This window comes from Lactuca saligna, chromosome 2, assembly GCF_052625555.1.
Source record: "Lactuca saligna cultivar CGN05327 chromosome 2, ASM5262555v1, whole genome shotgun sequence".
NCBI classification, from domain to species: domain Eukaryota; kingdom Viridiplantae; phylum Streptophyta; class Magnoliopsida; order Asterales; family Asteraceae; genus Lactuca; species Lactuca saligna.
In genome coordinates, this window is record NC_136418.1 from 172,464,122 (window position 1) to 172,536,210 (window position 72,089).

At 34.7% G+C, this 72,089-nt stretch overlaps 3 protein-coding genes across 11 annotated transcripts; 1 reads left to right on the forward strand and 2 right to left on the reverse strand.

The window, feature by feature from the left end:
• Positions 1 to 25,848: 25,848 nt before the first annotated feature.
• LOC145032808 (uncharacterized) lies at positions 25,849 to 32,768 on the forward strand. 7 transcript variants are annotated; one of them, XM_078981748.1, is made up of 9 exons: positions 25,850 to 25,979; positions 29,185 to 29,302; positions 29,444 to 29,585; positions 30,531 to 30,693; positions 30,767 to 31,417; positions 31,503 to 31,873; positions 31,949 to 32,053; positions 32,134 to 32,292; positions 32,378 to 32,768. In XM_078981748.1, the coding sequence occupies exons 4-9, from the start codon at positions 30,588 to 30,590 to the stop codon at positions 32,510 to 32,512; spliced, it is 1,527 nt and encodes a 508-aa protein (XP_078837874.1). In that variant the 5' UTR covers positions 25,850 to 25,979; positions 29,185 to 29,302; positions 29,444 to 29,585; positions 30,531 to 30,587; the 3' UTR covers positions 32,513 to 32,768. The 7 variants fall into 7 exon arrangements, with proteins under 7 accessions (XP_078837869.1, XP_078837872.1, XP_078837873.1 ...); XM_078981743.1 differs by lacking the exons at positions 29,185 to 29,302; positions 29,444 to 29,585 and adding an exon at positions 27,153 to 27,330 and having other exon boundaries at positions 25,849 to 26,861; XM_078981746.1 differs by having other exon boundaries at positions 25,849 to 25,979; positions 29,190 to 29,585.
• A 2,055-nt stretch (positions 32,769 to 34,823) lies between these two features.
• On the reverse strand, positions 34,824 to 36,352 carry LOC145032810 (tetraspanin-6-like). Its single transcript, XM_078981752.1, has 2 exons — positions 35,736 to 36,352; positions 34,824 to 35,238 (listed from the first exon to the last, which is right to left on the reverse strand). The coding sequence occupies exons 1-2, from the start codon at positions 36,225 to 36,227 to the stop codon at positions 34,921 to 34,923; spliced, it is 810 nt and encodes a 269-aa protein (XP_078837878.1). The 5' UTR covers positions 36,228 to 36,352; the 3' UTR covers positions 34,824 to 34,920.
• Positions 36,353 to 45,864: 9,512 nt separating this feature from the next.
• Positions 45,865 to 48,722, reverse strand: LOC145032811 (serine carboxypeptidase-like 27). 3 transcript variants are annotated; one of them, XM_078981754.1, is made up of 9 exons: positions 47,915 to 48,722; positions 47,734 to 47,829; positions 47,550 to 47,642; positions 47,391 to 47,476; positions 47,059 to 47,313; positions 46,846 to 46,973; positions 46,671 to 46,766; positions 46,468 to 46,573; positions 45,865 to 46,246 (listed from the first exon to the last, which is right to left on the reverse strand). In XM_078981754.1, exons 1-9 carry the CDS (start codon positions 48,273 to 48,275, stop codon positions 46,193 to 46,195), a joined length of 1,275 nt encoding a protein of 424 aa, XP_078837880.1. In that variant the 5' UTR covers positions 48,276 to 48,722; the 3' UTR covers positions 45,865 to 46,192. The 3 variants fall into 3 exon arrangements, with proteins under 3 accessions (XP_078837880.1, XP_078837881.1, XP_078837879.1); XM_078981755.1 differs by having other exon boundaries at positions 45,865 to 46,252; positions 47,915 to 48,719; XM_078981753.1 differs by having other exon boundaries at positions 45,865 to 46,298; positions 47,915 to 48,715.
• Between the last annotated feature and the right edge of the window lie 23,367 nt (positions 48,723 to 72,089).

A 72,089-nucleotide genomic window follows, 5' to 3' on the forward strand; every position in this document is an offset into this window, starting at 1 on the left:
TTAATAAGTTAGAATTGGGCCTTATGAATGGTTCAAATTAGGCAAAGGGTTAAAATGGTCATTTTACCCTAAGTAGTGTTAAGATTCTGGTTGAGTGTTAATGTGATTATGATAGTCGGGAGTCATTAGAGCAGCTGATAGAGATTACTTTTCGTGAGATTCGACATGCAAATTTACGAGGTGAGTTACCTTCCAGTAGAAGTGGGTCTAAGGCCATAATTTCGGCCCACTAATTGGAGCTTGTAGTTAGATGATTGTCTATGTGTTATGTAACGCCCGTAGATCCAGGCTAGTCAATTTAGAGACGATAAGCATCAAAAATGACTTTTTGATGGAAGATTATTTAGAAGGATTAATCTTAACCAAGTTGTAGTATATGTCACAAGGTTTCCGTGCATATAAAGAATGCCAAAATTCGAGTTATAACGAAGAAGTTATGACCTGTCGAAGTTTCGCGACAGAACCGGCACGACCCAGCGCGACGTAAATAGTGAACTTAAGGTAGATAGATATCTATACTTAGTGATCTAAACAAGAGTTGAAGATTTATTCGATAGTAGTCCAACGATAAAAAGACAGACGAAAACGGAGTTCAGATGAAGGAGTTATGAATTTCGAACGGAGTTTTCCTGTCCCGGCCTACTATAGATAATATATAAGTAATATACTTATAATATATTAAAAATAAAGTCAAAGTTAGCCAATGGAGTCTAAACGAGAGTTGTAGAGCATAATCTCACCTTCGCGGCGATATAAAGAACGTTGAAAACGGAGTTCGTATGCGAAAGTTATGAATTTCTGAAGTTCGGGGCGCGAAACCCCAAAACTGTCAGAGACCACGACGTGGCAAGTGTCCTGACACCTCCGGGAGGCCCCCAGATGCAACTTGGGATGACGCATGCAGTGACGACCAATCCCACGACGTGGCAAGGGCCAAATTTGCCCTATAAATAGATTTGAAGGGCCAGCCGTTTAGGGTTGCTATTCTCTCTCTTCTCTCTCCTGTTTTGCATCGATTTGTGTGCCAAAAGTGCCCCGAAGCCCCGGTAATATTCCCGAGTCCCGAGATCCCGAAGATCCCGAGAAGTGCGGTTTCGAGCCGAAGCTCTGCCCGCGAGAAGTTCGATTTTTGTAGAGATCTTCCAGATCTGCTGAAGAATACTACTTCTACAAGTCGTAGTGTTGTCCGATCATCTTTTGATCAAGTGAGTGTATACTACCTTTCATAAACACAATAATAATACAAGTATGGTTTGAGTGTATTAGGTACATTGTCGTTTATATGTGTAAGTGTGTGGTTACTTTCATCTAACGCATAATTATTAAGTATTTAGTATAAAATACGTGTTATGTGTATAATATAAAGTTGTTTATATGTGTGAGTGTATAGTCCCTTTCATAAACACGATTATAATACAAGTATTGTTTGAATGTATTAAGTATATGTTTTGGGTGAGTGTGTGGTCACATTCTTCTAACACATAAATATTAAGTATTTGTTATGAAATACGTGTTATGTGTTTATATATTGTTTGTTTATTTGAGATTGAGTATGGAATGGATGAACTATATAGGTTTTAATGAGTTAAACTGTATATATATATATATATATATATATATATATATATATTTGTATCTACGAATATGTTGGGTAGGACATGGGTAGATGAGATCCGTGAGTATGGATCAGATCAAGAGGTTAGTTTTAGATCTGTGAGTATGGATTAGATAAAGAGATTGGATTTAGATCCGAGAATATGGAATAGGAAAAGAGATAAACTTGTTATTAAACCGGGAGTATGGATTAAGACATAGTAAATTATCCCTAGTCCGGGAGTATGGATTGGGCACAGTTTTAGATCCGGGAGTATGGATCAGACCAATATGTAAACTTGTCATTAATCCGGGAGTATGGATTAAGACATAGTAAATTGTCCCTAGTCCGGGAGTATGGATTGGGCACATTTTTAGATCCGAGAGTATGGATCAAACCAAGAGATTAGTTTAGATCCGGGAGTATGGATTAGACCAAGAGGTTAGTTTTAGGTCCGAGAGTATGGATCAGGTGGAGAGATTAGTTTAGATCTGTGAGTAGGGATCAGATAAAGAGGAAAAGTTTAGATACGAGAGTTTAGATCGTGGCATTGTGAGGATCAATGGGGTGGGATAAGAGTTGCTTTTTATATGGTGAAATTATATAATTTTGGATGTTCTATATATATTTATATGCTATAACATTGTGGGATGAAAACCCTATATGCTCACCAGGCTCCCAAGCCTGACCCACTCAGTTTAATTGTATCACAGGTATCGATACAAAGCTGTTTTGCACTGAGAGATTAAAGGAGATGTAAATCACTGGAGTAAATGAATGTATGTTCTGTTTATGCTTATGTGTCTGTATCGGAACATGACATCCTGAGGTTTTATTATTTAATGAAAATACATTCTCTTTGAGAAATGTTTTGATAAGTTTTTATCATATCTTGTTTTGGGAACAAATTCCGCAACCGTTTTCTTTAAACAATCACTCTGATTTATAAAACAAAGCATAAATGAATCGGTCTTTTCTGACTGTGAAATTGGGGATGTCACATGTTAATTGTCTGGTGTGCCACTATTTGTTATGTTCTATGTGCCAGTATACTATGATTCTATGTGGTAGTGGTAGGGGTGAAATAGTCCTCGATATCTGGTTGAAATAGACCGAAGGGGAGGCCAGCACCCAAAGATGCTAGGCAGTTATCCGGTTGAAATAGACCGAAGGGGTGGCCAACACCCAGATATGCTAGGCAAATATCCGGTTGAAATAGACTGAAGGGGTGGCTGGCACCCAGATACGCATGGATAGATATGTTATTGTATGGTATGTGGTATGATGGGAGAACTCACAAAGTTTTGTGCTTACAATTTTCAGTTTTGTTTCAAGTACCTCTTCAGCGAAGGGGAAGGAGCCGGCACGGTAGCAGCGCATCACACACACACACGATTTCCGCACTATGATGTTCTTGGGATTGTACTCTAACATTATTATTATTATTATTACACAAAATGTTTTATGATAATTGACTTATGGGATTATGGTTTGTTATGATGTTAATGATGTTTTCCAGTAAATTGCTTTATAAGTTACTTAATTAAAAACAAAATTTTTGGTCTTTAAAATTGGATTGTTACATCAACATTCTGGGTTGACTCAACTCGCTGAGTTGACCCATCAACTCACCGAGTTCCATAAATCAAAAACCCTAAAATCGCAATCCAACTCGTTGATTTCTTCACGAACTCGTCGAGTTTCTCATATCAGCAGAATTAAGACTTTCCAACTCCACTCGTCGAGTCCGTCCTGAACTCGTCGAGTCTCTCCTTCTACAGGGTCGGGGCATTTCAACCTAAGTCATCGAGTTCCTTTATGAACTTGTCGAGTTCTTCAGTTTGACAATCTATCTTAATAGATTAAGCTCATATCCTTCAGATATAAGCTCCATACTTCATATACATATTGAAAATATCATTTTAAGGGTAAAGTTTCCAACTTTTCCTGTAAATACCATTCCTTAATGGGTTTAGCTCAAAACCTAACTCTTTAATACCTAGATCTTGATCCAAAAGCCATTAATACTTCAAGCTAAGGCATACAAACTAAGATCTTGACCCTAGACACTACATAAACATGTAAAGTCTCTGACTGGATTTCTCTCCATGCATGGCCTTTTGGAGATTAAAAGGCCAAAACGACATCATAAATCTTACATGGGCCTTCAATGGCCATAAAGTTTGCACTTTATGCCATGAAATCCCTGATGGGTTTTGGTCATAAGACATCCTATGTGCTCATACAAACCCTAATGCTTGGATCTAGGTTTCTCTATTGTACATGCTTTGAATCCAAGACTATAAACCCTAATTCTAACATACATATAATCATATTAACATGAGAATAAGTTTATAGTGTTACCTTGATTGTTATGTAGCAATAACAATCCCAAATCTCCTTGTATTGACTTTGGAAGGCTTAGAGTCACAAGTGTCACTCCTCTAATGGCTCACAAACACCATAAGCAAATGGAGAAGGTATAAAGAGAGAAGTGAGAGGTTAGAACTCGTATCTAGGACCTCTTGGGAAGGGATACACGAATTCATGACCCTAGGGGTGTTTATATAGGTGTAGAGATAGGGTTTCAGTCATTATCCTTATCTAGTTGATTATCCATTAAGCAACCAATAAGATAATCCTTGAATCCTTATCATACTTGAATTCTAAGGCTTTCCAACCTTAAATTCGTCCACCATATAAATAAGATAATCCTTACCTTATTTTGTAACTATCACATAATTACAAATCAGTCCCTCTAGTTTAATTAATTACATTTGATCACAAAACTAATTCTTAATTAATTATTGACCAATATTAATTAAACAAATATGATTTCTCCTTTAATATATTATTCTTATAACATATTAATAAATCATATTATCCTCTCTCTCTTTATTCATTTCTCCAATCAAGTTGCTTTGGTGAAGGCAACCCAAAAGGACCATGCACCATCGGGTCAAGTACATACCAAAATAGTTATGGACTTAGACACTAATCCAACAGTCTCCCACTTGGATAAGTCTAACAACTATTCTACGTATGACTTCAGATCCTGATCTACAATCGTAGCTTTCCAAAGCCGCTATCAACTCTGATCATATCAGATACGCGTGTCCTTAGATAAGGGATCATATACTCCTCCATTCTAGATATCATATGAGATATGATTTCAAATCATTCTCTTTGTACTATATCTCGATTTCCGATTTATGATGACAGACTAATTGAACAAATCAAATTAGCCCTAGCCCGGCCGAGCATTTACGTATGTCATCACTAAACCATCGAGGGGCCCAAAGATATCGCTTTTATCCTTCTTTGGATAAAAGGAACGGATAAACTTTGATACAATGCTCGCTTGCACTCACTCACTGAATTACACACAACAATATGTTTTATAACACCAAGTTACTGGTGCGTTTACATATTATCAATGTGCAACCGATCAGCAAGATACAACTCACACATCTCGGTTTCAAGAATATAAGATGTTATCGTCTCACTAATCACTCGTAATACAATTCATGGAGTGATCCAAGTGAGCGTGGGTTTAATCCAATGCTCAAATCATATTCATAAGCACTCATGAACGTTGCAGCAAACATTTGCTTATGTCTAATACTCTTCTAGACAATCCACACACCAATTCACGACAGTCTTCATTCATATCTACTTCCAACATATGAACGACTGTGGCCCGTTTGAATAATTCGATTATTCTTAATAAACTCAATTATTCTGGAAGTCAAAACATTCAAGGTGAAACACAAGAATAATACTAATCCCATATGACCTCAAACCTTTGAGTATAAACAAAACACATTTTATTTATCACCATATCGATTACTCATTATTTGTCGTTTCGGGTAATCAACTTCTTACTTGAATTCCAACACTTGTCCCATGCTCCTAGCATGCACACAATGTTTACCTATGGTTCTTACTTTTGTGAAATAGACAAATTGAACACATTTCCAATCATTCTCATTTTACAACTCCAAATCCATTTTCTTAAGTGTAAGAATATCAAATTCTTGTTACTTATAGAATATACTAGATTCTAACACTTTATGCAATGATCCTTTTGTAATGTCACTGCACCAAAGTCTCAAAGACTATTGCCAATGATATTACAAATTCCTCTAACGTAGATTGTTACAAGACAATTCCTTAGATATGATGTCTCTCTCTCAAAGTACATTCCTTTGAACATCCTTTTGCATAAAAGTTTCTAATCTAGACATAGATTTTCAATATTTACTTCCCAATATGGACACGCTTCCATATTTTCCATATGACAACTCATTCTTAATAGAATCTTATCTATTCGTAATTAGGTCGATATGGTCCATCCAATATGGAAACATTTCCATAATTTCTAATACTATACTTCCAACTACTCACAAGCGACCAATCCTCGTCGAACTTTGGATTGTCCTTTGATAGTTGTTTAATTATTTTAGTCAAAACCGATTCTAGTCCCTTTTCACATTTGGAAAATTTTAGAATGGTCAAACATTAAAGCATTTGCAATCGATCCTATACCCGAAGCGTATGGAACACGACACACAATGTTTTATTTTCTATGTTCTCAAAATTCGAATTGTGAAGAGGAATGCCGTAATCATAATCGAAATTTTAAGAACACACTATGTATCCTTGATTAAGTTTATTAACATTTCACAACCTAATTCTTTAGATTTGAAATGAAGCATAATATTCTCTCCCTTAATTATAGCAAAACAACCTTTCAACTCTTACAACTTTGCAAAGTATGACTCTTGTTTTCTATAATTAATATTGCCAATATGCAATACGTGCCTTAATAATCATACAATCATAACATTTATGCTCCCACTATCATGATGATTATTATAAAACATAACACTTATGCTCCCACTAGCTTCGACATGTATTCATAAACATCTTAACTTTCAGAAAAACAATACTTATTGAATTTCTTAAGTTCATGTTTCTAATACTTAGTGCTTTGATAATCTTTTATCAAGGCTTCTTGAACGTATACACCTTTGCCTTCGATAGTTCATATGTGTGTCTTAATAATCAAGACTAATTGCCAAACCTCACAATTCAAATTATGGAAAGGGATGCCGTAACCATGATCAAATTCGAGAATGCAATTTTACAATCACTATCTTCTTAAAATCTTTCTTAGTGAAAGCATTTTCTCACAATCATTTTCATGAAGGAGGAAATCTTATGACACTTAGATTTAAATGGTGTATTTGTTCCTATCCATGTGAATTTGTTAAAACAAATTTTACAACAAATTCAGACTCATATGGATCGAACTTTCTTAATCTTGATTTCTTGCCTTATGGTAGCACAGCTGCCCACCATGTCTTCCAAGTAGTTAAGTAGCTCACCTTTTCCTATCAATGTACTTTCCATTGATCAAGGTCCTTACCTTTTATGCATTCAAATGAGAACTCATAGGACTCACATTCATAATTAACTCGATTGGATTGGCACAGAAACAAAATAATGTCTTCACGATAGGTTGTAAACCTCAACTCGTGTGCTAGTGATGATCAATAAGATTTATTTTATTTGTTCTTGAAACCTTTCAAGACCATTAAGACTCCCACTGACTCCTTAACATATAAGATTCTCTTGTCAAAACATTTTTTTGATAAACAAATATTCAAGAGTTAGTGTAGCTTATATCAAAACAAAACACTTCATAATTTTGGTCTTAGTTGGTCTTTGTCTTATCCAAGACATCACAACTTTCCACAATTGATGAATGTTATAAACCTTCTTAATACTATTCACTCAATGTCACAATCTTGACTTTAAGACTTGTTTTGGAACGAAGTATGATTGACTTCTTGATTTGACCATTTCTTCAATCTTTGATTCCTCTTCTTGGACATACAATTGTACCAAGACTCATTAGAGGATCAATTGAGATATGGTTCCTAATCATTAAGACTTATCATAAAGCATAAAAGCTACTCTCCCTTTTTCTTAGAATGGGGAAACTTTTATCTTTCTGCCTACTTGATTCTTCTTATTCGTTCTACTATTGATCTAAACTCTTTAATCAATTCAGAATTACACTTAATCTTGTAAGTGTAATCATATTTACTAAGCCTTTAGTAAATCATGACGAATATCTTTGTTACTCTTATGGTGAACTTGATCAACACACAACTTGTGTACTCGATCTCCTAGTCCTTCACTTGACACTTTGTCAATGAATTAGGCTAATTTCCAAATACGTAATTTCTCATTCATCGTGCATCCACGTTGCATGATTCCAAGTTTCTGTCCAATTGAAACTTGGGCGATGAGAAACTCTCCCTATTTGGGAAATTCCTGACATTTCCATAAATAACATAACTAAGAATCATATCCATTCGTTGTAGAAATATGCAAGCATCAATTTTCATAACAATTTCATTGGAAGGAAGTAAACAAATAAATAAGTTAAACAAAATTTGTTTTATTTATAAAAGCAGCGGAAAAATATTTGTCCTTACAATGCAAAATCTATTGAAAACTATGTAAAAGGAAAATTTCTAACAACTCTATCATAACTATCTAAGCTCAAAATCCAATCTTCAAGTCCATGCGATCGAGATCCATCACTTGTGATTAGATTCATCTTGCTCCCTTATCAAGCTTCCTTTCTTTTCACCGATCCTTCAAAATATTCAAATGCAATCTTATCACATCATGTATTAAGAATCAATGAATAGGAACTTAATGGAGTTAGATAGTGGATTCTTACCTAAAGCGTAGTCATACTTTTGACTCTCCCATCTCTTAGATCTCTTAGGTAAATAGGGCAACTTCGTCTCCAATGCCCCTTCTTTTGGCAATAAAAGCAAATTGACACATGGAACTACCTCAGACATCGCCTTTCTCTTATGATCAAACTTTTCGATCATTGCATGTCTTTCATTGCCATTGTCTATATCCATAGAGGTCTTGAAGGCAGATTCACCAATCAACTTTGCTTTTCTATTGCGCCAAACCATTGTTGATTCAGCAGCAACAAGCATATAGGTGAGATCTATAAGGGTCACATCGTAGCTCATCATATAGTACTCTTTTACGAACTTACTATATGAGTTGGGAAGTGACTGAAGAACCCAATCAACAGCCATTTCCTCACAGACAACGGATCCTATCAATGTGTGACTTCATCCCTAAGACGTGTGCACACACGGACTTTCCCTTTTTACGTTTACTTGCCAAACGGGCTTGAGTGATATTGAACCTTTCAATTTTACAATCTTTAGGGAGAATAATTGGAGGAGGAGGAGGAAGTGAAGCATGATTTCTTGTTCCTCGATCGAATCGTGGAATATCATCTTCATGTGGAATACTTGTTCCACGGGATTTGAGAAGACCATAGTTGTCGAACTTTGACATCGAGAGAAAAACGGATTCAAGTTAGTTGATTGATTAAGTCCTTAGTAAATCACCCAAATGAAATACTAAGGCTAGGACCCAACACAATATTCTACAACTCGGGAGAGGGATGCCGTAACCCAAATCGCAGAACATTTGAAGGTAAGTGAATGACGATTCACTAGTTTCCACCATGAAAAACGAAAAAGAAATTTAAGTTTTAAATCTATGAAAACTCCTAGATCCTTTGAGATTCATTGAACATTTCAATAGCATGTTTAAATCTCGATATGCCCCTCTTGTTTGTGACTGGGATGCCGAGGATCACAAAGCGGGTGTGAATAACCATGCAAACTACATGGTGCCCTCACATGTTACAATCACCTATTCGATGTGCCGGTAAACCACACATGCTCCACCGAACTATGACAAACATTGAGTCACCCTTTGCTACCTTTGCTTAGAACCATTTAGTGTGCCGGTAAACCACACACGCTCCACTAACGTCTTCGCAAGGGCACAAAGTGTAATTTCATGGAATTGCATCAATTCACTTTTGCCTAAGTAACTAAGATTGGGAATTTGAAAAACATTTAGTTACTTTGTATTTCATTATACTTATAATGGAAGGTTTCGTCCTATCCTACCCGTTCGGCTAACGACCCTCCACTAGTCAAGAGTGCGGTGGGTAAGAGTGGATACCCATTCAATCGCCATTTTATAGGCAATTTCCTTAAACACCCCTTATAGACCAGCTTCGTGAATGAGGTCTACTAACGGTAAGAGTGACTTTTACTCATACATATATATAATGTTAGACTTTTAATGTTATATATAGTATAGAGTGTATTTTATACTTTTAAAATACTATATGGTTAACTTTAACAATTACACTTTTAATTCAATTAAATGGTTAACCTAAACTTTTATGGATTTATTAAACCTCTTTTAATTATACTCCTTAATTAATTAATAAAACCATAAGGGTGTGATTTGAACTTTTCAAAACATTACTAGAGTTTTAGAATTTAACATTTCTAATTAAACTTTTAATCAACTTTTAAATTCCAAAACTTGATGGCAAGTTTTGAAACCTTTTTCAAAACATTAGGGTTTTAACTATTTAAATTTCAAAACTTCAAAACTTTTGGGTTCAAATTTAAACTATAAAACCTAAAGGGTAAAATATGAAACTTTTCATAACAACAAGGATCAAATAACAAATAATTTTAAATTAACATTTAATCACATAATTATCCATATTTGATTTATTTAATGATTTCTTGCAAAACAATTTATCAATTTACTTAAAATAATTAATCAATTATCTTATAATGAAACAATTATCTTGTTAATTGATAATTATCTTTAATTAGATCAAGAATATAGTCATATATATCATAAAATCGGATTTATATTGATCTAACATGATAAGGTAACTATCCAAATGCAAAAACAGCAAGAAATCCCGAGATAAGCATTATCTGACGCTCGAACTCGCCGAGTACCACACTGTACTCGCCGAGTTGAGGTCTACTCGCTGAGTACACTGTGGTACTCGCCGAGTTCCTCAGCCATAAAGCCCAAAAAATGATTTTCCAGTTATACAATGCATCAATACAATTGAAACCAAACCAGGCTCTGATACCACTAATGGGTTTTGGTCATAAGACATCCTATGTGCTCATACAAACCCTAATGCTTGGATCTAGGTTTCTCTATTGTACATGCTTTGAATCCAAGACTATAAACCCTAATTCTAACATACATATAATCATATTAACATGAGAATAAGTTTATAGTGTTACCTTGATTGTTATGTAGCAATAACAATCCCAAATCTCCTTGTATTGACTTTGGAAGGCTTAGAGTCACAAGTGTCACTCCTCTAATGGCTCACAAACACCATAAGCAAATGGAGAAGGTATAAAGAGAGAAGTGAGAGGTTAGAAATCATATCTAGGACCTCTTGGGAAGGGATACACGAATTCATGACCCTAGGGGTGTTTATATAGGTGTAGAGATAGGGTTTCAATCATTATCCTTATCTAGTTGATTATCCATTAAGCAACCAATAAGATAATCCTTGAATCCTTATCATCCTCGAATTCTAAGGCTTTCCAACCTTAAATTCGTCCACCATATAAATAAGATAATCCTTACCTTATTTTGTAACTATCACATAATTACAAATCAGCCCCTCTAGTTTAATTAATTACATTTGATCACAAAACTAATTCTTAATTAATTATTGACCAATATTAATTAAACAAATATGATTTCTCCTTTAATATATTATTCTTATAACATATTAATAAGTCATATTATCCTCTCTCTCTTTATTCATTTCTCCAATCAAGTTGCTTTGGTGAAGGCAACCCAAAAGGACCATGCACCATCGGGTCAAGTACATACCAAAATAGTTATGGACTTAGACACTAATCCAACAAGCCCTTCAAGGCCCTAGATCTGGAAGTATACTCACTTGGGACATCTATTTCCTAAGGATCAAGATATTTGGACCAAAAACCCAATAAAAGTGAAAATGTAGAGATATAAGAAATCATTACGCAAGTTTGAGACTTGCTTACCAAAAAGTGACGAGGATGGGATGAAGTTTCTGGATCTACTCACTCCTTCTTGATTCCTCAGGCTTCTTCTTCTTCCACAACCTTTAAATACACAAGTTTCCTCTCAAAAATGACTCACAAGCTCACACAAAGGCATTAGGGTTTCAAGATTTAGGGTTTGGGACTTGAACGATGTAAATAAGGCCAACCTTTAGAGGTTAAGGTGTTTAAATAGGATGCAAAACCCTAAAAATTAGGGTTTCACTCTGCCAGTCCTACTCGTCGAGTTGAGGCTCTCAACTCGTCGAGTCGACTTTACAACCGGCGTCCAACTCCATTCCTAGTCGACGAGTTTGGGGCCTCCAACTGTCGAGTTTCTATACAAAAGGGAATAAATCTTTAATTAAATACATACTAGGAACTAGGTGTTACATATCATGTAAGATTCACATGTGATTATATAATGTGATATTCACATGTAATTGTATCTTTTAAGATTCAAATGTGAAATTCACAAAAAAAAATGAACGAAAAACACTCACACAAAATGTATATGTGCATATAGACGTAATTCTTATGTAATTCACATGTGATTATATAATGTTATATTCACATGTAATTGTATATTTTAAGATTCAAATGTGAAATTGATAAGAAAATTTTTAAAAGTAATTAACGAATAACACTCACACAAAATGCATGTGTGAAGTTGCATAATATTTTAGTAATTAAGTGGAAACAAGAATGTATGTTTGTAGTGATTAACGTATAAATCACAAATGAATCACATATGAATTACATGTGATTCATATGTGAATCACATGTAATTCATATGTGATTCTGTTGTGATTTACATGTTATTCACTACAAACTTACATTCTTGTTTCCACCTAATTACTAAAATATTATGCCAATTCACACAAATTCTAGCAAGACTAGGTTTTTAACCATGGGCAACAGATGTTGACATGAACATCCATACACCAATTAAACAAACAACAAAAACAACCACAATTGTTTTTGTGGGACATGATTGTTGGAATAGTGTCTAAGTCCATAACTATAATTGGTATGTACTTGACCCGACTCGACATGGTCCATTTGGGTTGCATGGCATCATAACATTTTGATAGACCATTTGTGAGAAGAGGACATTTGTGACATATTAATATATTATAATTTCTAATATATTAATATGAAATCATGTTATTTAATTAGTATTGATAAATAATTAATTTGGACTTAATTTAGTGATCAAAAGAGACTAATTAAATATATGGGGATTGATTGTGTAAATCATTCACTCTTATATATGTAGGCTTATGATCTATGATTCCTTATGTTGGGTTTAACCCATGTGGTGACCCATGGATACTCCATGGAGATTAAAACCCATAGAGCATAAGGAATGGGTAAAGTCATTGGTTACATGGTGTATCCCTAATGTGCATACTATATAAGGACCCCTTTAGCTCAAGAAATTGGCATGAATGATACATATATGAGGGCTACCCGATTTGAGCATGAGTGTCTTCTTCTCATGGTTATTCCATATGTTGGTGATGTTGTGTGAACCATTTGAGGTGTCACACTTGGGGCACTAGGCTCTCGAGCTTCATGGAGTCAAGCCACCTCAACAAGGTATGTATTCTATCTATTTTTATTACCCAAGTATCAAAGATTATATGCTAGTTAGGGTAATACCTTGGAATATTCATATTTGCATGTATAATAAAGAAAACATAGATCCAAGGTATTTAGGGTTGCATGTACACTTAGGAGTGTTAAAATGCTCATAACCCAACAATGGTATCAGAGCCTAGGCTTGTTTTATTGTTATACTTGCAAAATTGGCTGAAAATCGAAGTTTGTATGTTGTTTGGACAGCAGACTCGCCGAGTCCATGAAGGGACTCGGCGAGTCCAAGGCAAAAATCATCCAACTCGTCGAGTTGGTTCATGCACTCGACGAGTTGGACCCCCAGACATCATATCTTCGACGGTTTTGGCTGGAATTGGACTAGGAACATTACGCTGAGCTGTTTTTCAACTTATAAACCTGTTTTTGATGTGGTAATGTTCATGCTAATCCAATTTCAAAGATAATTGTCAATAGATTCATGTTTTGTATTAGTTTAATGGTTAGGCTAATTACATGAAAAAGGTTTGACTGAATTATCTTGTTCTTATGAGTTACATAGATTAATAGAAAAGTTATGAGAAATTGTTGTCTTCAATCCAAATTAATCTAAGAGTTGGGTCCAAAATGTGTTTTTGTAACTTGTCCTCAAGTTATATGAAAAGTCACATTTAAGATTCATAAAACTCATAAATATTTCCATAAGTTATGAATAAAGAAAAGTCATATTCTTTTAATAGTTTAAAGTCTTCCATAACTTGTCCTCAAGTTATGGAACTTGAAGAGTTTTTAGAATTAAAACTACTTTAAACACATATGTTATGGAATTGAATAGTTTTGAATAGTTTCAAAACTTGCCCTCAAGTTTTGGAATTTAAAAAGTTTTCCCTTATGAATACTTTAATTCCAAGTTAAGCCCTTAGAATTTTAAAAGTTAAAATTCAACTCTTATACTTTATAACTTTATAATATTATATATATATATATATATATATATATATATATATATATATATATATATATATATAAGAGCAAGTCGTCTTACCATTAGTAGGTCTCATTCACGAAGCTGGTCTATAAGGCGGGGCGGGGGGGGGGGGGGGTGGATAAGGTTACTGCCTATAAAATGGCAGTTTAATGGGTGTCCACTCTCACCCATCGCTTCCTTGACTGATGGAGGGTCGTTAGCCGAACGGGTAGGACAAGGACTAGAATTCTCCCTTCATTAAAAGTATTAATGATAAATATAAAGTACCTAAACCTTTTATAAAATTCCAATATTAGTTACTTTAGGAAAAAGTGAATAAGGTGCTAATCCGTGAAATTACACTTTACACTTTGCTTAAGTCGGTTAGTGGAGCGTGTGTGGTTAATCAACACACTAGCTGGACTTAACAAGGTAGGCAAAGGGGAACTTAATATTTATCATAGCATCGGTGGAGTGCGTGTGGTTAACCGACACATCGATTGAGGGGTAAATATTAAGGGTACCAAGAAATTTACATGGTTACTTCACACCTTGTTTTATGATCCTCAGCATCCCAGTCACAAAACCTAAAGGTCACACTCGAGATTGAAACATGCCATTGAACAGTTCAATGAATCTCAAAAGATCTAGAAGTTTCAAATCCAAGTAAAACCTATTTAAATTATTTCGTTTTCATGGTGGAAATTGGTGAATCGTCATTTGCCTACCTTCAAATATTTTATAACTTGGATTACGACATCCCGCTTCCAAGTTATAAAAGTATTGTATTGGGTCCTAGCCTTAATATTTCATATTGGGTGTTATATTAAGGATTTTAGATCAACTATCTTGAATATCTCCCAAAAGATGTCTAGTTCAGACATCTATGAGCTTCCTAAATCTCTTGGAACTTCACTTCCTCCACCTCCTCCAGTTATTCTCCCTAACCCACAAGTTTAAGATCACTCATGCCCTATTGAATAACAAGGTCTATTTGTGATTGCATCTTGGAGATGAAGTCGCATATTGACAAGCCAAGAGAGTTGGGTGTAAAAGTCTGAAGAAAGTTGGATGGTCAATCACTTTCTAAGTCACGTAGTGAGTTTCTTTAGAACTACTATGAACCAGACTATGACATGACGCTTAATGATCTTATCTATTTGCTTGGTGCTGTTGAATCAACAATGATTTGAGGGCTGGTAAAGCAAATTGATTAGGAGGTCAACTTCCCAGTTGACATTGACAATGGTAACATTGGATATCTAGAAAAGTCTTATCTTCCCAAGGAAAGGGATTGACCATAGTCAACTCGGTTAACCAAATGGTAAAGAGAAAGGCAAGTTTGTGATAGTCCCATGTACCATTCCCAAAGAGTCTATATGTTTCTATTGCCAATGTAAGGGGCATTGATTGCAAAGCTGCCTATTTACCTGAAAGATCATAAGGTTGATCAAGTCAAGAAGTTTGACTCTACTTCAGGTAAAGTCCACTATCTAACTCTATTAAGTTTCTATTCTGAGATCCGTATTACATGATGCGACTGGGTCACATGTTGATGTTTGAAGAATCAAAGAAAAATGAAGAAACTTAAAGGAAGTATATGCTGATTCTGATCGCGAAGATGGATTTCGATCGCATGGTTCGGTGATCATAATTTTGAGTTGTTGCTTAGGAGTTATGATATACTACTTAGGAATAGATAACAACAAGTTTTTCATATGCTTTTGCACTGTAAGGATAAGTTTTTCTGCAAAGTATTAAAATAAAATAAAATTTTTGATTTTATTTATTCTAAGTATCCTTACAATGGCATTTGTGGAAAAGTGTTGCTTATATGATTCCATTGATAGCAATATTAGGAAATGGATTTGTTTCTTTCATTTGTGGTAATGTCTAATTTACCAATTAAAGAAAGATTCTCATCACCCAAGTTTCAATTGGACCGAAACTTGGAATCATGCAAGTTGTATAGTATAATGATTGAGAAATTTCATCTTTGGAAAATTAAGACTTATTCCTTGTTCACATGTACATGTGAGTCAAGTGAAGGACTAAGGGATCGAGTACACATTCTTGTGCACTGGTCAAGTCCACCACAAAAGATCAATAAGACTATTTGTCATGATTTACTAAAGTTTAGTAAATATGGTTATACTTATAGGATTAAGTATAATTCTACAACATTGGAAAGGTTTCGATGTATGGCAGAACGAATGAGAATAATCAAATTAGGAAGAAAGATAAAAGTTTCTCAAATCTGAAAAGATGGGAGAGTACTTTAGTATCATGTTTTGTGATCATATTAATGATCAAAGAACCATATCACAATTGGTCCTCTAAGGACATCTTAGTGCATTTCTATGGCTAAGAATATGAGTCATGAATTGTTGAAATTGTTAAATCAAGAAGATGAGTCATACTTCGGTTCAAAACAAGTCTTAGAGTCATACTCTAAGATTGTAATTTGAGTGACACATCTTAAAGAAATGTTTATAACACTTGTCAAATTTAAGAGTAAAATGTTTTCTACTTTTGTACATTTGAAATTGGTAAGTTGTGATGTTTTGGATAAAACAAAGACCAACTAAGGCCAATTGTGTGAAGTGTTTGTCTTGATAAAGAATTTTCACTATCGCTTGAATATTTGGCAAGTGAGTCTTATATGTCAAGAGGACAGTGGGACTCTCAAAGATCTTGGAAAACCTTCCAGATCTAATCAAGAATAAAAACCTATAGTTTATCACTAGCACATGACTTGAGATTTATAACCTATCGTGTTGATATATTTCTATTCTGTGCCCATTCCAATTAAAGTTAGCTTTGCATATGAGTTCTGATAGTTCTCAATTGGTTGCATAACAACTTGGAAGCAATGGCAGGCCCTTGTGCTGCCAGGTGGCAAGAAGTTAAGATTGCACAAGTTCAATCCATACGAGTTTGGATTTGTCATTTTCCTTGTCTTGTGATTATGGTTTTGACAAATTCACATGGATAAGAACACATACACCATAAAATCTAAGTGTCATAAGGTTTGTCTCCGATTCATGAAAATGATGGTGAGGAAACACTTTCACTAAGTAGATGTTAAGTAGATAATAGTTGTGATATTTGCATTCTCAAAGTCGTTAGTGGAGCGTGTGTGGTTAACCGACACACTAACATGGACTTGTGAGAAATGGCAAGGGTCTAAACAATTGAGACTATGATTACGACATCCCTTTTCATAGTTCTAAAATTGTTTAGACACACATGTGTGCTATCTAAGGAAAAGTGTATTTTTTTTATTAAGTTTTATCAAAGCATCTCGTATCAGAAGTCTGAACTTTGGTAAGAAGGTTAATAAAGTATTGATTTCTAGAAGTCCAGCAGATTTCTGAGTATATGTCACAGCTAGTGGGAGCATAAGCTTCATGCTAATAATCATCATGCAAGTGGGGACATGATAATTATAATAAGTGTTGCAAGTTAGCAATGTTAATTATAGAAAAACAAAAGGTTTCAATTGGGAAAAAGTTGTTTTGTTATAATTAAGGGAGAGGAAAATATACTTCACTTCAATTCTAAAAGCTTAGATTGAAGTTTTAATCATATTTAGTCAAGGATATATATATATATATATATATATATATATATATATATATATATATATGAATTTCATGTTGGAATGGCTCAACATAAGGAAATTCTATATATGGGTCCATTATTTGAGTTCTAAAATTTGATTATGATTACAGCATCTCTTTTCGTAATCTGAATTATGAGAACTTGGAAAATAGAAATAGAAATATTATAGCAAAAGGCTGGTCTAGTATCATGTATTTATGAATCGTGTCCCATATGCTTTAGATATAGGATCAATTGCATGTGCTATAATATTCATCTGTTCTAAATTTTTCCAAATGCCCTAAGCATTAAGAAGGAAAAAGTAATATAACTAGATATGACTAAAATGATTAAGCAATTATCGAGGACAATCTAAGGATTACCAAAGATTGGTTGCTCATGGACAGTTGGAAGTATAGTGTTAATTTTGGAAGGACCATATTGACATATTCTGAAAAGAGACAACTCTTGTTCAAGAGTAATAGTCAAAAGGGGAATATGGAAATGTTCCTATATTTGGAAGTTATTCATTAAATCTGTGTAAGATTAGGAAACTTAATGCAAGAAGAATGTTCAAATGCAATGAAGTTTGAATATGAGACTTCGGTTCCATGGAGTTGGTCTCCATTGGAATACTTTGTAATGTATGTTGACAAGTCTTTGTGACTTTGTGCATAATCATTACAAGAGCACCAATGCATATAAGTTTAGAATCTAACAGATTTAGGTAAATGGCAGGAATTTGGAATTCTTGCATTTGTAGTAAGGAATTGGGAGTGTGAAATGAGAATCATTGAGATTATGTTCAATCGATCTATTTCACAAAGTAAAGATCATAGACAAACTTAGTATTCATACTAGGTGTATGGCATGACTAGTTTTTAGAAAACATAGTGTACATGCTTGGAGCATGGGACAACTATTGTTTTAATTCAAGTATAAAGTTGATAGTTTGAAACATTATGCAACGAATGATGGGTAATCAATATAGTGATAAATAAAAGATGTGTTATTTATATTCATAAGTTCTGAGACCATATTGGATTCGATTATTCTTGTGTTTCACTTTGCATGTTTTGACTTCCAGAATAACTAGGTCGTTTTTCATGAATGACTAAGTTATTCAAGCCATCCACAGTCGATCATATGTTGGAAGTAGATATGAATCAAGACTGTCATGGGTTGGCTTGTAGAGGTATAAGATGTTGGACAAAGTGGTGCTACAACACTCATGAGTGCTCATAAGTTATGAGTATTGGATTCAACCCACGCTCATTGGAATCACTTCATGGATTGTATCTCGAGTGATCATGAGACGATAATATCATATATTCTTCAAACCTAGAGATATGAGTTGTTACTATGAGTTGGTTATACATTAATTGCATGAAAACGCATTGGTAACTCGATGTTATAAAATGTGCCTTTGTGTATGATTCAACAAGTACTAGAACAAGACATTTGAGTCGAAGTTTATCCAGTCCTTTTACCTTCAGGATAAAAGCGATATCTGTGGGCCCCTCGATGATTTAATGATGATACATGTGAGTGCTTGGCCAAGCCATGATTGATTTGATCTGGTCAATCAGTCAGTCATCATGAATCAGAAATCGGGAAACAACAAATGGACAGAGAGAATGGTTTATAATCCATGTCTCAGTCCATATGATAACTAGAATGGAGGAATATACAAGGTCAGACTTCATCAATAAGGTCAGAGTTCGACAGCGGTTTTTGAGAGCTACGATTGCCAGTTAAGTTTTGAAGTCATACTCAATAATAGTTTTACACTTATCCAAGTGGGAAACTGTTGGAATAGTGTTTAAGTCCATAACTATAATTGGTATGTACTTGACTCGACTTGGCATGGTCCATTTGTGTTGTATGGCATCGGAACATTTGGATAGACCGTTTGTGAGAATAGGACATTTGTGACATATTAATATATTATAAGTTCTAATATATTAATATGAAATCATGTTATTTAATTAGTATTGATCAAGAATTAATTTGAACTTAATTTAGTAATCAAAAGAGACTAATTAAATATATGGGATTGATTGTGTAAATCACGCATTCTTATATATGTAAGCTTATGATCCATGATTCCTTATGTTGGGTTTAACCCATGTGGTGACCCATGGATACTCCATGGAGATAAAAACCCATGGAGCATAATGAATGGGTAAAGTCATGGGTTACATGGTGTAACCCTAATGTGCACACTATATATGGACTCCTTTAGCTCAAGAAATTGGCACGTGCAATACATATATGAGGGATAGCCGATTTGAGCATGAGTGTCTTCTTCTCATGGTTATTCCATATGTTGGTGATGTTGTGTGAACCATTTGAGGTGTCACACTTGGGGCACTAGGTTCTCGAGCTTCATGGAGTCAAGTCACCTCAACAAGGTATGTATTCTATCTTTTTTTATTACCCAAGTATCAAAGATTGTATGCTACTTAGGGTAATACCTTGGAATATTCATATTTGCATGTATAATAGAGAAAACATAGATCCAATGTATTTAGGGTTGCATGTACACTTAGGAGTGTTAGAATGCTCATAACCCAACAATGATGAGTTATTTCCATCAACTCAATATTATTTTCCATGTGTTATGTGTTAGAAACCGGTGTTTCTAATGAATACATGAAGGGCTCAAATAGAATTTGCATATTTAGTAGGAGCTCATAGAAGTTCATGCATGATTTAAAGAAAAGTCGACATTTTTCCCACAAGAAAATGAAGTGAGAAAAAACAAATAGTTTAGGAATGAAGCTAGGGGTCCGCAAATAATGCATAGATAATAAAGAAAAATAGCATCATGGAACACTTTTATCACATCATCATGTTGCTAAAAAATGGCTGGTATGAATTCAATGTTTGAACCACTAAAATAAACAAGTGGAATCACACTGTGTGACATCCCCATTTTCACGGACAGAAAAGACCGATTTGTTTATGCTTTGTTTTATAAAATCAGAGTAATCTTTTGATTAAAAAGAGTTGCGAAATTTGTTCCCAGAATAAAATATGATAACCATTTATCAAAACATTTCTCGAAAAGAATGTATTTTCATTAAATAATAAAACCTTGGGATGTCATGTTCGATACAGACCAAAAGCATAAACAATATAAAATAGACCTTACAATAATTATTCAACTATTGATCTATAATCCAAAATCTCTCGTCAAGTCCACCAACTTTTACCCTTATGCCATTACCTGTAATGAAAAGTAAACTGAGTGGGTCAGGCTTGGGAGCCTGGTGAGCATATAGGGTTTTCAACCCACAATAATATAATTATTATATGTAATCAGCAAACAATCAACCCAATTACCCATCCCCATTATCTCCTTAAGGTTTTACCCTAAGAACCAACTATCCTTCATTCATTTATTCGTAAGGAATTTGGCATGAATTCCATTGCTGCCAAAGCTTATTTATCAAGTACTAAATCCATAGTTATCTGACGCTAACTCCATAGTCACCAAGATTCACTTAACAAGCGCTAACTCCATAGTCGCCAAGGTTTACTCAACAAGCGCTAACTCCATAGTCGCCAAGGTTTACTCAACAAGCGCTAACTCCATAGTCGCCAAGGTTTACTCAACGTGCGCTAACTCCATAGTCGCCAAGGTTTATACAATAGGTGCTAACTCCATAGTCACCAACTATTCCATCTACCTATGTTCTACCCAATAATTTTGTAGATATAAATACTTGCACAGTTTAAATCATTTAACACTTGTATAAAACTCCAATTTACATGCCCATCTCAAATAGACAAATAACATATAAACACATAGCACGTATTTCATAGCAAATACATCATATTTATGTGTTAGAAGAAAGTAACCACACACTCACACATATAAACAACAATAAACTTAATACACTCAAACCATACTTGTATTATTATCGTGTTTATCAAAGGTATTATACACTCACTTGATCAGAAGATGATCGGACAGCACTACGACTTGCAGAAGTAGTATTCTTCGGTAGATCTGGAAGATCTCCGCAAAAATCGAACTTCTCGCGGGCAGAGCTTCGACTCGGAAACCGCACTTCTCGGGATCTTCGGGATCTCAGGACTTGCTTCGGGACTCGGGAATATTACCGGGGCTTCGGGGTACTTCTAGCACGAAAATCGATGCAAAACGGGAGAGAGAAGAGAGAAAATAGCAACCCTAAATGGCTGGCCCTTCAAATCTATTTATAGGGCAAATTTGGCCCTTGCCACATCGTGGCAACATTTTTCCACGTCGTGGGCTTGGTCGTCACTGCATGCGTCATCCCAAGTTGCATCTGGGGGCCTCCCGGAGGTGTCAGGACACTTGCCACGTTGTGGCACTGCTTGCCACGTCGTGGCCTCTGACAGTTTTGGGGTTTCGCGCCCCGAACTTCAGAAATTCATAACTTTCGCATACGAACTCCGTTTTCGACGTTCTTTATATCGCCGCGAATGTGAGATGATGCTATACAACTCTCGTTTAGACTCCATTGGCTAATTTTGACTTTATTTTTAATATATAATAAGTATATTACTTATATATATCTATAGTAGGCCGGGACAGGAAAACTCCGTTCGAAATTCATAACTCTTTCATCTGAACTCCGTTTTCGTCTGTCTTTTTATCGTTGGACTACTATCGAATAAATCTTCAACTCTTGTTTAGATCACCAAGGATAGATATCTATCTACCTTAAGTTCACTATTTATGTCGCGATGGGTCGCGCTGGGTCGTGCCGGTTCTGTCGCGAAACTTCGACAGGTCATAACTTCTTCGTTATAACTCGGATTTTGGCTTTCTTTATATGCACGGAAACCTTGTGACATATACTAAAACTTGGTTAAGATTAATCCTTCTAAATAATATTCCATCAAAAATTCATTTTTGATGCTTATCGTCTCTAAATTGACTAGCCCGGATCTACGGGCGTTACACACTGATCCTAAAACTCGAAGTTAAGTAAAAAACAGGTAATGCATTTAATGATTGGAATAAATGAGAACATGAAAGGACTAGATTAATAGATACATCAGATAGCGGATTAAGAGCAATATCATTCTTCGTGCTTGCTATATAATGCAATACCAAACATGTAAAAACCAAATATCAACTAATTTAATCAATTAACAATTCATCTCATGTTATGTATTCAATATGAACTAGATTAACGAAATTTACTACGAAGATACTGTTTGGGATTCCTCGTAGCCCGAACATGCAACATTGATTGGATATATGCCAAATTCCTAAGACATCAAATAAAAAATAAAAGCAAAAAGTTATATGATCCATCAAGCTTTATACCTCAATTAAAGTGTATGCTAGCGGTGAGAACTTAAGTAATATTAAAAGATTATTTGTACCAAAAGTTTTGTTATTGCTTATGAGGCTTACGAATCATAAATTTAGTAAGAGTGAAGGGTTACCTTTACACCCCGTTCTCGAGTTCAACTTAACAAAGAGAAAAGAAGGGAAGTGAGTGGACATGATAAGAAAGTAAAAGAAATTAGTGTTCCTGAGTTTCATTAAAGGAAGGAAATGGAAGGAAGTGGAGGGAAATGGAAGGATCACTTTCCCTCCTAGCTTTCCTTCTGACTTGGAAGGATTCGAAATAAAGAACAAAATGATTAACTTTCATTCCATTTCTCTCAAACTCGAGAAGAAAAAGAACAATTTATTTTCCTCTTCTTTATCTTCTTTTCACTCCTTACTTTCTTTTCTCTTCTTTTATTCTCTTTGTTTAAACTCGGAAACTAGGCATTCAGGTTGTTCTTCAGGATCTAACAGAATAGTTACCTTTTGAAGCTCATCTCCTTCAAGAATGGTAGAAAAGTAGTATATAGGAGCAGAGGATATACATGGAAGAGAGAGCAAATAAAATAGATTATGGATTCAATTTCAAATGGATGAGGAATACGATTGAGACGTTGCGGGGAACATGACCTAGATCTGTTGATTCGTGGATTAAACGTTTGTGACTTGGAGATTAGAGAGTGCATATACACGAAAGAAGCCATAGATTTCGGATGACGATGCTCGATTTTGGCGAACGATTACCGAGCAAGGCTAGGGAAAAGGGGGTTAGTGAGGACGACGAAGGATTTTGGGGGAATGATCTGTGGGTTGCCTCATCTTTTGGATAGAAGATTTTTCTACCGAGTTTACCCCCATGATCACTTTTAATTAACATAATATGCCCCTAAATGTACTAGTCAACTAAGCTATACAAATAATTGATCCAACGCTCCACCTTTAGTTCTCGGGAAACTTTAAGTTTTCAAAGGATCATCCACCCTCTCTCGTTCTCACTCACTCTCTCTCTCTATATATATATATATATATATATATATATATATATATATATATATATATGGAGAGAGAGAGAGAGAGAGCAAGAGAGAGGGTGTTAGAAATATGGTTTAGTAGCACTTGGAAATTTGAGAATCGTGATAATCACTTTCAAATCGAAGTATTTGGGTGGTACTCCCAAATCCTCAATTGGATAAGACTCAGAGAAAATCAGAGAGAAAGAAAGAGAGAATAAGATGGTGTAATTTTGTGAGTACCAGAAAAATGATTAAAATTGGTTATAAACCTTCTTTGTCTGAAAAACTGTCAAAATTGTCATATAACAGTTTTTCTCAACAGTCAAAACTGTTATAAATTTGGATTTTGTATATGGATCAACAGTCAAAACAGCCAGGGGCTCTGCCCCTTGGACCCTGCTCCCAGGGGCGCTGCCCCCGAACCCCCCGTTCATTTAGGGGCTTTGCCCCTAAATGACAGTATACTTTGATACTTGATCAAACTTAAACAAGTGTGTACTCCACACATTTCTTACTTGTTTAATATTTGTCAAGATCATTTTTAGTCAACAAAGTAATCCCATTACACTTAAATAACATTGATGATAACAATCCAACAAATGGGGGATGATCATTTAAAAACTTAAAGTTCCCGAGAACCAAATAATATAAATAATGTGTTATTATATGATGTGATAACCTCACATAAAATTACAACATGATTTTTGTTAAGTTTCGATTCGAATAATATAAATAATAAAACATAATCGATTTGTTATACAAAATATTAGTATGAATGAAAATAAGGTTCATCTCATTCTAGATACATGTAGACAATCTCTTCTCAAACATATTAACATCTTTGTATTAAACATGATATTTGATCTGGAAATTTCAATATGTTTAAAAAGAGATTGTGTATATATATTCCAAAGAAAATGACCATTACTCTCATTCATGCTAGTATTTCGTGTGTAAGAGACAATTATATTTTATTATTTTATATTATTGGATTTTACACCGAATAAAAAACCATGTGGTTATCATATAGTAATAACTAAATACGAAAATTAAAGAACTGAGATAACTTATCATATATCATTCTAGCACGACAAAAACAATATTTCAATATTACGAACTTTAATTTAATACCTTTAGAGAGGACAAGCCTCACATAAAATTACAACATGATTTTTGTTAAGTTTCGATTCCAATAATATAAATAATAAAACATAATCGACTTGTTATACAAAATATTAGTATGAATGAAAATAAGGTTCATCTTATTCTAGATACATGTAGACAATCTCTTCTCAAACATATTAACATCTTTGTATTATACATGATATTTGATCCGGAAATTTCAATATGTTTAAAAAGAGATTGTGTATATGTATTCCAAAGAAAATGACCATTACTCTCATTCATGCTAGTATTTCGTATGTACGAGATAATTATATTTTATTATTTTATATTATTGGACTTTACACCGAATAAAAACCGTGAGGTTATCATATAGTAATAACTAAATACGAAAATTAAAGAACTAAGATAACTTATCATATATCATTCTAGCACGACAAACAATATTTCAATATTACGAACTTTAATTTAATACCTTTATAGAGGACAAGCCAACATTTCATACGGAATGGATCGGATCCAGATCCGGATCCGAATTCGAGTTTGGTCGTACCGAAACGAATCTTGAAATCAAGTTTGGCAGGAACAATTCGTTATATATAAAGGGTAACCACCGAACTCTCTATCAACAACACAATTCCATACGCCAACGCTTATTCTTGATTACTTAAAAAGAAAACCCTGTAAATTCTCTATCAAATCGCCGACGTCGATCTTTTGACCGCCGGCACTTCACGCTTTTTCTGCGGTACGATCCTCATCGCCACCATCATCGATCTCTTTCCCGATCATTTTGTTCTCGTTTTGGTTTTTGTGTTGCTTTTTGTTTTCAATCTATGTATGTTCGCTTAGTCGGTTGAAATCCGATGTTCCGATGAAATCCTATTTTACCTACGAACAAGTAGATCCTCTTAAATAAACAAATAAACAAATAAACAAAAAAAAATGCATCTAACTGGTCCTGAATCGAGTTTTATTTGGGGTTTTGTGTTGTAAGTATTAATGGATTATACACACATAGGCGTATACATATGTTATTTGTGTATTTTTATGTTATGGGGAGAATACTACATATAATTTCCTCAAATACGGTCGTTAAAACTTTTGGATCTGCGTGTTATGGATACAAAATATTAAGGAAATAGAGAGGCTGGTTGATCACCATTTTTCTTTTCTCTCGTTTCTGTTTCTGAGTTCTCCTTTTCGATTTTCATCTGTGGAGGACTTTAGGCTTTTTATTTTTATTTTTATTTTTTATTTTTTTTAGGTTTTGATTTATTATTTTATCAGTGTGAGTGCTACATTTTGGTGGACGATTACGATGAATATAAATAGATCAATCATACTTTGGTGGTTTCATTTCTTTATGGTCATAGTTGATTTGATTTTCTTGACCTTTTAAGCTTCAAGCTAACATCCAGTATAAGATGATAAAGCTTATAAATTAAGCTACACTAATTTTTGAGTTAGGCTGTTATGTCCAAACTGTGACATTGGGTGCAAATTGGGTGTCGGTTGGCTTGAGTGCAATCAGATATGCATCAGGTGCACACCCAATTGATATGTAGACAACAACTACATGGGTGTGTCTTGGGTGCAGGAGGGATGTGGCTTGACTTGTTTTTGACAGGTTCGTCTTACTTTTTTCTGTATTAGGTTCTTGTTTCAAGGCTTTGAATTCTACAGGATTAGAAAGAAACAGAAACACCTAAAATATAGGCATATCTTATGTAAATATTGTAAAAAAAACATAAACCATACACCCTTGAGTCTAACCAAGTAACCAATAACTAGAGTCTTGATGTGCTGTTTTCTAGTTTGCTCTATCATACATCCTTGTCTTATCTATTAAGTGTAGTTGGACATTTTTCTTGTTCAGTTTTCTCAAAGAACAAAAATCATTTTGTTTATTTTCTTGTAGGATCCTGAAGTTGTCCATATATGTAGATACTTTCTTGAGCCTCACCCGATTATAGTAAATTTTAGTTGGCAAATCCATGTAACATGATATCTAGCGCATACGGCATCTGCACCCATTCCTTTCTTCCTAGCTTATAGGTGTATATAAGTGGGCTCTCTCATAGAAACTAAAAGAAAAGGTGAGCTAAGATAGAAAGTCTTATTTTTTAAACAGAGAATAAGCTATTAATTGCTTTATGCACATTATCTTCTAACCCACACCATCAGAGTGTGCAGTATTGTTTTTTTGCAGCAAGGAACCTTACCTTCCATTGTACATGTTGAAACAGACTGACCATGTAAAAAACTGAAAGTATTAAAATCTGCTCAGGTTATACAGAAGAGATGTTTATAGGAAAAGGTTTACTTTCACTTATATGAACCCCATTGTTGGAAGTTGGTTGAAGAGCGCATCATATCCTATTGCTCATCCCTATTCTAGATGAAGATTGGATCATGATAGTACAGGTTGCTATATGTTGGAGAGATGTTATGCTGTTCTGTGGTCAAAGAGAAGCTTTTCATTATTATTTAGTTTTGGTAACCAAATGTGTATTCTAAAGTTTAACTATGGACAAGAAGATGGCAATTGTAATTGGGTCACATCTGTAAGATGTGAACTTTAAGCTCCCTGGAAGTTGAGTGGAGTTATATATCCCAGATCATGGTGGATAGGAGTTTACAGATCATGGTGGATAGGAGTTTACGTACTAAAGCCAAAAAATTTAGGCTGTGTCCAATAGTGCTTAGTGTCAATGTAATTTAAACAAGTTATAACATGCCATGCCATCTAGTTGTCTGTCACATGGGGAACCTTAAAACATCATACTGAAATGTGCATAGTGATGCATGTAACTGTAGCTGCTCTGATACCTAATCAAAGTTGGAGATCCTTATGTTATCTTTATTGTGTCTGATCCACTAAATTCATTTATCAGATGTTTGTTTTATTTGCTATATTTCTTATTATAAGGGGCATATTACCCCCACAAGTGTTTCAAAAGACGATCAATATTCTGTTTGATAAAGCATAGAGGAAAAATGAACAGAAAGGAAAATGAATTTGAGAAAAGATAATAGAGATCATCTGTTCGATAATAGTTATGAGCTTATATTTATATCTTTGATAAATTATGCTTCTTTTAGTATGTCTATGATGTCGCTGCTGTTCTTAAACTGCGACCACACAGTTAATATCTCCCTAGCCAATGAAAATTGGAAAAGGGATTGCAGATTTTCCTACTGAATAGCTATGGATTTAAATTCAAGTCAAATATCAAACTACCTACTAGAAGATATGCTTGTTTTATGACTTTATTTATAGAAAAGTAATAAGTATATGTCATATTCACTTAAAAGTTCACAAACACTGCCTCCCCCCTTGAATCAAAACCCTCTTTGTCAAATCAGAGACACATATTTTCGTTCATGTAGGCTCTGTTTTTCTGCTCTCTTGCTGCAGTTTCTACATCTTCAGTGGCTCTGATGTAGACACATGATTTCATTCATGTATGTAGCTCTGCTAATTATCACAAAACCTTGTAGTATTTGCACGCATTCCTGTGGAGCTGCATATTTCCTGGTTTAATGATTTGCTGCTACAATAGGTAGAGTTTCTTCATTGGTGGTTGTAGGTCTTTGGTTTACCCCCATATTATCAAATGATGAACTTGTTTTAGCATATCCAGAGACCAATCACGCCTCTTGCAAATTAGGGTGATCATGTTTTAATCTCTGTGCCCTTACCAAAATAAGAATGTAGTAATACAATTCCATCAGTTGATCCATCCTTCAAGTTCTCTCTCTCTCTCTCTCTCTCTCTCTCTCTCTCTCTCTCTTGTGAATTTTGGACACCACCTCCTTGTAAGTTTTGTTTGTTTTAATTAGCAGTATATTTCTATGTGGCCCTTAAACCTTTTTCAAACACTATGATCTAATGCAATTATGAGGCCCTTATGTAGTTACTTTTATCCAGGATAACCTTTTTTGTGCAGTGCAGGATTGAATTATATAGGTGAAATTGCCAGGGAGAAATTTATGAGGTACCTATTGACCCTATCTTGTCTGAATAAGATATGTATGGGAAAGCTGGATAGGCTATGGGATTGGGAGGTATGTCTTTTGAAGTTTTACGTGTAGTGGGCCTTCGATAGGTCTTTTTGGTATGGATTTAACTTCATTAAGCATATTTTAGTTTGAGCCTTTTAGAAATTTGTTACTTTTAGTTGGTGAGAAATTTCCAATTTAAAACAGAAATAGGAACTCACAAGCTGGAATGCTGCTCTGTTAAATGTTGGAATTTGAAGATAGATAGCATTTGATCTATGTACATCACTTGACTTCAAAGGAGTTGAGGTTTCTTGTTGCAATGATGTGGCCAACATGATGCAGTAAGGTAGCGTTTGGTATGTAGTAATTGAAGAGGTATTGGAATGGAGGATTAGGGCGGAATGGAAAATTTCTTTGTTTGGTTGCCATAAGGAATGGAATGGAGAATGTGATTCCTTCTCCTAGAGGCTTATTTTCATTCCATGGGGGAGGAGTGTTTTTTCTTTCATTCTTTCTTGGAATGGAATGATATATATTTATAGTTATAAATTACTTTTATTCATGTAGTTTTCAATATTATTAATCTTTTTAAAATTTCAAAACTCAACTAAATATTTTTTATTTATAGTTATATTTCAAGATTTCATTGTATCTAAGTATTTTATTTTTTCTTTGTTTAACAATCTTACACTACTTAGGTTTATATTTATTGATAAAAAAAACATGTTTGAATGATTCATTCCATTCCATTGTACCAAACAGACCATAAGACTCCTTGTCTAAGCATCTTCCATTTTGCAAATAGGCTGTCTCTTCTACTCATACCAATGTCCTTCCTTAGACCAAAAAAAAAATTATCCTTATTGTCACCCTGAGTTAACAATTCAGTCAATGGAGGAGTAATTCTTGTTTGTGTTCCATCTTTTCTGGGTTCATTCCCAATCCATTCCAAACTGAATTTCATGATAATTTAGCAAACTAGCAATTAACAATGTCATTTAAAAGTGTTGCCTTTCTGGATTTGGTTATTTTTGATGTTCTTGGAAAAGGTTACGTTAAGTAATTGGTAGGTTGAATTGAATGTTGTAGCATGGTCTTGTCAGCATAATCTGTAACTACTAACTACAGGTATGTGAGAATTTAAATGATGAAAGCATTTAGAAATTGTAATCTGATAACAAATGAATATAGTCTCTGTGTTTGCTGTTGCGAAGGGTAGTTTTTTTAAGAATTTTGCAATGGTAGTTGCTTATTCAATGCAAAGTTTTGAAACTTGAAGCTATCTGTACAGGTTGGCAAAAAAGGTAGCTTGTAGCAAAAGGTGAAGTAAAGTTATCTGTCAAAAAGGATGAGGCATCGACACTTGTCCAACTCATTTACAAGATTTGGAGTTGACCAACAGGATAACAACCATACCCATGCGCCAGTGGTGGAACACTCTTACTTTCCTACAGGTATTTTTTTTTTCTTTTTTTAAAATAAGTATATTCAAATTGTAAGGAATATTGAGGTAATCCTCTCCTTTAGCAGGAAGGGCAGAAAACGGTCCTTTTGTTGGTCAGAATCAGATGAATCATATGTCAAGAGGTCACAGAAATTTGGAAGGAGGCAGCAGCAGGGCAAACGAATATCCTCCTCCTCCTCCTCCACCTCCTCCTCCTTCATCAAACCTTAGCATGGAAGTACAGCCGCCCTTTGTGCCACCTTTTCCGCATCCATCAATCACTGGTGGACACCCCACTCATTATACTAATTATAATCATCTTCCAAACTCACATGATATGGAATCTGGTCCGTTGATCCACCACCACCACCATCCAACACTCAATGGAGGAGGAGGAGGAGGAGGGCCTCTCAAAAGAAAAAGGTCAGGTAGCTTAAACAGCCTCTACACTGTAGGAAGTTCATCCAGTTCTTCTTCTGCTTCTCAGATGCCAATAGAAAAACCAACCCTAGATCAATACAGGGGCAATCTCACAATCGATGGTCAAGATTCATCTAGGAGCGTGAGACGTAGATATAGACATGATGACATGGAATCAGAACCATCTAGAAGCCATGTCTCAAACCATTTTTATCAGTCAGCACCAGTACCAGTACCACCACCACCACCTCCTCCAAATTACTCCTCAGCCGCCCCCCATGTTCCTCATTATCCTGCTCCCTCCCACATACGAGGTAAAATTCTACTATTTCTTATCAAGTAATAATCACTTGTGATGGCATTATTAAAATTTTGTTACATTCTTTGATGAAAATTTAGACATGAGACATGAGATGAATCAGTTTCATGTTGGAGGAAGCTCTGGTGATCCAGTTTTCAGCAGCAGCAGCAGACAAAATCTTCATGTTCATGCCAACAACCATTCTCGCAGAATTCACTCTTCATATAGTAGTGCTTCCAGGTACTCCCACTCCCACTCCCACTATGGACATGCATCATCTTCAACAAATGGGAATGGGCTGCGGGCTCCACCAGACAATTTCTCTCCTAGAAACTCAAGGCATTGGTCTCCGAATGGGTGGAGGGGTAATTACAGCCACAGGAGTGGAAGGCCAAGGATAACAGTTGAGAGATTCCATTCCGTTGTTGATGTAACTGTAACGGAATCCCATGATAGAATTGGACATGAGGTGTGTGTTTCTCTAGCTTTTTTTTCAATTGTAACATGTTTACTTTAAAATTTAGTAATTAATGAATGTGTGTAGACCTTGATGATGGTGGATCGGGGGGCATCCTTGTATGGCAATTCCAGGAATTTCTCGGATCAGTATAGAGATTTGAGGCTAGACATCGACAACATGAGCTATGAGGTTTCATAAAAATCACTTGTGTAATTAATTAATGTCTTTTTATATTCTTTTTTTAATGTATGTATATATATTTTTTGAAGGAACTGCTTAATCTCGAGGAAAGGATAGGGAGTGTTAACACAGGCTTGTCTGAGGACAGCATGTCCAAGTGTTTAAGGGAAAAACTTTACTATTCTTCTTCAGACAAAAACCAAAACCAAAACCAAAACCATGAGGAGGTTTCTTGTCCCATCTGTCTTGTAAGCACTTGTGTATTATTTCCCTTTTCACATACAAAATGTCAAAAGTGATAATAAATAAATGTGTTTGGTTGGAATGGAACAGGAAGAGTATAAAAATGGTGATGCAATTGGAATGATGGAAAGATGTGGACATGGTTATCATGTGGATTGTATCAAGAAGTGGCTGTTGATGAAGAAGTTATGCCCCATCTGCAAAACCGAATGCTCAAATCAGTAGTCACCCACCCACCCCTTTTGCTTTGCTTTCTCATTCTGTAAATAGATGCCACATCATATGCATTCACTTGTACAGCATGTCATGTAATTTCCTTAGCTTAATTTTAGTTCTATTGCTACTGCTTTGCTGTTGTTTTTATTAGTTAGTGCACCAGAAAACAAAGCGTTTTACTGGTTTTCATATATTATTAGGTGTGTAAAGCATGTAAGGATTTGTTCTTTGTGTTGTGTGGTGCAAGAAACATATATTTCATCAACATCCTGATTCTTGCTTCATGATTGCGTACATATATATACTATTTAAAAGGTCGACTTGATAAATTATAATTTACATTTCTCGTTAAGTTAATTCAAAGTTGTCAGTTATTTAGTTTAACCTGAGGCTTTGGTATTTAACTACTCCTTATTAAATTATATCAGTTTATTATACATCATGATTAAACTGTGAGGTATGTGAGAAAATAGTAGATCTTGAAATGGAGAAAGCAAGGAGCCCCACAAACTTTACCACGTGATGTTTATATACAGTACACCATTATGAACTATAAAGTGTAACGAAGCTTTTGAGTTTGAGATGAAAGTATCTTTTTCCTGTTACTGTGTCCAAGAAATAATGGTGATCAGTTTACGATTCATGTTGGAAAGATAAATGATTAATATTTTTGCTGTAAATTTGTCTCAACTCTGAAGCATTAGTATTTAGTTATGTTAGGTTATAAAGTTGGGAGTTAACGTGTCCAACATTCTTAACACTACATGAGTCATTCTCATTTTGTATAAAATAATAAAATATTGTTAATGTTGAAAATCGACACTTCTATTAGTTTAGAGTTTAGACTTTATTTAGTCACTTTAAACTTTAAGACGTTCAAGATAATTTAACTTAATAGTTTCTTGAAATAATTGTGTTTTTGAACTACTTTGTAATATATTTTTATATAAATCAAGATGTTTAAAAAGTGTAATTATCTGTAAATATCCTCATTGGCATCCTCCCAAGGTGCACCTGCAAAGAGGTTTGGGATAGATCATGGGATTTTAAATTCCATCTTTTTGAACCAAACAAATAATTTTAATGGATTTCAATTCCAAATCAGTCCAACCTCGTCCATAAGGAATTTTGCATGTTTTCTTCCCTATAGCCATTTCACTTAATGACTCAACCTTTTAAGTCCATATAAAATGACAATATACCATCGTCTTCTTATTGAAATCCTTAAAACTATATTATGTTTTTTTTTTTTTTTAGAATTCTTGTCTTCCAAGAAATATATACGTTTTCAATAGCAACAACAATTAGGAGGCGATACACAACTTTTCCAACATGACAGTAACATAACACGAGCATTATGCATAAAGTTAATTCAATAAAGATATTCCTTTGGTTTTTTTCAACAACAAAAACATGATCATATTTATTAATAAAGTGTTGCATTGTGTTTAGTTAATCGTATATATACTATATTGTATTTTATAAAGTAAAATACTGGACTTACATAATAGAGCAAACCAAGATCAGACCGAGCCGAGTTGAACCGAACCGTGCCATCTATCTGGTACAGTCCCTAGTTTTTGACTAAACATTGAGTCCAGCTGGTTTGACTGAGCATATCTTAAAAGATTGTGTTGATGACTAAATAATGTTTTATAGATCAATCAATGGTTATCTCTAAACACAAAGATGATTACAATCAATCTACCTTTTTTATAATTTCAAATAAATATTGAAACAAATGTGGTATTACACAAATACTTTACTTTTGTAATCGTATTATATTACTATCTAATTTTCAATTAAATTATCTAACATACATAATAATAATAATAATAATAAGTTTTAACATACTTAGTTGCTTTCCTTGAAATTGTTTTCTATCCGTACTTGAACTTTAGTATAATTAAACTAAAATAAATTGGAAAAAGAATCCAAGTTGTAAATTAATTTGATTAGTCTATTTAGCATTTCATATAAAAGTCACAAAGATAAAGAGAATGAGAGGCGAGGAGCCGGGGATATACTCGACTGAAATCCAGAAGACAATTAATATAATAAAATGAATCAGTAATTTAACTTCTATGACTTTTTATATATTCAAATAATAAATTATATTATAATATTATTTGTCATATATATTTTATAATCCAAAGTTTACGTTTTGTTTATCGGGTTACATGGAAATCCAGTCCGAATCAGTAAATTTTTAAATTTCTATTGTTCATCGGCTTTGAGTACTTTCTAAAAACAAACCAAACCCTCCTATATGTATATTTTATTTTGTACTTCAAAGTTACTAGAAATTTAGAGTTGCAACTAAAAAAAATTCAAAATTTCTATAAATGTACACGAAATATCTTATAAATCTGACTATAGTTCTACCATAAAACAAAATGACAAAATTAGTTAGTAAACTATCTTCCACCAGAATAAAAATTCCATTTGGGTCGAACTTTATACATTCTATTAGAAGGGTAGCTATCGTCCCTCTTTGCATTCTGGAATGCACAACAACCGATACAATAAATGCCAATCAGAAGCATCACCATAACGATGTTGAGAATCGACAGTTTGTGCCAATCCCGCCGCACATCCTCTAGCACCCCCGCCTTGCACGAGTCACATTCATAGCACAACACGCTTGGGTCGTTGCTCCATTTGTAGCAGTCGGGATCCTGTGTCATCATTGGCGCTTCATAGTTGCATGAAGTTAGTGGTTTGCAACACCCTGACTGCATATATTAACATACAACAAAATTAATGTAATCATCTTAGGTCTTGTTTTTTGCTTCATGAACTTAAACATGTACACGTACTAATGTGTTATGTCATAGAGGAAAAAAGAAGAAATGAAAATATATAGGTAAATGGTTAGTGACTTAATATATAGTGATTCATGTTTTTGTTGACTTAAGTGATTAAGTCATTATGTACGTACAGATTAAGTAAAAAAGAAACGAACTTCAGGTTAACCGTAAAACTAATTGAATTCATTAATTCAAAAAGAAATAACCCGTTAGTCTCTGTCGATTCTATTCTATATGTGTTTCCTTATGACTTGTTATATATGGAAATTAAAAATGACTTGATATAGAGAAAGTCGAGAAAATGGGATTTCCCATAAGTAACAAAATTTTGAGTCATTTCAAACTTTCGAATTATGAACAAGAATCGACTTTTTAGCAAGGAAATGGTCTATTTTACAGGTGATTGATCATTAAAAAAGTACCTGAATCGGAGACATGTCTCGAGTCAAATAGTCAACAGGTGTCCACATAACAATCTTACTACAAGTCTTGGACCCCAAGATGCAACTTCTAATAGTCATCCAATAATCAGGATTTTCGATCCTTTTCCTCAACCAAGGTGAATAACTTTGCAAGTGGTACTCCTTATAATTCCTGCCGGGAACCTCCACTCCACCGCCAGGACCCGCCACCACAAACCCAAAAACCGTCACCGCTAATAAGGTGGTGATCAAGAACAACATCACCGCCAAGTACACCCACAAAGCCCATACCACATGAAAACATGCACCTATGAAACCAGCCAGTGATATTAGCAAGATCACAAACCCTAACACCATAAGTGGCCTTTGAAGGAAGCTTTCACAGGTGGTGGTGCTTCTTGCCATCCATAAGCCGCCACCGATGATCGGAATGGAAACCAGGAGTGTCAGTAGGTTCAAGAAACCTATCAAGGTGTTGCTAAACCTCGACATTTTGCTTTCTTTGTTAAATGATCTCTATATCTTGTCATCTCATTATATCTATAGCTTTTAGTGGTTTTATGGTTTTAAAAAAGGTACGTGAATTCCAATTTGTGTACATCTGGCTCCATAGCTTTTTTTTGCACCAAGGGGGTATGGAGCAACTTTAATATACAAAGTAAGAAAAATGATTAAATTGCACTTCTTAGCCATTAAGTAACACTCCATTTTCAAGTGTGAAATGACATTCATACCCCACGAGAAGGTTTTCAAACTATGGGTTCCGAATACACGTGGCGTGGACTGTGGAATGTGGATGCAACGCTTATTTGTTTGACCACTGTAGTTATGTTGGCTCACTTTTGTTAATCAATATCCCAAAAGGTAGAATTCGATTAATTTATAGTTATTCACTCGTGTTTATACTCATAAATAGTTGAACGACGAATAGGGTAAGGGGTAATTTGGAACAAAATACAGTGACCAGTGAATAAATTTAATGTAGAGTACATGAAAAGAAACAAACAAGGCAGTATGAAGTGGGAATACGAGTTTGAAGTCCAGCACCTTAAGTAAAGCAAAGAATACGGTGAGGGGTAATTTGGAACAAAAGTAGTTCCTTTTGATTAGGCCCCATTTTTTATTATTTTAAGGGCTCCACTAGTGTTGCTTTATAAGAAAAAGAGTTAATATCACCATCAGAATAGTAAAATAACATATGGAAGCAAAATAAATTTGGCCCTTTCTCTTCTGCCTACAAAACCAATATCTAATGATACAAAAATAATATTCCAAAAATACTTGATTCCGTTTCAGAGATATAATAATTTGATTTTCCTTTTTGTATAGAAAGAAATAGATATTTCTTACTCTTAAGCTTTAGGGGATCTCGGACAACTCATTTGCATCTGTTTCCTCATTGTCAGGATTTTATAGTAGGGTTGTCACGAGAAATTTAGTAATATCACGCTAATAAAAAAAAAAAAAAAAATTGAAGTTTTTGCATTGCATCCGCGAAAACCAGATGTTACCATTACCATAGGAGATATGCCCACGCAGATGTGCAAGACCAGTTTGAATTCTTCTTTGTCATGATTGGTTGCATAGTAAAATTCATCTTCATTGCAACATATATGACACTTATTTTATATTCATGTTTTTTTTTTAAATAAAATCTCTCATTGAAATTTCATATGTATCATATAGCTTGCGATGTTTGATTGTCACAGATATCCACATCAAAGGAAAATACTTATGAACTTCAAGAGACCGCTAGAAAAGATGTTGAAGGAGTATTTTAAGTTTTAAAAGCTTGTTTTGCGTTTCTTTGACACCTAAGTCTTGTATAGGTAAAATTATGATTAAGTGTATCGTCATTCATAATGTGATTGCGGTGGATAAACTAGGGATGAAAGTGTTGGATTAAGTGTTTAAGCTCATAACTATAATTGATATATACTTAAATTGATAGTAGCACAATCCTTTTTGGTTTACCCTCAAGACTACCAACTAAACAAGATGATTTTCGGAGAGAGAAGTTAATTTATTATTTGATTAATAAATTAAAATAAATAATTTGTTAATATATTATCAGAATAATATATTAATTAGAAATATTAATATTTGATTAATATCTAATTAGACTCTAATTGGAATTAATTTTGGGATTATTAATTAAAAGTGCAATGACTAAAGTGCAATTGTTCAATAGTTGAGCAAGAGGCAATCTAGAACCCTCCATTAGTTATGGACGGTTTCTTGAGACCTAAGGGTTTCTAGAATAATCTCTGGTGGATAAACAGGAAGGTGGATAATTACTCGGTTTAAGATAATCTTGGATATGGGTTTATCTAAGGTTTCTTTACTGCATTATAAATAGAGCCATAACGCTAAGATTTCCGGCCACTCATTCTTTTGAAGAGATAGCCGAAATTTATAGCCTTTCTTCTCTCTCTCAATCATCTTCCTTTTCTAGTGTTCGGTGTGAACCACTAGAGGTGTGATATTTGTGACGCTTGCTCTCAAGGCTTCAACAACACAAAGATTTTTCATTATTATTACAAAATAGCAATCAATGTATGATTCTCCTAACCCTATTTGTATTTTCGAAAATATGCTAGTGTTATAGGGTTTCTATTTTTGTTGTTCAAACTTGTATGTTCAATTAAAGAAAACATAGCTCAAGTATTAGGGTTGCATGCACACATAGAAATTATAAGTTTTGCATAATACTCATCAGTGGTATCAGAGCGTAGGTTCAGTTTTCTATTGAATCAATACAATCATTGAACTTGAACAAGGAGAAACAAACATAATCGTCATTATGTTTCGCCACCATGGCGTGGTGACTTGCGATTTTGCTCTACCACGATGTGGACACGTGGTAATTGTTTACCACGACATGGTGGGCTGTCAGATTCATAAAATTCGGTTTTTACTATTATCTCATGAATTGATTAGGATAATTGCCATTAATAATGTTTTAATTGAATAAAACTGTATATATTTTTCTAAGTAATTTGATATCCTTATCTTTAATTCAAGGTTGGTCTAAATTTTAAATTAATTTCTTAATTTTCGAAATTTAAAATATAGCCTATAATTTTAGAAAAGTTTTAAAAATACACGCTTATACTATATGTAACATTAAAAGTTTAATATTACTATATATAAGACAAGTCGGTCGAACCACTAGTACGCCTCATTCATGAAGCCGATCTATAACGGGGTATAAGGAAACTGCCTATAAAATGTTGGTTAAATGGGTGTCCACTCTTTGTAACATCCCGACTCCTAGTTATTTATTTGAAGCTTTTATATTAATAATTTTGGACCTACTCGACGAGTTGGTTGCCCCAACTCATCTTGTAGGAACTAATGAAGCCGCGTGGATTCTAGAACCTACTCGACGAGTTGGAGGACCCAACCCGACGAGTTGAGGCTGAACATGAAAACCCTAATTTTTAGTATTTGTACCCTATTTAAAGGGCCTTAAATCCTCCCCTCCAGCCTCCTTACCACCTTTCATGTCCAGAGAGCAAATCCTAAGCGAGCTAATCCATATTTTTAGTGTGTGAGGCTAAAAGTGTGTGTTTGGTACATTTCTTGAAGAGACTTGAAGATTTGGAAGCTTGGAATGAGGAGGGGCTTGTGGATCCAACATCTACATCGTTTTGGCATTCTTTTGGAGGTAAAAAGTCTTTACATTGACTTTCCATTCCTTAAATCTCTTCTTATGTAAGTATATGGGCATTTTTAGTGCAAAATACGGTCATCCTCGAGTTTGAGCTTGTCATGAGAACATGGTCTCGGATCTGAACTCCTCTAGGCCCTCATGAACATAAAGTTCTCGACTTTATCTAGCCCTATCCCTTTTCCATGCCCTAAACCTCATCCTAAGGCTAGTTTTGAGTGGTTTAGCTTCTTGAAGCCTTGCATGCGCGTAAAGTTAGCAACACTACGTGGTAACTACACCCTAGGAGGCTAGATCTACTGTTTGGAGCCTTGGTTTCACTTAAAAGCATTCGAATAAGGAAAGGACTGAAGGAACTCGACGATTTGCATAGTCAACTCGACGAGTTGAATGAGGGTTTCCCGCTTTCTGGATTTTGTATGAACTCGACGAGTTAGTGAGATAACTCGATGAGTTGGTTAGGGTTTTTCCCGAGGTTCTGGATGTTGCATGGACTCAACGAGTTGTCTGGTAACTCGGCGAGTTGACTGGGGTTTTCTCGATCTTCTGAGTTCCGAAGGAACTTAACGAGTCTGTAAGGTGCACTCGATGAGTTTGGTCAGCATGGATTGTTGACCTTGACCGTTGACTTTGACTTTGACCAAGTTTGACTTCTGAGGGTATTTTGGCAATTTGGGATTTTAACGGAATCAGTATATGATGGTTACTGGTAATTGAGTTTGGAGCCGAGAGTGGGAGATAGATCTTCTTGATTGTGAGATGAGTTTTCCTCACTATACTAGCAGGGTCAAAGGCACCAATGCCGACCCTTTTTGGATTGTTATCCTGGTTATTGCATTATGATATGCTTAGTGACATGTTAGGTCGGTATCCTGACATATGGGATGATGATATTTTAATGACTTGTTAGGTCGATATCCTGGTATATAGGATGATGCTATAATTAATGAATTGTTAGGTCGGTTTGAATGTTTGTACATGCTAGCTAGCTTGTGATATTTATGTATTGATTGTATATGTGGGGTTGGGTTGAGGCATGACCTGCTTTGTGTTGAAGGCTAATAGACCCATGGCGGACCGGAAAGACTGCAGACCCATTAGGGCATATCATTTAGGCCAAAGGCCCGAAAAACGGTCCAGACAGGCTGAAGGCCCGGGTGGGCGGACCAAACATGTTGAAGGTTATGATAGTGGGCCAGATAGACTACAGGCATGTTGAGGGCAATCACGTCTTACTGTAGACTCTATATACATGTTATTTACTTGCTATGATATGGTTATGATTTGTACGGTGTTGGTATTTTGGGGGAACTCATTAAGCTTCAGGATCATAGTTTTGGATTTTGTTTCAGGTACTTCGGATGATCGCGGGAAGGCGAAGGCTTCATCGTGCACCTCCTCGCATTTTATGTTTTTGATTTTTGGGATACTCTGATATGAAACTATTTTGAAAACATTTTGTAATTAAATGGTGTTTTTGAAAGATTGAAAATTTTTAAATTTGCATGAATTTTATGGATGTTACACTCTCACCCACCACTTCCTTGATTGGTGGAGGGTCGTTAGCTGAACGGGTTCGATAGGAAAACCTAATCCTCATTAATAAGTATAATGAATTATAAATTAACTAAATATATTTTATAAAATTCTCAATCTTAGTTACTTTAGGAAAAATGTGAACTTGTATGCTAACCCATGAAATTACACATTGCAATTTATGAGTCATTAGTGGAGCACATGTAGTTATCCGACACACTAATTGGGACATGTAAAGAGTGGGAATGGGTGTCTCGAAAATTATCATTGATTAATGGAGCGTGTATGGCTAAACGACACATTAAATGAGATGATAAAAGACATTGAGAGTAACAAGTTAATTTGCATGGTTATTCACATATTGTTTGTGATCCTCGGTATCCCAGTCACAAATGGAAGAGCATAATTGAGATTAAACATGTCATTGAAGTTGTGAATTTGATTGATAATGTACGAGGTCGCAAGACAGTTCGGTACAAATGGATCTTTAAAAAGAAGACTGACATAGATGGAAAGGTACACACCTTTAAGACTCGATTGGTTGTGAAGAGCTTTACTCAAACCCCACGGGTTGAGTATGATGAAACCTTCTCATTGGAGCCTAAGATAAAATCTATTAGGGTAATGCTAGCCATAACTGCGTTTCATGACTATGAAATTTGGCAGATAAATGTAAAAACCGCTTTCCTTAATGGAAAGTTGGTTGAGGATGTTTACATGAGCCAGCCAGAAGGTTTTGTGGATGGAAAGTATCGAAATAGAGTGCGTATGCTTGAAAAATCAATCTATGGATTGAAACAAGCTTCTCACAGATGGAATCTTTATTTTGACGAGAAAGTCAAATAGTTTGGTTTCTCTAGTAGTGAAGATGAATATTGTGTATATGTCAAAGCTAGTAGGAGTATGGTAACCTTCCTAGTTTTGTATGTTCATGACATATTTCTTATAGGAAACAACATTCCGACTTTGCAAGAGGTTAAGTCTTGACATGGAAAGTGTTTCGCTATGAAGGATTTGGGAGAGGCTGCTTATATTCTGGGAATAAGGATTTTGAGAGACAGGAGTAAAAGACTAATTGGACTTAGTCAAAGTACATACTTGGAAAAGGTACTAAAGCGTTATAGTATGGAAAATTCCAAGAAAGGAGAAATGCCTATATATAGTAATACCAAACCGAGTAAGACTCAAAGCCTGAGTACTGATCCAGAGATAGCAGAAATGAGTAGAGTTCTATATGCTTCTGCCATTGGATCTATCATGTATGCTATGACATGTGCTCGCCCTAATTTGGATTTTGCTTTGAGCATGGTCAGTCGTTATCAGGGAGATCTAGGTAGGGTTCACTGGATAACAATTAAGAATATTCTTAAGTATCTGTGAAGAATTAATGACTAAGTCTTTATCCTTGGTGGTAGAGATAACTTAAGAGTAACTTGGTATAGTGACACCAACTTTTAGACAGATAGAGACAACTTCCGTTCTCAATCTGGCTAGGTATTTACCCTTAATGGAGGAGCGATAACCTAGAAAAGTTCCAAACAGGAGACGGTGGATGATTCTACTTATGAATCAGAGTACATAGCGGCAAGCGAAGCATCGAAGGAGACTATTTGGTTGAATAACTTTATCGGATACCTTGGAATTGTTCCAGCCATCAAGGAGTCAATGGAGATTTTTTATGATAATGAAGGGGCGGTTACCTTAACAAAAGAACCAAGAGATCATGACAGATCAAGACATATCGACAGAAAATACCATTTCATTAGACATAGAGTAGAAAAAGGTCATCTCGTGGTAAAGAGGGTATCGTTAGAAGAGAATCCTGTAGATCCCCTCACAAATGGTCTGAGTAGGGCCAAGCACGATCAGCATGCTAAGAGCATTGGTCTGAAGGATGATATTAGTTGTAGTAGTTAGATAGTTAGTTTTGAAACTTGTAACAAAATAAATGTAATTGACTTTTGGTGATTAAATAATGGAGATTTATTTATGAGTTGGATTAATACCTTTTGTCTATTATTTATTTTGTGTTTCATTTTGCATGTTTTACTTCCCAAATAACTAGAATGCTAAAACGTCCACAATCGATCATACTTTTGGAAGTAAGTAGTGAATCAAGACTATCATGAATTAGATTGTAGATTATCTAAAGAGTTTAGGACATGACAACAGTGTTGCTTCAATATTTATGAGTACTTTGAAATGGAGATTTAAGTTTTGGATTAACTCACACTCAGAGAATTACTTCATGTAATTTATCACGAGTAATTCTGAGACGATAATATTTTATAGTCTTTAAACAGAGATATGTGAGTTGTTGTTTACAAGTTGGTTGTGCATTGATGATACTTTAACGCATCAGTAACTTGATGTTACAAAATGTATTGTTGTGCATGATTTGATGAGTAAATAGTGCAAGCATATAAGTCAAAGTTTATTAGTTCTATAAACCCAGGACTGAAACAAGTTCTATATATTCTGATTCTAACGGTCCCGATTCCGGTTCAGGTCCGATTTTTCGGTTTTAAATATCATCCCTAGGGTGAACAACACACATACATTCACAAGTATGATCCACAAAAATTTCAAAATAGCATGCCAACAACCTCACAACAAAAAACCTCTACTGAATATGATGAACAACATTTTCAATATTATATGAATCGAATTATAGACCTATCTATACACATGAACAATAGGGTACAAATTTCATAATAGAGAAACTCATAGCGTTTTTAAAAATGTTTAATCAAGCATATAAGGATTTTTTTTTTGCAAAGATGGGTAATTATGTAATTTTCAATTTTGTATATGTATTTTTATATTTTAAGTTCGTGATCGTAATTTGGGGTATCTATTTTTTTTGGCAAAGATGGGCAAAGATGAGTTTTTTTTTTTTCTTCTAGAAACCTCCTCTTATGAATCGATTTGTAGGTCCGGGTCCTAACGATCGCAATTTTCTTCTTTATCTCCACCTCTCCAATCGATCTCACACCTTCCTTCTCTCTTGTTCTCCTTCGAGTCGCAGTACATAAACTTAGGTTCACCCATACTTCTTACCTTAAATCGAGTTGCAGGTTAGATGGAGCGAGATGAAGAAGGGTGTGTGGGTCCATCTTCGATCACTTCATGCATCTATTCAACTTCATCCACCATGTATACACAAAACTGGACACCCTAACACTAGCCCAAAATCTTAAATAGTTAAACATATAAAATTGCAATCTAAGCCCTATTTTGACATACTCTAATGAGAAAAAAAAAACTTTAGCTTTCTGCAGCAGTGGAGTGAAGCTATGAGCATCGAAAATTGTAAATTTTACAAAGAGAATAAGAATTGGAGGCGAAATCGGAAAACATCTACGACAAATCATCCAAATCTAACGCACCGAATCCAATTTCGTCTCTCTCTAGAACGTTCAACAACTCCTTGAAGAAAACAACATCACAGGGGAGGACGAGTCCTCTGGTGGTCTGGAAGCCGAACTCTTCATCCGCTTTGTTGAGTAAGGAGACGAAGTTTAGAAAACGGGTATGAATGACGAAGCGGGGGCGTTCTTCACCAACATAGACGACATTAGATCCAGAGGGAATGTGGCGATGCCAACGTTGCACGACTTGTTTAAGGCGGACGATCTGGCGGATTTTGTTGCCCCTCTTCTTTGTTTGAACTTCGAATCGATGATTATGTCAACGTCTATAGCGTTTTCGATTCTTCAATTTCATCATTGATTTGTTCCCTCCTCTAATTTCATTCGGGATTTCTTTGTAATATTTGAATTTTGGTGAAAGATAGAAAGGAAAAATCAACATGGATGATATATGGGTGCCACGTAGACCATTTAAGTTGACCAAATGCCACGTGGCATATCAAAATTGATGATTAGGAAGGGGTTCATCGGGTGACTCCTTCATATTTTTGATAATGACATTTTTAAACGGTAAAACACAAGTACGTATCCCTAAAAGGCGAAAAAAAATTGCAAGAGATTTTTTAAACCAATATATTAAACATCGTTGAGCTATAGTCATAATAACCCTTTTAATTATGAATGAGAATAGTCTAACAGTACTTTTGTATTAGAGTACTTCTATTTCTATATTACGGAACTCAATTCTCAAAGAAATTTGTTAATTGTTTTTGGATTCAAAGAAATTTGTTAATTGTTTTTGGATCGGGGTATATTTTCTATCGGTATATCTCCTTAGTCCTATCAACACAAAACCCTAGTCCGGCTCCAAAGCCTCTTAAGTAACATGGCTGTTAAGATATTGAAGTATTTGACCACTTAACGTTTAATTTGTTTCAATATTAATGCAAATTTTAAACTGTTTAATGGAAAATTGATTATTTGATTAAAATATTGTGTCGATATCATTAAATAATAAACAAGTTTCACAATTATTCCACCTAAAATTATAGGCTTGTTTAAAACAGTTATCGCAAAACAAATAACCATAAATGTATGCAAGCAACCAAAAGTTTGAGTGGTTGAGAGTCATTGAGTGATTAAGCCTCTTAAAAGATTTCGAGGTTTTCATAAAATTTAGGTAAAAAAACAAAAACAAAACTTCTAAGTACTGTCAAACCTTTGAAGTTGAGTGATCTAGGTCGAAAAAAAAAATCTGAAATTTGTTATTTAGTGATAGTTACCCGAAATTGTAAACCAGATGATGGGTTTCAATAAAAAAAACACAAAGGGGTATCCACAACTTTTCATTGAAAATGAAAGTTAGGTGGCCAGTTATAAAAGAGTTTGAACAGCCTACGTACAATAATTATGAAACGTAATTATTATTTAATGCTATTTAATGATCATTTAATGTTATTGAATAGTCATTCAAGGGCTGCATGATTTTTTTTTTCTTTACCAAATATGAACCTAAATATATATTCTCAACAGTCAACAATCAATCAGATAACAATAACGTAAAATCCGTATATATTATATATAGTTTATAGTTTATATATAAAAATTACAATTACAAAGCTCAAAGTTACGTATAAGAAATCAACAATAATCAATGTGACAATGTTCTCTTTGGTTCGCCACATCTAACAATGATTAATTATGGAGCTTAAAAAGAAATGCTAATCAATCAGAAGCAAGAATAAAGAATGGGGTATCTCCTTATTTTCTTTCTTTTCTCACAACCCCACGCCACATAATAACAATATTTTACTTATTAAATCAAACCCAAATAGAGTTTAAGCTTCTTTGCATTGGTTTATTTTCCAAAAATGACCTCAGTAGTATAAAAGCTTGCCTAGGCCTATGCAACGGCACTTCATGTCCTGCACCTGTCACTGTCACAAACGTCAGTCCTTCGTATATTTGGCTCCACCCCGCAACCTAAAACCAAAAATATATATATATATATATATATATATATATATATATATATATATATATATATATATATATATATAATATATATATATATTCATATTCTTATTAACATAACCACATAATATGCAAAATTTAAAGTTAAAAAAATAATAAAACCATTTTAACTTGTTACCTTTCCATTATCATACCACGGATACCAATTAGCAATGGTTGAAAGCTTTAACGCATCAAGTGAATATCTTGTTGCAGTTATGGGCACGACTGAATCCGTATCACCACTGTAAACGAAAACGGAAAACCACAATTTTATATTATTTTTAATTTGATACAGACGTTATGTTATTGGGGAAAAGTACACAAGTTATTGTAGTTTACCTGAACACCCATACACGTAAACCAGCAGCTATGAGTTCCTTGTAGATGGGAAGCATTGAAAGTGGAGAATCTCCCCAATATGACCCAATAATATCACTGTAATTAACGAATAATCATAAATTACAGGAAATTGATACCTACTTTACGATTTTTATCAATATAGTAAACAATCTACCTGCATGTTTTCCATGGATATGAAACTTTAGTGATGTTGGCATGAAAGGCCTTTTGAACTTCAGGGAGATTGAAGTACTCGTTTGAATATTTCTCGGTGCATGGATCATATGCTCCACGCATCCATGGCTGTTCATTGATGGAGATGAATGTACTTCATTATTTGAGAGTTTAATGGGTCATTACACGGAAAATTAGGTATAAATTAACTTACGTAACGTCCTCTACGTTTTAATGATGAAGAGTAATTGCAGGGCTTTGTATAAATGCTATACGGATCGATGTTTCCTTGTTCTAATTCGGCGGTATTTAGAGCCCTAATGCAGGCGATTGGTGGATGCTCAGAGGACCCTCCTTCACATGTTGTTTGTAGAGACTTATAAGTTGAATCTGAAATCAAACCGTGGGTCCACCAGTACTCGAATGTACCAACGTAATCATTGTAATCGTCTGTAACTGCATTTCCGACCTATGAAGAAAGATCAGAAATTGGAAATTAGGGAAGATTGTGGTATAATCATTGGTTTTGATGATTGTGTTTACTACCATGAAACCCTTGAAGTTGATGACTGGATTCTTCACTCCTTTGTTTCGTTCGTAAATGATTTGGGACAATTGAGGAACATAATGACCTGAAATTAGATGAACGAAGGTGATTTACAACATTTTAGCAGACGGAAATGTTGTAAGAGAGAGGATGCGAACCTGCGTAACTTTCTCCGGCGATGTAAAAATCACGGTGCTTGTATTGAGGGAATCTTTCGAACCAATTGAGAAGGAAAGCATACGAATCTTCAGCTACAAATTTACAACCAACATCAAAAGAAAGTCAAAATCGACGAACTCGGAAAGGGGGAAACTTTTTGGAAAGATTCGATTGGATTTTTACCTGTTCTTGCATCACCAGCTGTGTACAAATCTGATGTGGTGTTCGTATATGAATAGCCAACTCCTGCTGGCGATTCGAGAAATAGCAAATTTGCCACTGACAGATTAAAGAATCGAGATCAATTACACATTTTAGTAATACAATTGATGAAATTAACACGAAAAAGTGTTGGTGTTCATACACTTGTTCCAAGAATACGGGTTGATGAAAAGCGTCTTCCCGTCGGAATTTATATGTAAAGGACCAATCTCTTCAGCAGCACCATAAGCTACTGAAGAACAACCAGGCCCACCATTGAGCCATAACAAGAGTGGTCTTGATTTTGGATCACGATTTGTAGGTGACTCGGTCAACCAATAAAACAATGCCCTCCCAGATTGTTGATTCACAGTCACATAACCAGAGTACTGAGAAAAATCAACATTTGGTGGTTGACCAGGTAGCTCATCAATCTTATCTTTCTCTTGATCCAACAAATAATCACAAGTTCCAAGAACGATAAATGAGAGATAAAGCACAAGGAGAAACGATGAATTACCCATGAATCTATTGGGATCTTGGAATAACACTGATCCCAAAACTATCTACGAGTTATGTAAAGAATAAGATGATTAGACACATATGCACCTATGATAAAAACCAAGAGAAAATAAATACCCAACAACCCAAGTGCTAAAAGGTACTAATGAAACTGTTATGCTTTTATGGTAAGTTTATGTTGAGTTTTACTATACAATGGAGACAAACACATGAGCGAAGATAACCAAGTCAGCTGAAAATGACCCACAAAAGAATGATAACAATAAATCAAACAAGGCCACTTAGCTTGATAAAATGAAAAAGTTATTCAATGGTTGGAATTCACATATGCTAAAGAAAAAGAATAGTGTGTAGAAAGATAGCGACTGGGCAGACAGAGAAAGAGAGAGAGAGAGAGGAAGACAAAGATGTTGGGATCAACACAAATTTTCTTGCTTTTATTCACAAAGAGTAGTAGAGTGCAAGTTGGGAGATAGTTGTAATTTGTAAATGGCAATCTTCCATGATTTTAACCTTGTTTTGAGGAATGACATGAGTTGGACTTATTTTATATTTTTATTTAATTTGGGAAAAAATCAATTGGTGTATGCAGACTGCAGAATGCTATTGCTAGTTGTATATTGGGTACAGTTAACAGTTTCATTGGGGCATTTGACCGAACAGTTAATAGGCGCACATGGGTGAAGAGGCTGACAATGTTGAAAGGGCATAAAGAAAAAGATATAAAATACACGAAAAAGGTTGGCGACTTTATTATGGATCTGATTTGCAGGAAGAAAGATAAGATTAATATAAACTCTTGCTAAAATTGTAATCAAAGGAAGAAGATCGATGACATACGCCATGACCATATATTATCTCGATACAGATTATCATCTGCTAATTATTATATTCTCTTGAAGATCTTCATATGATTTATACAGCATGGGTTTAAATGTAAAAGTAAAACAGTAAATCAAGTATTGTTTTTGGAGAAACAACCATAGTTTGTAATTAAAGTGGAAATACAGGTGAAACTGGTAGTCACTTGAGGTCCACAAGAACCAACACCAGCATGAGATAATTTCTTCAACGGAGTCAACAAGTCGAGATGAAATCAAATTTTGATGACCGAATCCAATGAACTACATCAATTTGTCGACGAGTAAATGAATACACATGAGCTGTGCTTTGTAAAGTTAGCAGGGTTAGATCGCTATGAATAAAAGGCTTTATAAAAATCACCATTGAACTTTTTTTTTTTTTTTTTTTTTTTTTTACGTATATACATTGTCAACCAACGTACTAGCATCACCATTAACCTTTACATTTCGTTCAAAAAATAAAATTAGGTCGCGTCGCCAACAATGTGATATGTCATGTGGCTACTAATGTGGATTTTACTGTTTATTATGTACACATTATATCATTAATTTTTTTTTTCAAATTTAACCAATAAACTTTTTTATATACATTTTACCATTAATCTTATATAATTTTTTCAAAAAAAAATTACCATTCCAAAAAATGCATATTATTACATAAAAATTGGTTCCCTATCGCCCATTGCGGCTCCCAGATATTGTAAGGTTTAAGGGAGAGGGTACGCTTTTGACGATAATACTAAGCACTCCCTTTTATAACTACATCATACATTTTTGTTGGGTATACCTTTGGAGACTTTCATCTAAAGTGCCCAAGTCTTACTCGATAAACCACCAAGGTGACAATTAGGGATGAGAATTTGGCCCGAAAAACCGAAACCTGAACTGAACCGAACCAAATTAAGCCCAAATAAGCAATCCAATTCGGGTTTTGAGTATCTATATAATGTTTATTTGGTTCTCGGGTTATTCGGTTCAGGTTACCCAAATAAGAGCTAATTCGGTTCTAAAGACCCGACCCAAATAAGCATTCATCCTCCCATTTTTCTGATCGATAGAAATCAAAATCATGATTCACACTTTTGTCATTGTCATCATCTTTCATAATAGAAAAAAAGGCAATGCTTCTCTCGTCATTTCAAAATCAACCAATCTTCTTATCTATTTCGAAACTCGAAATCACTTCTATAGATCCTTCCTCTTGTTTCAAACTTTCAAAAATCAACCATTCTATTGTCTCTAAGGATTTACGAATTCCTACCGTATCTAGTCATTGAAAATTGGGCTCCAATTTAAGAAACCCAAATAAAAAATTAATTTTCATTATGTTAATCTACTATGTAAATGTTATTCTTTCAATGGGTTATTGTATTACGTTAGTCTTTGAATGTTTTATGTTGATGTATAAAAGCACATTGTTATTCTATTATTCGGGTTATAAATCCTAATATGGTTTAGGTCCTTTGTAACGACCCGATTTTTCAAAGGAAAATATTCATTTTTAATTTACCAAACATGATAAGTCTATTTTATGAATGTACTAAATTGTCACAAATTTGTTGAATTGATGTATAATTGTCCAAGAATGACACTACTTTGATGAGCTGTTGCAATTCATATGCAGGTCAATATATTGTACTAAAAGTGTGCGGAACCCGCAAGAAAAATGAGCAACATGAAGCTAACAAGCATGGGAGACGAATTGCTAAAAGAATGAAGAAAAATGGTGCTGAGAAATTTGACCACTCTTCAATGTTTTGATTATATCTTAAGATCTAGAGCTCCAATTGATATGAACGAAGAAGTTCTGGAAACTAGACAAAATTTCCTACAACTTTCATGTTTTGCGTTTTTACTGATTCTACGGTTTTCATCACCAAAAAGGAGCGACAAAGATGAGGGACGTCCTAGAACGCATCTAAGACGCCCCCTAGGACGCCTACCCGTTTTAGGTCATTTTCAAGTGCAAATCAAGGACGGCAGAAGGCATGTAAAATGCCCCGAAGGACGCCTGGACGTCCTATATGACGTCTAAGACGCCTAATAGGACGTCGACGCGAAAAACAGCTCTGAAAATCATTTTTTCAGCACCTATTTAAAGGAGATTTAACCCTAATCGACGTGGGACCTCTCCCCTGCGATTTTCCCCAGTTTTGGAGGGTTCCAAACACGTTCAAACCTTCTCCAAACACGTTTTTTATCATTAATTTCTAAATCCAAAGCGATAAATCATCAAATTCATTATCATTCAACGTTTGAAGATCGTTCAACCTACAGATCTACATCAATTCCATCAAGCTCCATATTTTATTACTTCATCCCCAAGGTTTCATCGTTCCATAGTTGATTGATCATTACACTTCATTGAATTTATGATTCCAAGTTGGTTTGTGAATTTTAGCATTAATTCCATTATTTATATTGAAGTTGTGTGTTTTTTTAATCATATGGAAGGCTAAACCACCTAGGTTACTTCTGGGAAAGTTGTAGGATGTTAGGATGAACACGTTTTGATTATTACTTGTATTCTAGTTAGTTTCAGTTATTGTTTCATTCTTAACGTTATGATTTTTACTTACAGTAATTGGAGTTGGGTTTTTCTTATTGTGTGATATTGCAACTAAGATAGTGTATTGTTAATTCACTAGTCATTCTGAATTCAAATAGTTTAGGAACTAAGATGATCAGTTGAACCCACATACATTATTCCGAATTTGTAGTATTATATACTCAACATTGTAATAGGTAATCTCAAGACACATTATCGCCAAACCACTAGTTGTTCCTAATCCAATTGACATAGGGAGTAAGACAACTAGTTGGAATAACATATTGTGTGCTCAAAATTATTTGTTGCAAGTTAATCAACCTTAACTATGTCTAGGTAATTAAATTGGAATTTAAGGGAAGAAAAATGTGTAAGTCCAACCATCTGAACAACTGAACCGGAAGTATCTTGTTTTATTTTCTCATTGATATTAGTTTGTTTTAGTAGTTCTTGCCTTACCAAGTTTTTAGTTTTTTCATCAACTTTTAGTTTAAATAATTTTGTGACAATTGCTAGTAGTTTTTCATTAACTATTTAAACACAAAGTTTGACCACAACCTCCTCGTGGATTCGACCCTTACTTACCCTAGCTATCTAGTGTGTGTGAGGTTTATTTTTGACTGAGACAACGACCTCGACCAAAACACATTTTCATAAATTACAAAATCTCATATATAATTGTTTTCAAACTCATATCAAATATAGCTTTATCCATAAAGCGCCTGTATGAGAGTGCACGTCGCGCCATCACGCCTTGCCCTTGCCCTTGGAATCCGATGTACCTGAAACAAATCCATAACCTGTAAGCTAATGCTTAGTGAGTTCCCCAGAGCATACCCCGCACACAATCGACATAACACATATCACATTAGCTATAATCTACACATACCACATAAGCCATGCATACAAAAACTAGTAAGGATTCCGTGGGGTCCCCCAGGGTCTTACACCTTCGTGTCATGGGCTACCTCACATGGTCTTTACCTGGGAATGTCATGGGCTACCCAACATGGTCTTATATCCAACTGTCACGGGCTCCCCCCAGGGGTTTTCATGCAATAACATACATAATCAACCTAGCGTATCATATCACAGAAGTATCCAACATACTACATACACATACATAAACCTGTAAGGATGTCGTGGGCTCCCCCAGGGTCTTACACCATCATTCCATGGGTTACCCCACATGGTCTTATATCTAACTGCCACTGGCTCCCCCCCCCCCCCAGGGGGTCTTCCATGCAATAACATACAATCACTAGCATACCATTTAGCACAAAGCTAACTATCATACCACATACCTCTACAAACGCTAGTGTACCACATAACACAAAATAGGCCGACCTTGGTGCCTTAGACCCATTGGTATGGCGAGAAGACTCACCTCTCTCGAATGCTGAAACTGAAAATGCTAGAACCAGATATCTCCCACGTGTTACTTTGACTCAAGTGCATGTAAGCCTCACTTGTCAGAATCCCAAAATTTACCCTCAAGGTCAACCTTGGTCAAAGTCAAAGTTATCAGTCAAATTCAACAGTCCATGTTGACCACAACTCGTCGAGCGCATCTAGCCACTCGTCAAGTTCCCACCGAGTCCAGACAACCTAATCAAACGCTAGCTAGCTCACCGAGTTGTTTCATCAACTTGACGAGTTCACTTGATATTCAGATGGCGGGGAAACTCAACCCGACTCGTCAAGTTCCTAGAGCAACTCGTTGAGCCCCCTTCCTTTTGCTTGTTGTGATGATTCACCGAATCCAGGGACTCCAGGGCTTAGATCTAAAGCCCTAAGGTGTCTAGAAGGATAACGTTTCCAACTATACCTTCTAGAACCGTTCCAATTGCTCCAAGGCCCTTAACAAAGGTTGGAAAGCTCCAAAGCTTTACCATAGGGTCCAAAACTCTAGGGATCTGAAATCCCTCCTTTCCAGAAAGTTGTCTAGTGCTCAAAACGTTTCAAAGATGGAGGCTTTATGGACATGCATGTTCAATACATATCCTTAGGTCAAAATGGCCAAAAAGAGGGAAATATGCCCCTAAATCCCTTTCATGGTGCCCTTGCCCAACCAAAGGCCAGATCTAGCCCACCTTAGGACCATTTTGCTCTGGAGATTCATAAAGTTGCAAACTTTATGAATCCCATGCATGCATTCAACAAGAAGGGTAGGAAATGAAGAGTAAACTCAAGATCTAGCCATATTTTATGATAAAAATCAAGTCTTGAAGACTTCCAATAGTCCACATGATGATTAAGCTCAAGGATGGGTGCTTGGCTTGCTGGATCTTCTCACTATCTCCTTCTTCTCAAGCTTGAAAGGTCACTCTAGCTCACAAAATGGAAGAGAAAGGATTAAGGTTAGCACATATATTCTTAGAGTTTGGAGGCTGATGGTAGGTCAACCTCAAGGCTCATAAGGAGATTATATATGGTGCAAACCCTATAATTAGGGTTTTATCATTACAGCGCCTACTCGTCGAGTCAGCCTTCTAAATCGTCGAGAAGGGTGAAGATCCCGCATTCTTGAAATTTTCCTTTACTCAACGAGTTGGACTCCCAACTCGCCGAGTCTACACACCCAAAACCCTAAATCTTAATTAAATTAAGTAATACCTAGAACAGGTGTTACAAGTCTCCCCTACTTGAACTAGGTTCTTCCTCGAAGTCTGCTGATCCAAACAATTCTGGGTAGTGATCTCGCATCTCGTCCTTCAGCTCCCAGGTCCACTCGGAGCCCCTGTGGTGTTGTTGTTACACCTTTACCAACTTCACTTCCTTATTACGAAGAACTATAGTCTTCCTCTCTAAGACGGTAACAGGTCTCTCAATGGAGTTCAGACTCTTATCCACCCGGATGTCATCCAACGAAACGACTGTGGACTCGTCAGTGACACACTTCCGAAGTTGTGACGCATGGAAGGTGTTGTGAATCTGGCTAAGCTTATCTAGCAGGTCTAGTCGATATGCTACCTTGCTCACCTGGGTCGAAATCCTAAATGGGCTGATATATCGGGGTCCTATCTTTCCCCTCTTCTGAAACCTGATAACCCCCTTCCAGGGCGACACTTTCAGTAACACAAAGTCCCCCACCTGGAACTCAAGATCCGATCTTCGTTGGTCAGCATAACTTTTCTGACGGCTCTGTGCGACTCGCAGTCGGTCTCGCACGTGCTAAATCAACCTGGTAGTCTTGAGCACTACCTCAGTGCTCCCCATGACCTAGTGCCCAACCTCGTCTTAACAAACCGGGGACCTGCACCTCTGACCATACAACATCTCGAATGGCGGTTGGTCGATACTAGCATGGTAATTGTTGTTGTATGAAAATTCTGCCAACGGGAGATATGTGTCCCAACTCCCTCTAAAATCCAACATGCATGCTCTAAGCATGTCCTCCTGTTTCTGGATCGTCTTCTCACTCTAGTCATCGGTTTGGGAGTGGTACGTCGTGCTACAATGTAGCTGAGTGTAGCCCTATCGAAAATACCCGATACACGAATTATCCGCCCGATTTTTTGGGTATCGGGTAAATTTTTTCGGGTAATCAGGTAACCCAATTTTTTTTGGATCGGGTAAAGGGTACATTTTTTGGGTTTCGAGTATACCCGAATTATTTTAAAAATTCCTTTCTTTGTAGAGGTTGTACTATATATCAGGTATTTGATCACACTTAAACTAACCATCAGTGTTATAAAACATGAATCTATTTATTATGACAATATGACACTAACAATATTAAAAGTAATTGTTTATATATTATCATGTTTTTTAAAACTTAATTGTTTTCTAGATTATAGTTTTTATTGCAACTAACAAACTCATTATTTTGATGAAACTTTAGAACATGGCAAAACTTATGGCTACAATTATCTTAAACATTTTAAACTTTTAAATTAAGATTTTAAGTATTTGTTTTTTTAACATCTTATTAGATTAGATTAAGTTGTTAAAAAAATTACTTGATATCTCAGGCATTATTGACTAAAAAATCTCAATGTTCAAAGCTTGAGTAAGTTCTTTTATGTCTCGTTTGGTTATATAAACAAGACAAATAAATCACGACGTATTTATTTTATTAAATTTATTTTCAGGTGAAATTCAAAAAAAAAAATTATATATTTCGGGTAATACCTTAATTACATGAATTTAATTTGGGTAGGGTAACGGGTATTTTTTACAACATGAAAAACCCAAATTACCCAAAACCCAAAAAAATTACCCGATCAACATCCCTAGCTGAGTGCCCAGTTCCTCGTGGAACTTCTTTCAGAACCTTAATGTAAACCGAACATCCCTATCAGAGACTACCGACACTTGCACCCCGTGTCTAGCCACCACCTCTCGCACATAAATATCCGCCAAATTTACCTAAAAGTTCATAAGGATGGTAAAAGTCAAAAACTTTGACTTTGTTTCAGGTAAAGTCCACTTTCTAACTCTATTAAGTTCTTATTTGGAGATTCTTAATAGATGATGTAATGTAATTACATTTTGATGTTTTGGAGAATCAAAGGAAGCTTAAAGAAAGAGTAAGCTGATTTTGATCGTGAAGAGATGGATTTCGATTGCATGGTTCGATAATCAGAATTTTGAGTTGCTGCTTAAGAGTTATGATAGATTGCTTAGGAATAGATAACAACATGTTTTTCATATGTATTTTCATTGTAAGGATAAGTTTTTCTGCAAAATATTTCACAAATAAAGAAAAGTTTTTTTATTTTAAGTTTCCTTACAATGGCATTTATGAAAAATTGTTGTTTATATGATTCCATTGATAACAATATTGGCAAATGGATTTGATTCTTTCATTTGTGGTAGTGTCATAATTCACCAAATAATGAAATATTCTCATCAACCAAGTTTTAGTTGGATGGAAACTTGGAATCATGCAACGTGTATTGTGTGATGAATTAGAATTGTTTATCTTTAGGAAATTAAGACTAATTCCTTGTTCACATGTATATGTGAGTCAAGTGAAGGACTAGGGTCAGATACACTTGGTTGTGCACTGATCAGGTCCACCACAAAGAACGATAAGACTATTCGTCATGATTTACTAAAGTTCAGTAAATATTGTTATGCTTACAAGTTTAAGTGTAATTCTGAATCGTTGAACAGGTTTCAATGTTTGGCAGAACGAATAAGAAAAATCAAATTAGGAAGAAAGATAAAAGTTTCTCCAATCTAAAAAGATAGGAGAGTACTTGAAATATCATGTTTTATGATTATCTTAGTGATTATGAAGCCATATCACAATTGATCCTATAAGGACATCTTGGTGCATTTGTTTGGCTAAGAAGAGGAATCGTGAATTGTTGAAATGGTTAAATCAAGAAGATGAGTCATACTTCGTTCCAAAACAAGTCTTAGAGTCATACTCTAAGATTGTAACTCGAGTGACATAATATTAAGAAAGGTTTATAACACTTGTCAAATGTAGAGTAAAATATTTTCTACTTTTGTACATTTGGAATTGGTAAGTTGTGATGTTTTGGCTAAAGCAAAGTCCAACTAAGACCATTAGTGTGAAGTGTTTTTCTTGATAAGAATCTACACTAACTCTTGAATATTTGTTTGTCAAGGAATGGTTCTTGACAAGAGAATCTTATATGTCAAGAGGTCAATGGGAGTCTTAAAGATCTTGAAAAAGTTTCAAGAACTAATCAAGAATAAAACCTATTGTTTATCACTAGCACACGACTTGAGGTTTATAACCTATCGTGTTGACATATTATTGTTTTTCTGCACATTCCAGTTAAAGTTGACTATGCTTGTGAGTTCTATGAGTTCTCAATTGTTTGCATAACAACCTGGAAGCAATGGTAGGCCCTTGTGCTGGCAGGTGGCGAGAAATTGAGATTGAACAAGTTCAGTCCATATGAGCTTGGATTTGTCACAAACCTTGTCTTATGATTATGGTTATGACAAATTCACATGGATAGGACCACATACACCATAAAATCTAAGTGTCATAAGGTTTCTCTCCGATTCATGAAAAGGATGGTGAGGAAACACTTTCACTAAGTAGATTTTAAATAGTTAGCAATTGTGATATTTGCATTTCTCAAATTCATTTATGATTACGACATCCCTCTTCATAGGTCGAATTGTGAGAAATGGCAAAAAGGTCTAAACATTATGATTACGGCATACCTTGTCATAATTGTTTAGACACATATGTGAGTTATCTAAGTGAAGGTGTATGAGTTTGAGATGCCTAGATAAAGTCTTATCAAAGCATCTCATATCAGAAGTCTGAACTTTGGTAAGAAAGTCAACAAAGTGTTGATTTCTAAAAGTCCAGCTGATTTCTGAGTACATGTCAAAGTTAATGGGAGCGTAAGTGTTATGCTAACAAGGATGTAATTATTATGCTAGTAGGAGCATAATCAATTATGGTAAATGTTGCAAGTTAGCAATGTTAATTATAGAAAACAAAAGTTTTAATTTGAAAGTTGCAGAGTTTGAAAAGTTGTTTTGATATAATTAAGGGAGAGGAAATTCATACTTCATTTTAAATCTAAAAGCTTAGTTTGAGATTTTAATCAGATTTAGTCATATATATATATATATATATATATATATATATATATATATATATATATATATATATATGAGTGTTATGTTGGAATGGTTAACCATAAGGAAATTCTATATATGGAAATGTTTATTGCATTCTCAAAATTTGATTATGATTACGGCATCCCTCTTCATAGTCCGAATTGTGAGAACATGACAAACAAAAAATATTATAGCAAAAGACCGGTCTAGGATCATGTCTTTATGTGAGACATCGTGAATCGTGTCCCATATGTTTCGGATATAGGATCGATTATATGTGCTGTAATATTTATCCGTTCTAAATGTTTCCAAAAGCCTAGGGCATTAAGAGGGAAAAAGGACTATAACCGGTTATGACTAACGTGGTTGAATAACTGTTAAGGACAATCTAAAGTTCGCCAAGGATTGGTCACTTAAGGACAGTTGGAAGTATAGTATTGGATGGACCATATTGACATTATTATGAATAGACAGGTGTCTATTAATAATGAGTTGTCGTATGGAAAATATGGAATGTTTCCATATTAGGAGATGAGAAAATTAGAAAACTTAATGCAAGAAGGATGTTCAAAGGAATGTACTTTGAATATGAGACTTCATTTCCATGGAATTGGTCTCTATTGGAATACTTTGTAATGTATGGTGTCGAGTCTTTATGACTTTTGTGCATAGTCATTACAAGAGGTTCATTGCATATAAGTTTAGAATCCAACAGGTTTCAGTAAATGGAAAAGAATCTTGTATTCTTACATTTATCATAAGGACTTGGAATTGTGAAATGAGCGTCATTGAAATGTTTTTCAATTGATCTACTTCACAAAGTAAGTATCTAGACAAACATAGTGTGCATGTTTGGAGCATGGCATAACTATTGTTTTAATTCAAGTATTAGGTTGATAAATCGAAACATTATACAATGAATAATGTGTAATCAATATGGTGATTAAATAAAAGGTGTTTTTATTTATATTCATAAGTTTTGAGACCATATTGGATTCGATTATTATTGTGTTTCACTTTGCATGTTTTGACTTCCCGAATAACTAGGTTATTCAAACCATCCACAGTCGATCAAACTTTGGAAGTAAGTATTGAGGCAAGACTGCCATGAATGGGTTTGTAGTTTGTCTAGGTGGCCTAGACATAGATGCAGTAGTCATGAGTGCCCATGGAATAAGATTCGAGTATTGGATTAAACCCACGCTCATTTGAATCACTTCATGGATTTTATCACGAGTGATAATGAGACGATAATATCTTATATTCTTGAAACTAAGAGATATGAGTTGCAGTTTACAAGTCGGTTGCACATTGATGTTTTGAAAATGCGCCAGTAACTTGGTGTTATAAAACACATCATTGTGTGTGATTTGACGAGTAAATAGAGCAAGCATATGAGTAAAAGTTTATCCGTTCCTTTTACCCCATGTGGATAAAAGCGATATCTATGGGCCCCTCGATGATTTAGTGATGAAAACCTTAAGTGATCGGTCGGGCCTTGACTGATTTGATTTGTTCAATTAGTCGGTCTTCATAAATCAGAAATCAGGAAACAACAAATGGACAGAGATAATGATTATAACCCATGTCTCAGTCCATATGATATCTAGAATGGAGGAATATATGATCCCTTATTTAATGGACGCGTCATTGACTAGGTCAGAGTTTGACAACGGGTTTTAAGAGCTACGATTGCTAGTCGGGATTTTGGAGTCATACTTGCAATAATAGTTTTAGACTTATCCAAGTGGGAGACTGTTAGATTAGATGTCTAAGCCCATAACTATTATTGGTATGTACTCGACCCGAGAGTAGCATGGTTTATTTGGGTTGCATAACACCAGGACAATTTGTTAGGATGGACTCTTAAGAGGAGGTTATATATGATTTATTAATATATTATAAGTTCTAATATATTAATATGAAATCATATGTTTCAATTAGTATTGATCAAGAATTAATTTAGTGATCAAAAGAGACTAATAAAATATATAGGGACTAATTATGGTAATTAGTTATATTATATGTATTTGGCTTATGATCTATTTTGGACCAAATTATGTATGGACAAATAAATAGTTGGGCCACATGAACCATGGATCATAATACCCATGGGTATGGATTTGGGTTATACCCACAATCCTTGGAATCCAACATATAAATATGTACTCCTTAGCCAAAAAAAACGCCTAAACACATATTCTTGGAGTTCATGAGGTGTTTTTGGTGCACGAAGATTCTCTCTCAAGAGCCACCTTTATCCTAGGTGAGTTGTGAGCCATTTGAGGCATTCATACTTTTGGTGATAAGCTCTTAAGGCCAAATACAACAAGGTTTCAAGCTACATAAAAGGTATGTCATCCTAACTAGTATTTCATATTGTTTATGTCAATTGCATACTAGTTATAAGCTTAATGCTTTGGAAATACCTTTACATGTATAATTAGAGAAAACATAGATCCAAGGCATTTAGGGTTGTATGTGCACCATAGGATGTTGTAGTATACAAAACCTAACACTTTTCACGTATCCAATCTAAAGAAGTCTCTGTCTGACGAGACTCTTATAATCCTACTCAATGAAATCGAGATTAATGAGAATCTACACTTAGTAGAAGAACTAATGGAAATCACGGACATGGAAATGAAAAGAACGAAACAAAGTCATATACCAATAGTGAAGGTTCGCTGGAATGCCAAGCGGTGACCTGAATTCACAACAGGAAGATCAGATGAAACAAAAATACGCGCATCTTTTCTCTAGTTTATGAGTGCCACTTTAGAAATAATTTTGGCATACTAGGTGTTAAATTAAGAAAATACATGACATTGTTATCATCAATAATCTGCATTATTATGTCCGATAAGGACATTGGAAAGATAAATGGTCCTCGTTAGTATGTAATACGGACTTCGAAACAACCAACTTAATCAACCCAGAAAAGTTGATATTATTGATTAAATTTGTATTATAACATGTACAATCTAAAGCAATATATTGTATATAGTCATTTATTCGTTTATATTGTCTCCCACTACAAACATGTAGTCTAAAAAATGATTGGATGAACTAAAAACTATCGTCAATATTTTATAAACAATATGTATAAATATATTCAGAATAGACTACATAAATGTTTGATTTTGTTATTCTGAAATGTATGTACATTCTAGATCGAACTCGTGAAATTTAATAAATAGAATGTATTATCTTAGATTCAATAATATATTTAGCTACATCACACCAATCACCATAAATGCTAGAACAACATAACCAGCCCAAAACTCCCCATATTAAAAGAAGTTGATTACTTTTCAAATTCTAAAAAATAAAGGTTTTTTTTTTAAAATTTTATTTATATGCGTTAGTTTTGTTAATACTACTAATTATATTTAAGAAACAATTTAACTTGAGGAAATCATTACACCGTAATTAACATGAGGAAATCATTACACCGTAAAAGTTCAAATTTTTGTATTTACATTTACCACTGAATCTTAGATAGAATATTTATAAATAAATGGAATAAAAATTTTAATTGTTTATTGGAAGGGGGCGAGTGTCAGCCGCGGGATGGGAACCGGAATGGAGACATGGAGCGACAGCCAAATCTTTTCGACTTCTTCCGTTCTCACTGGGGCAATGGCCATCCTCATTTCAACTTTGTTTTTTGTTTCAAAAGTGCACCCTTCAACTATAATATTTGACACTTCAAGCCATTAGTTATAGGTAATGACTATTTGGGTTGTTTTCGTTTTTCTTTTGCCCAGCCTTGCTCTTTATAGGCAGTGGTTTTTATAAAATTCTGTCGGTTCTAAAAAAAAAAGTTATAGATAATGCACTTAAATGAATCAAACTTGTGTTCTATTCTCCACCCGTTTATAGATTGTACAAGGAATCCATAAGTACTATTCATTAACTATATAGATAATGCATTTAAAATTTAAACAAAAAACATTGTATTTGTATCTACTTTAAAACAAGCCTTGTATTTGTATCTACTACTCCCACTCGTTATGATTTTAGATTGTACATGAAATTCAAAAGTCATTAATAAAATTTAGCTTCTATAAGTAACACTTAGTTACATAATAATTATCATTATACTATAATCGTATTGTTTGAGTTTTTGTTGAATTTGGTTCATAAAATTTTTAATATATTCTAACATTTACCCGAAAAAAGATAAAAAAAAATATTATAAAAATTGATATGAGTGCAATGAGAATTATTGATCGTCGGTACTTACCAATGTACCAACACTAGCGCACCAAAATATAATGTAGATCAGTGGATCACGACCACAAGGCCAGTGAAATACTCCATAAATAGTTAAATGCACATAATATCGATTATTCTTTAATACCCCATACCTCGACTTTTTTATGTTCGATTTGTGATTGTGTCATTGAATCAGTTAGCCATACATTTTTTGTTTGACGGATTGCTTATGTGTATTGATCCACATTGAGAGATGGTGGTGGATGTACATGATAAGGTTGATTTCTTATGTTGATTCATTGGTTATAAAAATACATAATATTATCTTGAAGCATACTTTATTGCTTGTAGTGTCATACTTGGGTGTTTAGAAATACTGGTTTCTTTGGTGCTAGTACGCCTAAGAAGGTTGGTTTGTTTGATAAAGTTGTTATTCAGAAGTTTTTATTTTTGGGTTAAAAAAAGAGTAAGAAGGTGAAACTTAATTGGGTCGATTGGTTGTATGATCCCAATTTTGTTATTTTCATGATGTAATTGTTATGTTTTGTCTGTATCGTTGCTAGTTTAATAAAATTCATTTGTTAAAAAATTCTCTAATTCAATGTTTTATTTTCTTTATACTTTAAGTATTAACTTAGTTCTTTAAATTTATTGTCATGATAATATGTATGCCGTTGTTTAAAGGATCAATCTTGTATATTTCTAACCGACCATTACAATGAGTGATATTAGATTCCCAACCAAGTTTTTTTCATTTTCCCTTCATTCTAAGTGCTCGCTTAATTGTTAAAAACCTTTTGGTTTCCTCGTATCATCTCTCAATAAAAAGCACTCAAAACCTTTTGATTCATAACTGGTGATTTTAGCATCACTATGCATTTTGTGTCATTGAAACTAACATGTGAGCTAATGAATCTATAATTTGTACATTGAAACTAACATGTGAGCTAATGAGTCTATAATTTGTACTATATATTATATGTTTAGTGTGTGGGGAGTGCACAAATATATAAGATTGAATTAAAAGCCGATATAACAAAATGACGGGGGTCAAGGGGTTTCACCCCTTGCAGGGTCTAAGGGGCAGCGCCCCTAGCGGGGTCCAAGGGAAGAGCCCCTAACGGTGGTGTAACAGCCCAAAATCCAGGTACCCTTCTATCTAACCCTTAATCTTTGATTTGTTGCCATTTAGGGTTTGCATGTTAGGCGAGTACGCTGCGCGTACTCGCGCGCTTCATTTGAACGCGTTCACCCTCGGGTACGCTGGGCGTACCCAAGGTTACGTTGGGCGTAACCGGTCCAGACCTAAAAACCCTAATTATTTTGGAGGGCTATAAAAGGAATGTGTGGCTCGACTCCTCAGCCACCATCCCTCAGAAAGAAACCCTAAAGAGAGTGTCCCTTCGTTCTTAGGCTATTTTTGAGTATTCTAAGCTTGGTGGTGTCATTTCAAGGTAGCAAAGGAGAAGAAGAGTTCATTGGGAAGGCTAGAAGTGGTGTTCAAGTGTGGATACGAGATTTGCAAAGGTTGAAGCTTCATTCTAAGGTAAAAAGTTCGGATCTTGACATATAGTTCTTGTGATATGCTTTAAGTACCATTTTCTAGGGTTTTAGTCCCAAAGGTGGAGACTTTTTGAGCAAATGGTCTCCATAAGCTTAGATCCATCATATTTCTGGTCTATTTGAGTTGTAGACTCATAAAAATGTAATCTTGGACGTGAATGTTTCACCATGCATGAGATCTAGATCCATGAGTTGGAATAGAATGATGTTAAGGAGTGTCGGAGCCTTTACAGACATGCCAAGGCTTAAAGGTTTCGACTTTATGGGTAAAGATGCATAAATAAAGCCGGATCTAGAAGTTGAATTAATGGCTTAACCGATTAAGACCAGAAATGATGAATGTTTAAGTCTGATGGTTACGCTGGGCGTAACTCCCAATACGCGCAGCGTACTGGGTGGAGACCCCGATCCATGGGTTGGCAATGTACGCCCCGCGTACATCAAGCTGTACGCCCCGCGTACTCAAAAGGTTGACTTTTGTTGACTTTTAGGGTTTTGGTCAACATGAAGACTTTGAGTCAAGGAAGGGTAAAATGGTCTTTTACCCTCAGAGGAATGATGATATGGGGTAAAGTCTAGTTGTGGAAGTCTTTAATAATTAAATGATATTTATTATGATTAGGCGAGGTAGAGTCGTCGTTGGGATTTGGAGATAGCAAGTACACGAGATTCTAGACTTTCCACGAGGTGAGTTTTCTCACCATACTGTACCCGGAAGGGTTTTTATTGTGTGACCAGAAGGTCGGATATGTTATGAGTTATATGCATTGTATATGATAAGTTAATCGTTTATATGTGCTATGTACGATATGCTTGATATGGGCCGGAAGGCATTATGTTATGGGTCGGAAGGCGTATATGTTATGGGCCGGAAGGCGTTGTGATGAGGACCGTAAGGTTGACGCAGGTAGGACCGGAAGGTTTATCGAGTCGGGACGGAAGTCCCCTGAGACACATGGACCAAAAGGTCATGGCCTGGAAAGGCGTATGTGCGTAAGTAGTATTTTGGGGAACTCACTAAGCATTTATGCTTACAGTTGTTGTGTTATGTGTTTCAGGTACTAGCGAGGATCGTGGGAAGGCGTCGGCGTGATTGTACACACTGACGGAGGAACTGTTTTTATGATCATGGGATGTATTTTGTTATGATAACATTGTTACACATTTGAATTCGGAATATTAAACGATGGTTTTGATGTTTGCAAAAATGAAAATTTTGTTTTAAAATTTACGTTGTTACAGGTGGCCCTAATTGTCAAGTATAAATACAACTCTTCTATTGAGCCATGTATACCTTTCTTAGCTCTCTCTCTCTCTCTCTCTCTCTCTCTCTCTCTCTCTCTCTCTCGCTCTCGCTCTCTCTCTCTCTCATACCCTCCTATTGCGTCGTATTATACCATTCTAAGTTCTTGGAAATTTGAATTAGTATCATAGTGGAAAATCTTAATTCTAGTTGGAAATTAAGGTGATATTGACTAATCTTGTTAGTTTTGGCAGCTCTTCTATTGAGTTGTATTACACCCTTCTATTGAGTCGTATTATACCGTTCTTAGTTGTTGGAAATTTAAATTAATATCATAGTGGAAAATCCAAATTCTAGTGGGTGATTATGGTAAAAATGAATAATTTTGTTAGTTTTGGAAATCATTGATTATGTCATTAATTACGTGCGGTGTTGTAAAACTCGCCGAGTTGGCCGATTACTCCTCCGAGTACTCGCTACTCAGCCTCTTACCAAGGAGAGTTGCAAAATCCCGAGTACTCCCTAATCGGTCCCTTACTGAACTGAGCAATGTCGTAAAACCTAGGCAACTCGGTGATTAATATGTATAATATAATTATTGATTTATTATTTAACACACTCACATGTGTATTACTATATATATCTTAAATTTTCAGTAATTATTCACGAAATGAAACCATTATGTATTTTTCAGTTTTTGTGTATTCACATGTATCTAATTTTGTTATATATTTTTATCAACTTATGATTTTAACTTATGAGTTTGATATATATAATGTCCATAAAAATATTTCTACATGAATTACTGAATCCGGGTACTCACGAGTACTCCCGAGTACTCGTTACTCGGTAGTCGGTCGAGCAGGTACCGAGTAACGAGTTCTACAACCTTGATTATGTGATTAGTTAACTAATTTAGAAGCTTAAAAACTCTAATTATAACGTATAAATACGACTTTTCTATTGAGTCGTATTATACCCTTCTCAGCTCTTTCTCTCTCTCTCTCTCTCTCTCTCTCTCTCTCTCTCTCTCTCTCTCTTCAAAACAGTCTCCAGTTCTCTAGCAATTTCACTTACGTTTCTATGCTTAGATTTGTAAGTGTCACTTTTGATTATCCTATACAAGATTTCTTGTAACTCGGACACATGATAGAAATATCAGTTCGGAAAGTAAACTTACATGATGCACTGGAAATCCAGATCTCCACCACGACCCTTAAACCATAACATTCATAACATATTTAATTGTGGCATGTTACTCTCATCAACCAAGTAATGAGATTTTATGTAAAAAGCATATTTCTTTCTAAGATGTAATTTATTTATTTTCTTCGAAACGATCTTAGAATCCTCTAGCAATTTCACTTACGTTTCTATACCTAGATTTGTAAGTGTCATTTTGGATTATTTTATACTGAACTTCTTGTAACTCGGACATAGAATAGAAATATCAGTTCAAAAAGTCAACCTACATGATTCATTGGAAATCTGGATCTCCATCACGACCCTTAAACCATAATATTCATAACATATTTCTTTGTGGCATCTTACTGTCATCAACCAAGTATTGAGATTTTATGTAAAAATATACTTCTTTCTAAGATGTAATTTATTTATTTTTTAATGAAACATTAGTATTTTTTTTTACTTTGCTGGTAATATCATAAAAAAAGAAGAAGAAATAAATCCACATTGGATTTTAGTTATAAGAATGGGGAGATTTATATAGATATACCGATGTGTGGATACTACTTACACTATGAAGTATGAAAGATGTAACAAATACGGTAGGACTAAAATGGAGGATGGGAAAAGGGGGAACACCCTTTCCCCATTTGGTGTACCGTATCTACAATTCTTTGGCAGTAGAGTCAAACTACATCCCTCTATTTTATTTGTATTGTTCTCTTTTCTTTATTACTCTCTATCAACCATATTTTTAACCTCTTATAAATACCAAATTAATTGAATATTTTTAACCATAGTTTCTACAAACTCTATATTATCTTCAACTCAATTTCTTCTCCACTGGCTTAAAAACTCTCCGAAGAACACCTACTCTTACAAGACATCCATTATGAAAGTTTTCGCTTTCAATTCTTCAACACCACCACCCTACCGCCCTCAACTAAAAACATGTATTTTTTCACCGCCCCGATATCATTATAATGAGATGTCGCTAATTTATCCCGTACGATTTTCAACTTCTCACACATTCATAAATATGTTACGGAAACCCAATCCCATCCAAACCCGCACATGAGCATGAAAACGTTGATAAACCCAACAAAAAAGAAAGCCACATAAAATTGTTCAAACTTGAAAAAATGAAGAAGTAATGATGGTCTGTTTATGGGTCCACATAGCGAAGAACTTAAGAGTCGGAAACATGCAAATAGCACCATATTTTTTTTGAGGGGATTAATGTAGAAAAATCTCATTATTTTTGAAATTTTTTTAATAAAGTCCTAAAAGTCTTTTTTGAACAAAAAAGTTCTGATTATTCAACATTTTGTCCAAATTAACGAAAAAGTCATTTTTTATATTTGAACAACAAATAATAGATTCTATGATTTTCTCAAAATAATAAAATTTTTCTGTTAAAAAAGTATATATTTTTGAAACTTTTCCCAAAAGCTTGAAACTTATATATATATATATATATATATATATATATATATATATATATATATATATATATATAAGGATGTGTTTCCCAAAAGCTTGACAACTACTGAAACTTGGTACAAACGATTAGGTCATGCCTCCAATGAAAAACTTACCAAAATATATTTTCTTAGTAATTTTTTGTTCGGTAACTCTTGTAATTCTTGTTTCAAATCCAAACATACTAGGCTTCCTTTTTCAAATAATGAAATTAAAACTAGCGATTGTTTGGATTTATTGCGTTGTAATATTTGGGATAAATACCGCACCCCTGTCTTTTGGGGGATAGTTATTTTTTTAACTATTGTTGATGACTTCAGTAGAGTTGTCTGGGTTTTTTCTACTAAAGGTCAAGCTTGATGTAAGCAAACATTTGATGAACTTTCACAAAATTGTCAAGAATTAGTTTGGAAGATCTATTAAAAGAATTAGATGTGAAAATGATGGGGAATTTATTTCCAACAACATGTTGGAATTTTACAACCAACAATGAATTCTTCTTGAAACGACTTGCCCACATACACCACAACATAATGGAGTGTTGGAACGAAAACACAGGCATCTCCTTGAAATTTCCCATGCCTTAAGGTTTGAAGCAAACCTTCCAAAAAGATTTTGGGGAGAATGTGTTTTGACATCTAGATATATCATTAATCGGCTGCTATCAAAGGTGATCACGAATAAAGCACCTTATGAATTCCTTTGTGAAAGATAGCTCGATTATGATGTTATGAGAGTTTTTGGGTATCTTGCTTACTATAGAAACACGGATTATAAGGGCGAAAAGTTTGAGATGAAAGGGAAACACGAGATTTTCTTGGGATATCTGAAGTGCGTTAAAAATGATGTTTGAATCAATCGATCATGTTTAAACGATAACGAACACAAAAATGTAAATATAATTTTTTTGGCTCAATTTAATATCTGGAATGAATACAAAGGTTTTTAAGTATGAATGAGATTGAAAAGTGTTTGACCGAATTCTAGACCTAAGTGCTTACCTTATTTACAGGGTACATCAGATAAACAAAAAAAATACAAGTACTCGACATTACAAATCGAAACTCTATGTGCCTTGTAAATAGCTTAGATAATGAAAGTGTTAGCTTTCGTTATTTACAAACATGTAATACAAGATATAGCTTTAGGCTCTCACTACAACTTTCGACCCTACAATATCCTACGGGAACTAAGGGTTACAAAATTTACGATATAAAAGACAAGAAAATGGTTGTCTCTAGAGATGTAAGATTTTGTGAAAACCTTTTCTCCTTCAACAAAGGGAATGACAAACGAGACCATGAGGATTTTCTTAATGATGCACCCCATTATGAAAACCAATTGGAAAAGACATGGAGGATCACTTACTTGAAACCCATGATGATCAAGAAACACATGGTCCAGAACCCTCTCATGAAGAACTTGTTATTGAAACAAGTGAACCGAGATTTCAAGATAAACCAGCTCTAGAAAATAATTGTGATCATGTTCCTGATCAGACACGAACGAAACAATACATAATGATGCCAACATCTTCAAGATTTCGTTGTCCAACTCCTTCCATCCATAGATCCTACACAAACCACACCAAGCCAAGGCTCATCATCGGTACATTCTTTAGAAAATTATGATTCTTATGATAAGTTCTCTACTACTCACAAAGCTTTCTTAGTGGCCATCGATTCAACTGATGATCCAAAATATTTTCACGAGGTAGTAAAAGATGAAAGATGGAAAGAAGAAATGACGAGGGAGATTTGTGATCTTGAAGAAAACGGAACTTGGACCATCAAAGATTTACCGAAGGGGAAGTATGTTATTAACTCTAAATGGGTAAAAAAAGTGAAGTAAAAACCAAATGAAGAATTTGAAATGTACAAGGCTCGTCTCATCGCGAAAGGTTCCACTCAAATGGAAGGTATGGACTATCACGGCACTTTCGCTCTGGTTGCCAAACCGGTCACCGTTCGTGCTCTTCTTGCAGTAGTCGTAAAGAAAGATTGAGTTATCCAACAACTAGATATGAACAACACATTTTTGCATGGAGACCTAAATGAAGAAGTATAAATGAAAATTCCTCAAGGATTTACTAAAGAAGGAGAGACAAGAGTTTGCGGATTAAAAAAATCTTTATATGGATTGAAGCAAGCTTCTTGGAATTGATATAAAATTTTCACAAATACCCTTCTTAAGGAGCTACATTTTGAAGTCACCGAACCAATCCCTCACTTTGTGACAACCAAGTTGCACACCACATAGCAAACAACCCAGTCTTTCATGAACGGACGAAACAAGTGGATATTGATTGTTACTTAGTGCGAGAAAGAGTAGATTCTAATAAAATACAACGTCAACACATTGACACTAAAATGCAAATTGATGATCTGCTCACAAAAAGATTGGGAACACATAAACTTAAGTTTTTTCTTGGGAAGTTGTTGGGCTTGGGACCTATGCACTCCAACTTAAGGGGTAATATTGGATATAGGGTATCTTTATTTATATTTATCATCTCTTAGCTTATATATTTATCTAGTTTTCCTATATATATATATATATATATATATATATATATATATATATATATATATATATATATATATATATATATATATATATCCTATTTTGTAATCGTTTTAATTTAATTGAAATATACAGAAGATTTATTTGATCAATTTCAATAATTATAAACTAAATTGTTTTAAAAATATATTAGATTACTTTCTAGTCGTTCAAAGTTCAGAGTTTTTAGTAATTATAATTGAGAATTTTATATAGTTATACGCCACATTTCATGCCGGCATCATATTCCCTTTTGAATTTAGCAGTCAGATACTCAAGTGTTTTAATCGGTAATGTTTTTAAAATATTTAATATCTATAAATCGTTTTTGCAATAGTTTGATGACCAAAATTATTCTTGGCCATATTCGCGCAATGATGTTCAATGGAAACCTTTATGAAGTCGAGCCCACATGTTTGTATGGCATGGTTTATGAAATATCTTGATTTATAAATACTAAATACTTTAAGTGGAAATTTTATATAAAATTTATATATATAATATTGCATTTTTTTTGTAATGACAAATATTTAAACAAAATTATGTTTTAAAAACCAACGTGCATAAAATTGAATATATAAAAAAATAAAAAATAAAAAAGCATTACCAGTAACCAATAGCGAAAATTATAAAAATTGTGGTTTCTCGATAGAACACTATTTCACCCAAGCAGTTTTAAAAACGGAGAAAAAGAAACGTTCTTTTTACAAAACATGTGTATAGTGCAGGTCTCACTTGTATATCGTATTTTGCCAAAGAAGCACCATACATGTTGGATTTCTTACATTTAGGATTCTATGGACCAAAATTTGCTTTTATTATATTCTCAATATCAATCTACTTTTGTAGATCATATGGATATAAAAAAGTTTCTTATTTTAATGAATTAGAAATATCTAGTTTCCATTTTTTATTTTTACATAGTTTATATCTTTGTTTCGTTTGTATGCATTGGTTTTCAAAATTTATTGTTGATAAAGGTTTATGGTGTTATGATGCTTATATGGTTATTAATGTATTGTGTCGCTATTTTATATTTGTAACATCTTAAAATTCAGGTATTTTCATTTATGCCTTCAATATGTAAAATCGATTGCAAATTGGGTCCTTGTAGCATTTTAAAGGAAAACGTGTTTCATCACGTACGCTGGGCGTACTCGTATGCTAGGCGTACGTGACCTGGACCAAAACCCTAATAGTTAGGGTTTATACACTACTTAAACACCTTTATAGTCTCTTTACCCTTTCTTTCATCAGCCTCTATCCTTCATGTCGACTCTTGCAAACCCTAATCCATTTTAGAGCATCTTTGAGCCATTAATATGTGTTTTGGTGTTCTTAGAGGAAGAAGAAATAATAGAAAGCATCTTGGGAAGCTTGAAGCACTGTGGATCCTGAAACACATCATCATTTTGCACCACTTGGACGTAAAAAAACCCTAATATTGATTAATTTTTGCTTAGATATTGATTAGTCGTGGATTGTGTTCATTTTGGTCCCATAATATTGGTGTATTTGAGTATGGGTTGCTCTAATTCATTTGAGTTATCATTTCAGACGTTTTGGAGTGTTTAGAATCATAAAA

What these genes read in the sequence shown, in the direction of transcription:
- LOC145032808 (XM_078981743.1), top strand. Translation starts at nt 30,588, where the DNA reads ATGAGGCATCGACACTTGTCCAACTCATTTACAAGATTTGGAGTTGAC. An exon ending in ACACTCTTACTTTCCTACAG is followed by an intron (nt 30,694 to 30,766) that starts GTATTTTTTTTT and finishes CCTCTCCTTTAG; the next exon opens with CAGGAAGGGCAGAAAACGGT. An exon ending in TGCTCCCTCCCACATACGAG is followed by an intron (nt 31,418 to 31,502) that starts GTAAAATTCTAC and finishes ATGAAAATTTAG; the next exon opens with ACATGAGACATGAGATGAAT.
- LOC145032810 (XM_078981752.1), bottom strand. Translation starts at nt 36,227, where the DNA reads ATGTCGAGGTTTAGCAACACCTTGATAGGTTTCTTGAACCTACTGACA. An exon ending in GAGACATGTCTCCGATTCAG is followed by an intron (nt 35,239 to 35,735) that starts GTACTTTTTTAA and finishes TAATATATGCAG; the next exon opens with TCAGGGTGTTGCAAACCACT.
- LOC145032811 (XM_078981753.1), bottom strand. Translation starts at nt 48,275, where the DNA reads ATGGGTAATTCATCGTTTCTCCTTGTGCTTTATCTCTCATTTATCGTT. An exon ending in TAAAACGTAGAGGACGTTAC is followed by an intron (nt 46,974 to 47,058) that starts GTAAGTTAATTT and finishes ATCAATGAACAG; the next exon opens with CCATGGATGCGTGGAGCATA. An exon ending in TATCCATGGAAAACATGCAG is followed by an intron (nt 46,767 to 46,845) that starts GTAGATTGTTTA and finishes CGTTAATTACAG; the next exon opens with TGATATTATTGGGTCATATT.